We start from the raw sequence: 72089 nt of genomic DNA, 5'->3' as shown, positions 1-72089 counted from the left end.
GTCCACAACAGTTTGTCATAGCACTCACACGTACATGTATGTGTACAAATATATGCATTATGTATGCATATTCAGTATATATTTACACTATAAACAGAAATTCCAAGGGGGGGAAATCAAATGTATTTCTTTCTCAAAACATTGTATTTTCAACCAGATTTCGGGATGAACAGTAACAGAAAACAAATACAGGAGAAGATAAATAAATAGGCTTGTTACTCTAAGATGAAAAACATTTAGGGTGCATCCTGTCTCCTATTTGGGTCTGGCCACAGCACCTCAACATCACAAGCGATGTTCTCTCTGGCTAAACAGCGGGGGAAGTAGCGTCTAGAGTGGCGTATCCAACCCTGGCATGCCCCCTCGTCTATGTCACCACAGGCCTCCTCCATTGCCAGGAGAAGGGGTATGAATTTGGGTGGTTGGCAATCGTATACCTTCCAACCGAAAATAACTCTATTGGGTTTTGAAATGGAGAATTTTGTTGGCAGGTTGAGTATCAACTTGCAAATGGTCAATAAACCAATTGTGGACCAAAGCAGCTTGAAACCCGATTGAGACTTACGTTGTCCCAGATGACAACAAACCTGGACTGCTCTGGCCCTTTCCTCTGGTTGTTGGGAATGAGGATATTATGCAAGGTGTCAAGAAAGGTGATCATGTGGGTGGTATTATAAGGACCAAGAGTGGCATGATGATGGACACCGTTCTGACTAATGGCTGCACACATTGTGATTTTACCACCACACTGTCCATTGACATCTGTAGAGCTGCTTCATAAAAATCTGATGGCATTTCAGGAGATGGCCAAGTCCGGATAAACTCACCCTATTTATGTTACTGAATGTTGTGTTGTCAATGATGATGTGGTGTTGCTGTTGTCATAAACGTATGCAGTTGTTTGAAATGACCATATTCACTGTGTTGTTCCTGCTCTGCTGTAAACAGACGGTTTATTCCTCCATTGAAGGTTCGTCGAGCAATTCTGCAAAAACATGTGAATGGTTAGGGTAGGAAATAGGAAATTAAATGTTACTGTAGTGCTGCAAGTACAGTAGGTTTACTTAACTGTTCTCATTTCGAAATGTCCTGGTAACACTTGCTACAGTGTAGCTGCTCAAGTTAGGCTGGACCCTCTGCTCATCCTCCCTGAAACTCAAACCATGGTTGACCACATGGTCCTCTTCCTCGTCCTCATCCTCTTTCCCCTCCTCATCCTTTCCTTGTCCTTGTCCTCGTCCTCCTCCTTGTCCTTGTCCTTGTCCTCCTCCTTGTCCTTGTCCTCTTCCTCCTCCTTGTTCTCGCCCCCTCTCTTACTCTCACTCCTCTTCCTCTAACTCTCTCTCCAAAATTGACCTCAATTGCTGTCCAAACCAAGAAAGCCAGCCTGAAGCCTATTTATAGTGCTCAAGCTCTGATTTCTAAGTGAAGAAATTAGCTATACGTGTCTTGACAAGTGAGCTCTGGGTGTAGATAAATGAGTGTGGCATTTAGACCTGTAGAGAACTGTGTTTAGTGTTTCGCAAAGAGTGTGTTTTATGATCGCAAACTGAGTCTAAAGCAGATAATGTGCTTGCAGTTTTGCAGACTTGGTCTGAAGATTAGGTACATGAGTTAATGGTTTCACTGAACGTGTCTGAAGTACCACTTTTAGTGTGTAAGCAATTGTAAAAAAAAATACAACTAAAAAAAAATGTAAGCTGACGCTGTGGGAGAACCACACATGTTGTTTGTTTTAAGGTCTCTCTCTCTCTCTTTATCTCCACAAAGTTTGTCGGACTTTGTGTTTCCATAATGAAGTCTTTGGTGAGATTTCGGTGTCAGTCAAGTATGTCCTCAGCCGACCCTTTTGATAGGAATCTATTTACAGTACTTCACACCAACACATACTGGTACTGTTGGCATAAGAAACAATGTATGTAGGTTAGTAAACTAAGTAAGAGAAAGTAAGATGTAAAGTTTCAAACTTTCCATTTCTAGTTCAAATAAATACCTTGCTCCATGTTACAACAGTTTCACTTTATTGTTTTCACATGGTATATTATTTCAAATACAAACTATAAATTGCATAGATCTGATATAGTTTTTAGAGTTTTTACACATAAATATACATCTCATGGCTAGTTGAGCATAACACAGTGACCAGAGACTGAGGAGTAGCGTCTGTGTGTCAAGGTTTATCCATTCCGGAAGCTCAACTATGTGAGTGAGTGAAGGCTGTGCAAACAAGCCTCCTCGTTGCCATTGACGACAATCCTGTTTCCATTAGCGACACTGCCATTGCCATTATCAGTGACACTTCTGTTGCTATTGATGACCATCCCGTGGCTATTAACAACAGTCCAGTTTCCATTGACTACACATGTCACCTGTCCCCTAATGGCGTCCATGTAGGATGGTGACCCAGTGTTGTCCCCCAGCATTGACCTGGACTGGGCCAGTGTGGAGGTCAGCCATTTAGGGGGGGGGGGGTCTCCACACTGTAGCCCAGCAGAGGAACATTGGACAGGGCCTTCACATCCTGGGGAGATGGGGTGAGGATGGAGATGGGGTGTAGTAGGATGACAAAATGTACATTTCATAAATGTCTTGCATTGTGTGTGTGTGTGTGTGTGTGCCGGCAGCAGACTGATAGGTCATTCATCACTCTGCTCCAGTGCTTTCTCACAAGCCACCACACATAAACCATTACCATGGTGACAGGATGTAAGATAGCCTAACGCTCCAATTCAGCTGAGTCACACACACAAGCACACACGCATGTACATATGCGCACACACCAGTGGAGGCTGGTGGGAGGAGCAATAGGAGAACGGGCTCAGTGTAACGGCTGGAATGGAATCAAATACAGCAAAAATGTGTTTGACACTGTTCCAATTATTACATTCCAGCCATTACAATGAGCCTGTACTCCTATATCAAATGTATTTATTTTATATCAAATCAAATTTATTTATATAGCCCTTCGTACATCAGCTGATATCTCAATGTGCTGTACAGAAACCCAGCCTAAAACCCCAAACAACAAGCAATGCAGGTGTAGAAGCACGGTGGCTAGGAAAAACTCCCTAGAAAGGCCAAAACCTAGGAAGAAACCGAGAGAGGAACCAGGCTATGAGGGGTGGCCAGTCCTCTTCTGGCTGTGCCGGGTGGAGATTATAACAGAACATGGCCAAGATGTTCAAATGTTCATAAATAACCAGCATGGTCAAATAATAATAATCACAGGCAAAACAGTTGAAATTGGAGCAGCAGCACGACCAGGTGGACTGGGGACAGCAAGGAGTCATCATGCCAGGTAGTCCTGAGGCATGGTCCTAGGGCTCAGCACCTCCGAGAGAGAGAAAGAAAGAGAGAATTAGAGAGAGCATACTTAAATTCACACAGGACACCGGATAAGACAGGAGAAGTACTCCAGATATAACAAACAGGCCCTAGCCCCCCGACACATAAAATACTGCAGCATAAATACTGGAGGCTGAGACAGGAGGGGTCAGGAGACACTGTGGCCCCATCCAATGACACCCCCGAACAGGGCCAAACTGGAAGGATATAACCCCACTCACTTTGCCAAAGAGCGATATCTTCAACCACCAACTTACCATCCTGAGACAAGGCCGAGTATAGCCCACAAAGATCTCCGCCACGGCACAACCCAAGGGGGGGGGGCAACCCAGACAGGAAGATCACATCAGTGACTCAACCCAATTAAGTGACGCACCCCTCCTAGGGACGGCATGAAAGAGCACCAGTAAGCCAGTGACTCAGCCCCTGTAATAGGGTTAGAGGCATAGAATCCCAGTGGAAAGAGGGGAACCGGCCAGGCAGAGACAGCAAGGGCAGTTCGCTGCTACAGAGCCTTTCCGTTCACCTTCACACTCCTGGGCCAGACTACACTCAAGCATATGACCCACTGAAGAGATGAGTCTTCAGTAAAGACTTAAAGGTTGAGACCAAGTTTGCGTCTCTCACATGGGTAGGCAGAACGTTCCATAAAAATTGAGCTCTATAGGAGAAAGCCCTGCCTCCAGCTGTTTGCTTAGAAATTCTAGGGACAATTAGGAGGCCTGCGTCTTGTGACCGTAGCGTACGTGTAGGTATGTACGGCAGGAGCAAATCAGAGAGATAGGTAGGAGCAAGCCCATGTAATGCTTTGTAGGTTAGCAGTAAAACCTTGAAATCAGCCCTTGCCTTGACAGGAAGCCAGTGTAGGGAGGCTAGCAGTGGAGTAATATGATCACATTTTTTGGTTCTAGTCAGGATTCTAGCAGCCGTATTTAGCACTAACTTAAGTTTATTTAGTGCTTTAACTGGGTAGCCGGAAAGTAGAGCATTCAGTAGTCTAACCTAGAACAAAAGGTTATTGTCTTACAAAAATGTACAAACATTTCTGTATAAAAATGATGCAGAAAAATGAAAATCATAGATGACTATATTTGTTTCAAAGTCCACAGACATCCGGACCGGCCTTATTTAAGCCAAATTAGTTCAGATTTTGTCCGGTCCGTACAGGTCTTGATTTGGGCCAAACACCTATGTTTGGTTCAGATTTGACTCAGGCCGGGCCGACCTTAATTTCAACGTCCAGAGATGTCCGGTCCCGACTGGCCTATATTTGGCCCAAATATAGACGTCTATAATTGGTTTCGATTTAGTCTGGACCAGACAAAATCTGAACCAATCATAGACAACATAAGTTTGAACAGTGTGGTACAGTACAGTACAGTACAGTAGAGCACCGCAGATTACAGCATGGTACAGTACAGTAGAGCACAACAGAGTACAGTACGGTACAGTACAGTAATGTAAAGGAAAGAAATGTAGAGTAAAGAATGGTTCAGGACAGTAGATTACAGGACCATACAGTAGTGAGGGGGAAACCAAGGCTTTCTCAAGGCTCTGGCACTTTCACTAAATTGTGCCAAAAAACTGTTAATTGCTCAGAGCTTCATTCTCTGTTCACAATAAACATTAGTGACATCTGCTAGTCAGCAATAAATAGCAGCGTTTGATTATCAGATAGATGTCGTTTTTTATATTTCTTCATCAGAACTCCTTGACGCAGCAGCTAGTGGTTGGCTTTAGTACCCTATAATCAGTTGGAATACAAGGTCTTACCTAGTGCTTCCCTTTTTTGCTTTCAAGTTTACTATTTTTCAAAATGGATTATATGGCACGATTTAGGATGCTGAAGACCGAAGCTTATACTATATAAAATACAATTATCTGAACAACAGTGCAGAAAGTGTGGTTTCACAAATGAAAATCTAAATCGTGTGCCTACAGGGGGATTTGACCACACACCCTCACGTCCCTGAACGTTCCATAGTTCACCACTCTAAAACTTCACCTGAAATATTCTGTAAAAAAATATATTTGGAACTACTGTGTCCAATAGAGGTTGGTGTTTGAAAACAACTTGGAATCGAAGAAATCACTGGAACCAGCACAAAATCAGTGGGATCTCGCATTTTGCAACACAGACTTTGAAAAAGCAGGAAATAAAATAAAGCTTCGGAAGTCATTGATGATGTGCTTCTGATAAAGTAATACATGCATCGGCACACTGCTTCAAAGTTAGCTGCTTAGCGATTTCAACACAAGCCTTGGGGCTCTGGTATCAAACTAAACATCACTGATGTGAAAGTACAGTAGAGCACAGTAAAGTATAGTATTACAGTGGCTTGCGAAACTATTCACCCCTTGGCATTTTTCCTATTTTGTTGCCTTATAACCTGGAATTAAAATACATTTTTGGGGGGTTTGTATAATTTGATTAACACAACATGCCTACCACTTTGAAGATGCAAAATATTATTTTTATTGTGAAACAGACAAGAAATAAGAAGAAAAAAAATAAACTTGAGCGTGCATAGCTATCTTCCCCCCCTCCCCCAAAGTCAATACTTCGTAGAGGCACCTTTTTGCAGCACTTACAGCTGAAAGTCTCTTGGGGTATGTCTCCATAAGCTTGGCACATCTAGCCACTGGGATTTTTGCCCGTTCTGCAAGGCAAAACTACTCCAGATCCTTCAAGTTGGATGGGTTCCGCACTTGTACAGCAATCTTTAAGTCATACCACAGATTCTCAATTGGATTGAGGTCTGGGCTTTGACTAGGCCATTCAAATACGTTTAAATGTTTCACTTTAAACCACTTGAGTGTTGCTTTAGCAGTATGCTTAGGGTCATTGTCCTGCTGGAAGGTGAACTTCCGTCCCAGTCTCAAGTCTCTGGAAGACTGAAACAGGTTTCCCTCAAGAATTTCCCTGTATTTAGCGCCATCCATCATTCCTTCAATTCTGACCAGTTTTCCAGTCCCTGCCGATGAAAACACCACCACAGCATGATGCTGCCACCACCATGCTTCACTGTGGGGATGGTTTCTTGGGGTGATGAGAGGTGTTGGGTTTGTGCCAGACATAGTGTTTTCCTTGATAGCCAAAAAGCTCCATTTTAGTCTCATCTGACCAGAGTACCTTCTTCCATATGTTTGCGGCGTCTCCCACAGGCCTTTTGGAGAATACCAAACGTGTTTGCTTATTTTCTTCTTTAAGCAATGGCTTTTGTCTGGTCACTCTTCCGTAAAGCCTAGCTCTGTGGAATGTACGGCTTAAAGTGGTCCTATGGACAGATACTCCAATCTCCGCTGTGGAGCTTTGCAGCTCCTTCAGGGTTATCCTTGGTCTCTTCGTTGCCTCTTTGATTAATGCCCTCCTTGTCTGGTCTGTGAGTTTTGGTGGACGGCCCTCTCTTGGCCGGTTTGTTGCGGTGCCATATTCTTTCGATTTTTTTAAATGGATTTAATGGTGCTCCGTGGGATGTTCAAGGTTTCAGATATTTATTTAAAACCCAACCCTGATCTGTACTTCTCCACAACTTTTTCCCTGACCTGTTTGGAGAGCTCCTTGGACTTCATGCTGCCGCTTGCTTGGTGGTGCCTCTTCCTTAGTGATGTTGCAGACTCTGTGGCCTTTCAGAACAGGTGTATATATACTGAGATCCTCTGACAGATCATGTGACACTTAGATTGCACACAATTGGACTTTGTTTAACTAATTATGTGACTTCTGAAGGTAATTGGTTGCACCAGATCTTATTTAGGAGCTTCATAGCAAAGGGGAAGAATATATATGCACACACCACTTTTCCATTTGTTTTTTTGTTTAGAATTTTTGGGAACTTTTCATTTCACCAACTATTTTGTGTATGTCCATTACATTAAATCCAAATAAAAATCCAATTAAATTATAGGTTGTAATGCAACAAAATAGGAAAAACACCAAGTGGGGTAAATACTTTTGCAAGGCACTGTATCTTGAGTAGTGTACTGTATTGTACCCTACTTTATTCTACTAAACTAAACTGTACTCTACTGAATTAAACTATACTGTACTCTACTCCACTCCACTGAATAAAACATGATTTTCCTGTACTGTACCGTGATGTTCAGACTTGTTAAACATAGCTTTGAGGTCTATGATTCATTCAGATTTGGATGTGGTCCTCACCGACCAAATGTGTACTTGTTTGGGGGCGGAACAAATGTTTTCAAATCTAATTTTATTGGTCGCATACACATGTTTAGCAGATGTTATTGCAGGTGTAGCAAAATTCTTGGATGATAGAATAAAATCCAGCATTCTTTTCAAGTGTTTTAACCAGACCTACTTACAATCAGTGCATTGAACAAAGGTAGATAAATAACAACATATCACAGTCATAGCAACAACAACAACAATCTGTAACCGTTACTGAGAATGGCATTGTAGTTGAATTGGTCTGTTGGTTGTATCATTGTGGTATAATGTGGTCGAATTGTGGTATAATGCTTATTTCGGAATGTATGTGTAGTTGAAATTTGAATATAAAATGTTTTTTACAACGTCCGGAAACTTCTTTTCAATATTTATTTTTTTACATCTGTAAAAAATGGAGTGTCAAACTCATTCAATGGAGGGTCTAGTGTCTGTTGGTTTTTGTTTTGACTCTTCCTGAAATGCACGTGATGTCAATATCTGGAAAAAACGTCTAAAAGATGTGTTTTCAATGTCATTTTACATACTAGGCAGCCAGAAACTCTCGCCAGACCGACACACAAACAGAATACTCATTGATATTCATCAAAGCATTTTATTCAGCATCGATGCTCATAAAGATTTGTGAACTTGCTGATCTGCAGAAAATCTAAATGCTCCCCCTTAAATGAAAAAGGATTGCATTTACTTAAGCCGACGACTCGCTCGTCAGATGATTTCCCCACGTGCGTACAAACATTCCCTTTTCGCTGAGCCACAGATATACATATTTCATGTTGCTTTCTCTACATCAGTGACAGTGTGCAAAACAGAAAGAGAGGGGTGAGAAGAGGCAGAGAAAAGCAGGTTATTAGCAAAAGACAGACAGATTTATATTAATGTGAGAAATGGAGGAATACGGATACTCAGTTTCTCAGTCACAGCTACTAGAGGGTCCCCTACTCACACATCACCTCAGTAGGGGGGGGGGGTGCAGTGACACAGCTGTGGGTGTCTAAGTAACTTCCGCTTGCATCAGCTGATGCCCTTACCATCTGCCCCACGCTCCTCTCTCTCTCTCTCGGTCTCCATCCATCTCTACCTACCTCTATCACTTCATCTCAAAAGACACACATACACACACACATACACATACACATACACACACCTCAGCCTGTGTCTGGGGACTGGGTCATCTGTGCAAGTGGGGTCGTCTTAATCTCTCCTCCTAGTGCTGTGTTTCCACCTCCCCCTGAGTCTGTCGATAAGTGTGTGTATTAATTCAACCCAACTTGCCGATGTCATGGATTTGGTTTTGATGTCCCAACTCCAGATTGCTCCTGTTGGTGTACAGGTTTGATTTGGTTTCATTTAGTATGTGCAGAGAGTTCTCAGGCTTGCTGATTAACTTTAGGCTCCTTCACACTAACACACACAGGAAATATTGGTCTTTTAGTTTGATCCAATGTTGCTACAGTTGGAAGTCCACACAGTAATTGCTTTGAGTACAGACAGACAGAAATGCTTTGTCTTGAACCATTTCTATGTAAGCATATGTATGTAAATCAAAAGATTGTGCGAAGTCACTGAGTCATTGGGCAAATTGCATCCATCTTTGATGTATGCTTGTCTTTGTGTGTCTTTGTGTGTGTACTCAAACATGACAAACACGCAATTGTATCTCATTTGTCTCAGGTCCCTCTATATGAAGGGCTGATTGGCATAAAGCGTTGTTTATGCCATTTCACTCTGGCAAGTTGACAAATTCAATCACCTCCTAACAGCAATGTGTCGACTGTGGCAGAGGCAAATTGCCTTCTCACTTTGGGGGATCGCTCTGCATGGCATTATGTCTGTGTGACATTCTGTCTGTTTGTCTGACAGAACAGGAGAGAGGCTGGAGCAGGACTATGATATTACTGTGATTCTACTGTGCTTTTATGGTACAGATAGTACTGCACTTCCCTTGTAACCACTGGCTTGCTGGTTCAATCATCACCCCCAACAGTAGTGTTATAACACAGAGCACTTCAGGTGAAGGACATTCCTCCAGACAGACCAGGACTAGTCCACCTAATTTCCCCAGCCATCTATCTCCCTCTCTGGGGTGGCTCTCTCGACAGGCTTTACTGGGTCTGGCGCGCCATAGTTCGGGGGGGTGAGGGCCAGAGAAATCCCTCTTAGATCAGAGAGGGAGAGAGATAAAGATCGCAGCCATCTTCACATTTCACCTCCATGCTTGGGCTTAAGGTGTTCTCTTTCTCCTCTGCCTGTCTACCAGTCAATAGCAAACTCGTTTGATTTCCTTTCATTTATTTTTTTGGTGGGGATAGAAGGAAGGTCATGATGAGATAAGTGTAGACCGATCTATTCACTTCAGCTTGTTATTTTCTCTGTGGCCTGCAGTTAGATCCCCCCTCTCTCTCTCTCTCTCTCTCTCTCTCTCTCTCTCTCTCTCTCTCTCTCTCTCTCTCTCTCTCTCTCTCTCTCTCTCTCTCGTTGGCCATGTGAAATTAATGCTTTGCAGATAAACACAGAGGGAAATTAACTTTGATGTGTGGGTCTTTATAGATATTTTTCACCTTTTGACTTTAGGAAGTGAAACTTTACTTTAATGCAGATAAAAAGACGAGGAAGGGATGATGAGAGGGAAAGGAGTACACACTGGTGATGTGGTGAGAGGGAACATGTATGAATTCATGAACCTCAGACAAATCGATCACAAAACAGCCTGTTGGCTTACCTTCAGGCGGATGAGATTGATTTATGCAGATCTCGGGGTGTGCGTGTGCATGTTCGTGTGCATGCGCATACCTGCGCACTCTTGCGCGTGTTCAGAGCCGCATTGCATAAATTATATTCATAACTCACATGCAACACTTTACCAGGCTCATGTTGAGCTATGCTTTCTTTTCATTGCCTCCTAATGGCCTGTGTTACCTTAAAGAAAAATGACACCAGAAGTGTTTTGCTCTGCAGTCGGACTGACGTCTTGGATCTAAGGGCAGGGAGAGTAAGGCAAGCGTTCCCCTTCTGAAGACGCCTAACAAAAACGAGGATAAATAAGGTGGTTTAGTTAATCATTCGGCTCGGTTGGAGCCAAGCTCATTGAGCTCCATTCCTCCTCATTTAAAAACTGTTTGGTGAAAAAACTCCCTGGCCTGTTATTGAATTATGTTTCTTTTTGCTCTAAATGTGTTCATTAGAGAACAGATGCCTGTCAGAATGGGGTTTGAATGTGGGAAGAGCACCTTCATCCTAAATCATCTATAGACTCCCGGCGCTCTAAACTCACTGAGGCATTGTGGCCATCAACACAGAGAGGTGCTGAGACAGAGAGATAATGAATGGAGGAGGGAGACACAGGGGCTGTGTGACCGCAGATGTTGTGTAAATTGGTGTTCCAATATTGCTGCGTTAGGTTGGAGCGAGTGTGACGTGACAAGGAACCCAGCTGGAGCTGTGTGGGGCCTCTGTTCAGGGCTGTGGAAACTGTGGGTCTCTAGTGCTGCATGGAAGTGTAGAGTCAGCAGTTAGATAGGAGAACACACACACAAGTGCAGTACACATACACACACACACCAGTGGTCCCCTTTGGCAGGATTAATGATGCAGCAAACAAAGCCGTGTTCTTCTCCAGGCTCCCTATGCTCCCTTTCTCCTCGCTCACAGCTGGCTGTGTTTGATCTCACCTGGACTGTCCTCAATATCTCTACAACCATACCAAAGAGAGCTCCCAGCACTGTGATGTGTAGCTATATGTAGCTATAGCCGTATGAGGGAACAGTGACTGTGTGCGCCATTAGACCGCAAATGAAAGAACTGCATCAAATCATAGGACTGAGAACAGTCAAAAGAACACACATCAGTGGAGGCTCCTCAGAGGAGGAAGGGAAGGACCATCCTCCTCTGATTTACATAAAACATTTAAGTATTGAAACATTTCAAAGTTATGCTTTTTATATAAAACTATACAAAATATATTCACATGTCACCAAATAACTGATTAAAACACACTGTTTTGCAATGAAAGTCTACAGTAGCCTCAACAGCACTCTGTAGGGTAGCACCATGGTGTGCCGCAGTACAGATAGTATCCGTCCTCCTCTGGGTACATTGACATCAATACAAAACCTAGGAGGCTCGTGGTTCTCATCCCCTTCCACAAACAGTAACTTTGATAACTTCCAGAGGAAGTCCTCCAACCTATCAGAGTTATTGCAGCATGAACTGACATGCTTTCCACCAAATCAAAGGATCAGAGAATGAATCTAGTACTGAAAGCCTAAGCTACAGCTAGCTAGCACTGCAGTGCATCAAATGTGGTGAGTAGTTAACTCAAAAAGAGAGTGAAAGACAAGTTTATTTAAAATTAATTAATTCAAAAATAAAGGAAAAGCAAAAGAGAGAGAGGGAGAGAGAGCTATTTCACTTTCATTTAATTAGCTAGGGAATGCAGCTAGCTAGTTTAGCCTATTCAGACACCTGGCTCAAACAGAGAGGGATGCTATGTTATCTAGCTGGCTATGGCTATCCAAAACTGTAACTTCCAATTCAAGGTAAGCTTTATGGTTTTACTAATTTATTGCCAGCGGGGCCTGTTGGTGTAATTGCTAAACCGCTTGCGAACTGTACTCTGTACTGCATGAGTGTAGCAGGTTTACTAAGGCTTAAGTTCTAGTAGCTATGTTGTTGACTTGACGTTAGCTAATATGGTGTCAACAATGTAGGCTGTGTGTAGCGGTTAGCGGTTATGATAAGAAGGTTTGGCATGGAAAGGTTTGTTCGCCTGGTCACAGCTCAGCATTTAACACCATAGTACCCTCCAAACTCATCATTAAGCTCGAGACCCTGGGTCTCGACCCCACCATGTGCAACTTGTTCCTGGACTTTCTGACGGGCTGCACCCCAGGAGGTGAGGGTAGAAAACAACATCTCCACCCCGCTGATCCTAAATGCTGGGGCCCCACAAGGGTGCGTTCTCAGCCCTCTCATACACTCTGTTCACCCATGACTGCGTGGCCATGTACGCTTCCAACTCAATCATCAAGGTTGCAGACGACACTACAGTGGGAGGTCTGATTACCAACAACAACGAGACGGCCTACAGGGAGAAGGCGAGGGCCCTCGGAACGTGGTGTCAGGAAAATAACCTCTCACTCAATGCCAACAAAACAAAGGAGATGATCGTGGACTTCAGGAAACAGCAGAGGGAGCATCCCCTTATCCACATCGATGAGACAGTAGTGGAGAAGGTAGAAAGTTTTAAATTCCCCGGCATACACATCACGGACAAACTGAAATGGTCCACCCACACAGACAGCGTGGTTAAGAAGGCAAAACAGCACCTCTTCAACCTCAGGAGGCTGAAGAAATTTAGCTTGTCACCTAAAACCCTCACAAACTTTTACAGATGCGCAATCGAGAGCATCCTGTCAGTCTGTATCACCGCCAGGTACGGCAACTGCTCCGCCCACAACTGCAAGGCTTTCCAGAGGGTGGTGTGGTCTGCATAACACATCACCGGGGGCATACTACCTGCCCTCCAGGACACCTACAGCACCCGATGTCACAGGAAGGCCAAAAAGATCATCAAGGACAACAATCACACTGCCTGTTCACCCCGCTATCATCCAGAAGGTGAGGTAAGTACAAGTGCATCAAAGCTGGGACCAAGAGACTGAAAAACAGATTCTATCTCAAGGCCATCAGACTGTTAAACAGCCATCACTAACATTGAGTGGCTGCTGCCAAGATACAGACTCAAATCTCTTGCCACTTTAAAACATTTAATAAATGGATTTAATAAAGGTATCACCAGTCACTTTAAATATCCTACACTACTCATCTCATATGTATATATATTGTATTCTGTACCATCTACTGCATCTTGCATATGCCACACAGCCATCACTCATCCATATTTATATGTACATATTCTTATTCATCCCTTTACATTTGTGTGTATTAGGTAGTCGTTGTGAATTTGTTAGATTACTTGTTAGATATTACTGCACTGTCGGAACCAGAAGCACAAGCATTTCGCTATACTGGCATTAACATCTACTAACCATGTGTACGTGACCAAAAAATATGATTTGGATTTGATTTGACTGCTGCTGTGTTGTGCACAAGCGAAGGGAAAAGGTGAGAGGAGAGCGCGTAGATGTGAGAAGGAATTATACAACGATTCTCTTGACCTGTGCACCTACAATTCACTGTAAACGTTCATTCATAGGCCAGGCTGTAGCAACCTCGTGATTGGTATAGCGAACATTTGAGTATCATGCAGTAGCCTAAACCTGCCGCTGTTACATTGAGCTGGGTGAATGGAATATGAATGACTGTAATCCATATGCTGTAATAGAAATAAGGTCATACTCGTAAAAAAATGATGTCACCGACCGCCACTGACACACACACACACACACACACAGAGAGACAGACAGACTCTGTCTCACACACACTCCTATTCTCTCACCATGCAGGTGTACGGTGTGTTGTTATTACCAGGTAACAGATTAACACATTGAGCAAGAGGCTTAAGGACAGAAGGAGTGTGTCTCTCTAGCCTGAAGTTAATAATCACTGCTACACAGTACACACACATACACACACACGTGCACGCACACATGTCGACACGAACACACAAACAAACACACGCAAGCACGCACACACACACACACACTCACACAGAGAGCAAGAGCCAGCCTCACTAACAGATACCTCATGCAGTTGTAGTAATTGCGTTCTTCCTCTCTGTGACCAGTCTGCCTCTGTACCACAGTGACACCTTATGGCCACTAGTGGAACTCTCCCTGGATAAATGCCCACAGCCCACTCAAACAAAGTTAATAAAAAACAATAATGGTACACAGTAAAACAACAGAACCACAGAAATGCATTTCCTTCTCTGCCCCCCCCCCCCCCACAAAAAAAAATGTCATTATGTTCTTTTGGACTAACTGAGAAAAATCTGTAGCTGTGAATGTTGCTGTTGTCAGAGCCACTAATGGTATTCTGAGTGTATTCATAAACACCAGGCTAAATTCAATCCATCAGGGATTATTGAATTATGCGGAGAGCTGCTGTAGTGTAGATTTTCCTGGGGTCTCAGTGGGAATTCAACAAGCACAATGAAAAGCCAAGTCGGATCAGGTTCAACTGAATTACAACAGCCATTACTCCTCTCTGTCTGTCACTGCCCTTCTTCAAACAGAAACTAAACACACACAAACGCGCATGCACACACGGACGCAGGCATGCATACACACACAGACACCTCCAGTTACAGAGTGACAGACAGGGGAGAGTGAGTGGGAAAGTAATAAACTATGAATCAGTGGAGAAAACACACAAAACAACCCCATGAGTCACAACAACACTCATATGTCTGGAGGAAGGACGTGCGTGAGTGCAAGCGTGCATCCTTGTTTGATTAAAAACCGGGTAGCATGGAATCTCTACTTCCCTGGCCCTCCCTCTCTCTCTGTGGCATAGCTCCAGCCCTGGCTGAAAGTCAGGAGCACCTCTCCTCTCCCAGAAGGTAATGGAGACAGTGAAAGAGTGATGGCTGGTTTATGACACAGAAGTAGCCGGGTAATGGCAGCACTAGCAGGTAATGGTGTTGAGATAGAGACATTTCTGTGCTGGCCTGGAGTACAGAGAGCTGTGATATCCTGCTCATGACAGATGGCCAAGTCTCTAATGACAACCTATTCTCTAGCAGTGCATTAGTTTTCACGAGAGCCCAAAAGGGAAGGGTGTTACCTGTACATGAAAATGCAACCATAGCCTGTCTATCTGAAACAAGCTCTAGTCCGCCACCCAGTGGAAGGTTGTTATTGACACAAATGATGTGATGTAGACTAGAATAGATAAAAGAAGGAAAAAAAGTGTGTGTGTGTGTGTGTGTGTGTGCGTGTGTGTGTTATTTATTATGGAGGATGTGAGTAGACAGTAATCTATGGAGACATCTCTCAGTAGTTGTGTCAGATATCCCTCGCCATCAATCTCCTTGTCTCCATCACTCACACAATCGCACACACTTACACACACTGTGGATAAAATATGTGTGTGCGCATGTTTGAGAGAGGGAAATCAAATGGCCCACAGTGTGTGTGCGTGTGTGTGTGTAACAAGGGGGTAGCAGTCGATGGGAAAATGTGGAACAGCTAGGAACTGGGTGTCGTTCATATGCACTTAAAGGCTTTTAACATGAAGAAGCTTTTCACACTAAATACAAGCTGTGCGTGTGTGTTTGTGTGTGTGTATGTGTGTGTGTCAAATCAAATCAAATTGATCGCATATACATATTTTGCAGATGTTATTGCGTGTGTAGCGAAATTCTTGTGTTTCTAGCTTCAACAGTGCAGTAATATCTAACAATTTACAACAATACACACACATGTACAAGTACAAGAATGGAATTAAGGAATATAAAATATATAACATGCTTTGATGACAGCTTTGCACACACTTGGAATTCTCTCAACCAGCTTAGCCTGGAATGCTTTTCCAACAGTCTTGAAGGAGTTCCCACATGTGCAGAACAATTGTTGGCTGCTTTTGTTTCACTCTGTGGTCCAACTCATCCCATACCATCTCTATTGGGTTGAGGTCGGGTGATTGTGGAGGCCAGGTCATCTGATGTAGCACTCCATCACCCTCCTTCTTGCTCAAATATCTCTTGGAGGTTTGTTTTGGGTCCTGTTGTCCTGTTGAAAAACAAATTATATGGGATGGTGTATTGCTGCAGAATTCTGGGGTAGACATGCTGGTTTGTGACATCGACAGTGTCACCAGCAAAGCACCCCCACACCATCACACCTCCTCCTCCATGCTTCACGGTGAGAACCACACATGTGGAGATCATCCGTTCACATACTCTGCGTCTCACAAAGACATGGCGGTTGGAACCAAAAATGTCAAATTTGGACTCATCAGACCAAAGGACAGATTTCCATCGGTCTAATGTCGATTGCTCATGTTTCTTGGCTCAAGCCAGCCTCTTCTGGTACTGTATATACACACACACACATATATATACTAAAAATAATAATAATAATAATAATAATTTTGCAAGCCCAATTTTTCAGTTTTTGATTTGTTAAAAAAGTTTGAAATATCCAATAAATGTCGTTCCACTTCATGATTGTGTCCCACTTGTTGTTGATTCTTCACAAAAAAATACAGTTTTATATCTTTATGTTTGAAGCCTGAAATGTGGCAAAAGGTCGCAAAGTTCAAGGGGGCCGAATACTTTCGCAAGGCACTGTACATACATACATACAGTATATATATAGTATATATATATATGCCTTTTGGTTGGCCATCATTGTAAATAAGAATTTGTTCTAGGTTGGGTGAACAGGTTAAATAACAGGTTAAATAAAAAACCATTTTTAAAGAGGGTGAAAAAGGTGTTTCGCTTGATGTCGATGTCTGGAATGTGGCTGGTTTTCCCTTTGTAATCCGTGATTGTCTGGAGTCCCTGCCACATACGTCTCGTGTCTGAGCCGTTGAATTGCGACTCCACATTTGTCTCTGTACTGACGCTTTGCCTGTTTGATTGCTCTACGGAGGTTATAAATGGACTGTTTGTGTTCAACTATATTCCCAGTCACCTTGCCATGGTTAAATGCAGTGGTTCACACTTCACATTTTGCTCAAATGCTGCCGTCTATCCACGTTTTTGGTTTTAGGTAGGTCTTAATCGTCACAGTGGGAACAACATCCCTTACACACTTCCTTATGAACTCGGTCACCGTGTCAGTGTATACATCAATGTTATTCTCAGAGGGAACCCAGTACATATCCCAGTCTGTGTGATCAAAACAATCTTGAAGCATGGATTCCGATTGGTCAGACCAGCGTTGAATATACCTTAGCACAGGTACTTCCTGTTTGAGCTTCTGCCTATAGCAAAGGAGGAGCAGAATGGAGTCGTGATCTGATTTTCCGAATGGAAGGCGGGCGAGGGCCTTGTAGCCATCCCAGAAGATAGAGTAACAATTGTTGAGAGTTTTTGAAGCGCAAGTACTATAGGCACTGTGTTGATAGAACTTCAATAGCATTTCCTCAGATGTGATTGGTTAAAATCCCCTGCTACAATAAATGCCGCCTCAGGATATGCAGTTTCCAGTTTTCACAAAGTCTAGTGTAGTTCCTTGAGGGCCGTCGTTGTATTGGTTTGAGGGGGAATATACACTGCTGTGACGATAACCGAAGAGAATTCTCTTTGGAGGTAATGCAGAATTTGATTATGAGGTATTCTAGGTTGGGTGAACAAAACGACTTGAGTTCCTGTACCTTCCGACAATAACACCATGAGTAGTTAATCATAAAACATGCACCGCCGCCTTTTTTCATCCCGGAGAGTTCTTTATTCCCATCTGCACAATGTACTGAGAACCCAGCTAGCTGTATGGACTGGGGCAGAATATCCGGAGAGAGCCATGATTCCATGGAACAGAGTATGTTACAGTCTCTGATGTCTCTCTGGAAGGAGATCCTTGCCCTGACCTTGTCTACTTTTTTGTCCAGAGACTGAACATTAGCGAGTAATATACTCAGAAGCTGGTGTGCGCGCCTCCCGATTCGGACTAGAAGTCCACTCCGAATATATCTCTTCTCCGCCGGCGGCGTCTTGGAGCAGCATCAGGTATAAGATCAATTTCCTTTGGGGGGTACAAACAAAGGATCCAATTCGGGAAAGTCATATTTGGAATTCTGGGGAGTCACTGCCGTTCTGATATCCAAAGGTTATTTCTGATTGTTTGTAATAGCGAAGAAAAACATTCTGGGCTAATAATGTAAGAAATAACACACACACTAAAAAATACTGCAAAGTTTCTTCGGAGCTAGAAGCAGAGCTGCCATGTCTATCAGCGCCGTGTGTGTGTGTGTGTGTGTGTGTGTGTGTGTGTGTGTGTGTGTGTGTGTGTGTGTGTGTGTGTGTGTGTGTGTGTGTGTGTGGTTTGGTTTGGTTTTACTATCCTTGTGGGTACCAGAAGTCCTCACAAGGATAGGAAAATTAGGAAATGGATAATGGAAAACGCTATTTTAGGCCTAGGGGTTAGGTTAAGGATTAGGAGTTAGGTTTCGTTTTAGGGTTAGTTTAAGATTAAGGTTAGGTTAGGGTTTAGCTGTTAGGGAAAATACATTTTGAATGGGAATACATTTCTTGGTCCCCACAAGGATATTAAAACAAATGTGTGTGTGTGCCCGTGTATGCATGTGCGTTAGGGTTCCTCCAACACAGTACAATCTATAACAACTGGATCCTCTGCCTTTTAATAATTCAATTGTCTCTTTTCCCTCTCTGAGTAACATATGCAGTGGGTTAACGGTTATACAACTCATTATTATTAAAGAGCATCCACTGAAGAGCCCTATAGAAGTTGTTTATGATGCAAATGTGATTGCTTCTCTAAAAGCATCATTTTCAGTTGTTAGTTGACTATAGAGTGGCTGAGTTGTCTGTCCAATCACTTTTTTCTCTCTCTCTTTCTCTTGAATAATGATGATAATGACAATCCTTTACTCCACTCATTAATGTCTCAATAATTGAGAGAGAGAGGGAGAGAGAGAGAGAGTGAGAGAGAGAGAGAGAGAGAGACAGGTGAATGGAGATATGGGTCCCTTCTTCAGAGTCAGGGAATACTCAGCAAGTAGAAGGCAGAATAATGATGTTGAGAAAAAGACTGGACTGTAACCCAAAGGATCTTTACTGGCCTTTGTTCTCCAGCTCCGGCCTTCCAGGAAATTGAATTTGTGCGACACACAGCGATGGTGTGTGTGTATGTGTGTGTGTCTTTTTCGATGAATTTTCATTATATTCCTCCCATTTGAGTATTTTTACAACAGGTACCCTACATTCTGAGCACTAAATTCTCCTCACTGTATTCACCCACCTCTGTTGTTGCTGTTCTATACAGTCACCAGGTGGTGCATTTGAGGCACATTGGAATATATTTCTATCCATTGTTGAGGATGATCCAGTGTTTGAACGGGAACACAATGAAGGGAGCATCTGATAAAAACTCTGATTGTAACCCGATATTTTACAGTAACATTAGGCGGTCGTATGCTCATGACAAGTATTATAACTGCATCATGGTCCCTCTGCACCGACACTGTGGTGAAAAAGGTGCAACAACAGCGCCTCTTCAACCTGACGACGCTGAAGAAATTTGGCTTGGCCCCTAAAACCCTCACAAATTTCTACTGACGCATCATCGAGAGCATTCTGTCAGGCTATATCACTGCCTGGTATGGCATCTATATCTACAACCCCTGTTCTCTCCAGAGGGTGGTCCAGTGTTGGTGCGGTCAGGCCAACGCATCATCCAGGACATCTGCAGCACCGGGTGACAAAGGAAGGCCAAGAAAATCATCAAGAACCATGGTCTGTTCACCCTGCCACCATCTAGAAGGCGGAGACAGCACAGATGCATCAAATCCAGGACGGATAGACTGAAAAACATATCCAGGCCATCAGAATTTGAAACAGTAATCACTAGCCAGCCAGCGCCCAGTACCCAGACTGCTGCCTTATGTTTTCTAAGTTGTTGTTTTTTATTTAACAGTCTCCTTTACAAATGTGCCCTGTATTTACAACATAAATATACACATTATGCCCCAGATATATACAGAAAACGTGTAGAAAACCTTAAGGATACCTTCCTAATATTGAGTTGCAACCCCCCATATTTAACCGATTGATCAATAGTGTTTAAATAAATAGTGAAGAAAACAGGTCCCAAAATCGACCCCTGTGGTACATCTCAAGAAATTCAGACTTAACCCCATCAATGACGATGGCCTGAGTTCTGTCACTAAAATAATCCTAAAACCATTATCAGGCGACAGAGCTCAGGCTTATCAAGGACAATTTGTTCAATAAAATAGCATGATCAACATTATAAAAAGCCTCCAGGTCCACAAACTAAGCAGCACATTTAATTCTAGTGGTCTAAACCCTAAATCTTGATTGATTTACATTTAAAATACATTTCTCTGGTAAAAAAAAAAAAGTTGGACTGATAATTATTAAGATCACTACTATTATTAAGATCACTACTATAGGCTCTTGGCAGCACAAGAGCCGATTTCCATACTTTTGGTATTTTTCCTGATAACAACGTTAAATAAAAAATGTGGTTTATTGAGCCAACAATGATGGGCGCTGCACACTTAAGCAGACCAGGACTCAATTGGTCGGCCCCTGTGGATTTCTTATTGTTTATTCCTAGCAAAGCATCCAGGACTTCATTTTCTGTAAATAGCCTAAAAGAAAAGCTTTGACTATCATTTCTCTGATCATTTAGCAAGTTTCCCCTGTCAGCATCCAGCCCAGTATCATTGTGAATAGGCTCATTAAAAGTTATTTCAAAGTGATAGCCCTCTGAAATAAAATGTGATTAAATGCATCAATTATGGATTTTTTTTTTTACATAATGAGGCCAGTGTCTGAATTAATTTGTTGTGGCAGAGAGGAGGAAGTAGAACCCTTCAAGGATTTGACAGTTTTCCAGAATTTAGCCGGGTTCTCACTACAATCCGAAAGTGGTTATATAATCATCAAAATCAGCCTTTCTGATTTGTCTTACACAATGATTCCTCAGTTGCTTAAAAGCTTGCCAGTCCGGGCCTAAGCCTGTGTTCCTGGCCTTGACACAAGCATCATCTCTTTTATGAAAGACTTCTGATCCTTCCGGAATGTACCAGGCATTCGATCTACCTTTAACCTTTCCTTTTGAAGGGAGCATGATTATTCACAATCGTATTGAAGACATCTGCAAAAAAAAAGGCTCAAAGCTAAATCATGTTCAGGGACAGCTGAAATATAATCAAGGTCACTAAAATAAAGATCATGTTAAAAAAAAAGCCTGTTCATTGAAGTTTTTCAAAGTTCCTCTTTGTGATGACACAAATCTTAGATTTGTTTTTATTCTCACATCTCTAATGGTCACTAATGTCTTGGACGAAGACACCAGTGGAAACATATTTGTCCGGCGTAGCCCCTAAAATAAGATAAATCAGAGATGACTTTGTAGGCCGTCTTTGTAAATAGGATTAGGTTCTTAACTGACTTGCCTAGTTAAATAAAGGTATGCTTAGTCACAAGCTGGGCTAAGTTTAGATCATTATACATGTATTTTCACTTTTATTTAACTAAGCAAGTCAGTCACAAACATTTTCTTATTTTCAAAGACAGCCTAGAAAAAATGTGTTTAACTGCCTTGTTCAGGGGCAGGACAAGAGATTTTTACCTCATCTGCTCAGGGACTTGATCTTGCAACCTTTTGGTTACTAGTCCAACACTCTAGCCACTAGGTCACCTCCCACCCCTGAAACCTGCATTTCCCAATCATAATTTAGGTCAACCGGGATAATAACTTCTAATTTAATAAAAGAAGACAAAAAGCTAGTTATGGATACATAACGACTTAAAGATAGGAGCTAAAAGGGACATGGATTTCAGTAAAGACACAGAGAAACCATTTTTAATAAGAATGGCCACTCCACCACCTTGATCCAGTCTGTCAGCTCTGAACACATTACAACCCTCAATATTAATATCAGAGTCCAGAATGTCCCCAGAGATCCAGAATGTCCGGATTCGTCTGCATTGCCCAGGTCATGATGTAATCCGGGTTTATGAAGTAAGCTCCTAATGTTCAGATGCATCAACCCAAGTCCTTTACGATGTTTAAAGTCACATACATGGAGTCTCCAACTCAAACTCATGTTCAATAGGCGGTTAGCTGCAGGACCTGTCTGGTGGTTGATTGATAGAGTTGGTATGGCTATACGATTGCGTAGAACTTCCCCATTTGGTCTACCCCTATTAGTAATAGAGGAAGGAGTAGAAATTGGAATTACTTTTCCAAAGTAAGCATCATAGGGCCTGAAGCTGCAATCAATATGGGGAACTCTCAGAGAAACCAATAATAGAATGGTATAAATGGACTTACATGGGCTTCTACGTGATTTGAAAACCGAGGGTGTATTCAAGTTTATGGAATTCACATGTAAACTAAAAGCACTGGGTGAGCAGACCACAGTGGGCTTCTCTATTGACCTAACGATATCAGATCTAAGAGTGGAGCTGATTTCCTTATATGAATGAACAGTAACTCAGTCAAATCTTTGAAATTGTTGCATGCTGCATTTATACTTTGGTTCGGTGAAGCTTGGCGAGAAATCAGCTAAAAGTCAATAAATCCACAGAGTATGATATTTAGTTAGATTGAATTGCACAGTTGATAGGATCACCACAGTTATACAGTTGGCAGCAAGCCAGAAACCAACCACAGACTAGAGACCAGCCAGCACTAGGACCCATAATAAACAAAACCAAGGCACAAAACTCACCAGCATAACAACAGCAAGGAGAGAGCTGTGAGCTGTGACGTCAAAACAGCAATGCAACGGAGGCCGTGTTACCGGTATGATAGCCAGGAGAGAAGCATCTTGGAGGGGATGTAGTTTCTAGTACAGGCTGGTGGAAGCCGGGAGGGAGGCAAGCACTACACCGGGCTGCGGGAGAGTCAAAAAGGGTCAGTCCAAGTAGGCTAAACCAAGTGGAGTTCAAGTTCGGCAGTAGCTCAAAAACATCCAAAACACAATCTCAAGTGGAATGATGAAAGCAGCAGTAGGCAGGTGTCTGCTCAGAAAATGCCCCAGTGCAGAGTAGGGTGCCCAGGTATATCCAAGTAGGCCTAAAAGGTTTCAAGTATACCTGTTTTATACAGTATATCTCCTTGAAAACTCTGTAGACAATATTGCACTATTGTCCAATGTGTTCACTATTGTCCAATGTGTTCACTATTGTCCAATTTGTTCACTATTGTCCAATGTGTTCACTATTGTCCAATGTGTTCACTATTGCCCAGTGTGTTCACTATTGTCCAATGTGTTCACTATTGTCCAATGTGTTCACTATTGTCCAATGTGTTCACTATTGTCCAATATGTTCACTATTGTCCAATGAAACAAAGTTAAATGGAGACAGAAATCCAGGATATGCTTTTCAATTACAAACGGTGATCAGAAAAAAAAGACCTTGTTGCCGGCATCTTGAAAAGCGGGTGTGACTTTAACTGCTGCCCCCACGAGTGCAGTGTCCTTGCGGAATGTAGACTGCATAGTTATTTAACACTGGTCACTTTAATTATGTTCACAACGATCTTCGTTGCTCATAAATCGTTTCTGTCGTTAGGAACATTATAAGATTAGCATTCCTGCAACGTTATTCTGTTGAAATATAGTTTGATCTCTGAAAAATTGAGCTAATTGATTACTCACTTTATATGTACATACTTTTATTATAGTTTATTAGTCCATGCAAGATGGAGTTGTGTGTTCTGCTTTTTATCCCCCCCACCCCCAATATACACACACACAAACTAGATACTGTATTCTCCACATAGCTCATCCTACATAACTACCGTTGTACATATAGTATTCTCCACATAGCTCATCCTACATAACTACCGCTGTACATACAGTATTCTCCACATAGCTCATCCTACATAACTACCGCTGTACATACAGTATTCTCCACATAGCTCATCCTACATAACTACCGCTGTACATACAGTATTCTCCACATAGCTCATCCTACATAACTACCGCTGTACATATAGTATTCTCCACATAGCTCATCCTGCATAACTACCGCTGTACATATAGTATTCTCCACATAGCTCATCCTACATAACTACCGCTGTACATATAGTATTCTCCACATAGCTCATCCTACATAACTACCGCTGTACATACAGTATTCTTCACATAGGTCATCCTACATAACTACCGCTGTACATATAGTATTCTCCACATAGCTCATCCTACATAACTACCGCTGTACATATAGTATTCTCCACATAGCTCATCCTACATAACTACCGCTGTACATATAGTATTCTCCACATAGCTCATCCTACATAACTACCGCTGTACATACAGTATTCTTCACATAGCTCATCCTACATAACTACCGCTGTACATACAGTATTCTTCACATAGCTCATCCTACATAACTACCGCTGTACATACAGTATTCTTCACATAGCTCATCCTACATAACTACCGCTGTACATACAGTATTCTTCACATAGCTCATCCTATATAACTACCGCTGTACATACAGTATTCTCCACATTGCTCATCCTACATAACTACCGCTGTACATACAGTATTCTTCACATAGCTCATCCTACATAACTACCGCTGTACATACAGTATTCTTCACATAGCTCAGTCTACATAACTACTGCTGTACATACAGTATTCTCCACATAGCTCATCCTACATAACTACCGCTGTACATACAGTATTCTTCACATAGCTCATCCTACACAACTACCGCTGTACATACAGTATTCTCCACATAGCTCATCCTACATAACTACCGCTGTACATACAGTATTCTCCACATAGCTCATCCTACATAACTACCGCTGTACATACAGTATTCTTCACATAGCTCATCCTACACAACTACCGCTGTACATACAGTATTCTTCACATAGCTCATCCTACATAACTACCGCTGGACATACAGTATTCTCCACATAGCTCATCCTATATAACAACCGCTGTACATACAGTATTCTCCACATAGCTCATCCTACATAACTACCGCTGTACATACAGTATTCTTCACATAGCTCATCCTATATAACTACTGCTGTACATACCTTTTTCCTACTTATTCTGTATATTGCCCATACTGTCAACACAGCACATATTTATATTCCGGACTCTGACATTGCTCATTCTGACATTTCTTAATCTCCTGTTTCTTCTTCTTTAAAAAAAAGTTCTTCTTGAGATTGTGTGTATTAGGATTGTACTACTAGGGCCAGATTCAATCAGATCCGCTTTAGCTGATATCCGCATTTCTGATGCATTATACCTGAAGCGGACATTGCCAATGACGGCACAGAAAGCCAATGTTTACAAGTTCGAACACTGGAATGTGTGATGTAATCTACACCTCAATTAGGCTGATAGAAATCTTAATTGTTTTGTTTAATGATTTTCAATTTGAGAGTCATTATTTCTATATACAGTGAATTTGGAAAGTGTTCAGACCCATTGACATTTTCCACACTTTGTTATATTACAGCCTTATCTTAAAGCGTATTACATTATATTTTTTTCCTTAATCTACACTCAATACCCCATAATGACAAAGCAAAACAGGATTGTAGAAATATTTGCAAAAAAAAAATAACAAATTAAAAAGCTGAAATATCATATTTAAATAAGTATTCAGATCCTTTACTCAGTACTTTGCTGAAGCACCTTTGGCAGCGATTACAGTCTAAAGTCTTCTTGGGTATGACGCTACAAGCTTGGCACACCGGTATTTGGGGAGTTTCTCACATTCTTTGCAGATCCTCTCAAGCTCTGTCAGGTTGTATGGGGAGCAGACAACAGCTATTTCCAGGTCTCTCCAGAGATGTTAGATTCGGTTCAAGTCCAGACTCTGGCTGGGCCACTCAAGGACATTCAGAAACTTGTCCCGAAGCCAGTGTTGTCAACACAGTGTCCTGTGTTGTCTTGGCTCTGTCATTGTCCTGTTGGAAGGTGAACCCTCCCCCCAGCCTAAGGTCCTCTGGAGCAGGTTTTCATCAAGGATCTCTCTGCACTTTGCTCTGTTCATCTTTGCCTCAATCCTGACTAGTCTCCCTGTCCCTGCCGCTGAAAAACATCCCCACAGCATGATGCTGGCACCACCATGCTTCACCGTAGGGATGGTGCCAGGTTTCCTTCAGACGTGACGCTTGGCATTCAGGCCAAAGAGTTCAATCTTGGTTTCATCAGACCATGAGAAACAAGATTCTCTGGTCTGATGAAACCAATAATCAATGGAAACAGGATGCACCTGAGCTCAATTTCAAGTCTCATAGCAAAGGGTTTGAATACTTATGTAAATTAAGGTATTTCTGTTTCAAATTTCTAAAAACCTGTTTTCACTTTGTCTTCATGGGGCATTGTGTGTAGATTGATGGGGGAAAAAATATTGAATAGATTTTAGAATAAGGCTGTAATGTCACAAAATGTGAAAAAAGGAAGGGGTCTGAATACTTTCCGAATGAACGGTAGCCTACCCTTTCCCGTTCTGAACTTCTAAGGCGAGTGGCAACGATCACAAGAGCAGCTGCTCACCAATTTGAGAGCTCCAGCACGGTACCACCTCCCGCCAAAACATCAGCTATGTGGGTGTTGGCTATCACTAGATAACACTTGGTCTGATTGAATTTAGGCCTTACACATTTACTGCACTGCTGGAGTCAAAAACACAAGAATTTTGCTGCCCCTGCTTTAACATCCGCTAATCTGTGTTCGCAACAAATAAACATTGATTTGATTTCATAATGCATTGTACCTGTCGGCATTAGGTAAAGTGTTACTGTACCTTTATCTTTAAAACAAGGCATTGCATTGAAACATACAAACTCCATCTCACCTGAATTTATATATATATTTAAAAAATTGATAAATACTGCAGCAAGACCATGCATTGGTAAATAATGAAGACTATAGTAAAAGTGTAAAGAGCTGCGTGCCTCTGGAGGCTGAGACCAATCAAGTCTGATGGATCTATAATTAATTGGTACACGGTGAAAACACAGGCACATGAAATATTTATGGCCTTTCCATGTTCTTCCTCTCTCTCTGTCTCTCTCTCTCTCTCGCGTGCGCGCTTTCTCTCCCTCTCTCGCTCTATCTATCTATCTATCTATCCAGCTTTCTCTCTCTCTCTCTCTCTCTCTTTCTTCTCTCTCTCTCTCTCTCTCTCTCTCTCTCTCTCTCACACGCTCCAATAACCTCATCATTAAGTTGTAGTTACAGTGTGTGTGTGTGTGTGTGTGTGTGTGTGTGTGTGTGTGTGTGTGTGTGTGTGTGTGTGTGTGTGTGTGTGTGTGTGTGTGTGTGTGTGTGTGTGTGTGTGTGTGTATTACTCCATGCATGCAAGCAGTAGTGTGTATGTCTCCTGCCACACATTATCTCTCCTACCACACACACAAATGCCAAGGTTACTGGGAGAGAGACTCTCCAAAGAGTTTACATATGATAGTCATGTTAATTGGATTTAAACCTGGCAGCTTCACTACCTGCATAGTACAGTATAATTTCTCAAGGTCAGATAGAAGATGGAAAGTCTTGGAGTCATCTGTCTCTCTCTCTCTCCTCTCTCTGGCTCTCTCAATGGCTCTGACTCGCTCCGTCTCTACCTCCCTCCTCTCCTTCCAACCCCCACTACTCTCACTCCTTCCAACCTCCTGCCCCTTTCTTTCCCTCCCTTCATCCGTCCTGCCTGTCTCCTCCTCCATCCAGCCTCCCCAGTTGGCTACAGTATGACTTGGCTCCAGTGCTCCAGCCTTGATCGTGAAGGTCAAATATACAGTATGATGCTACTTCCCCTGCCAGCTCCCACAGTGATGCCTCAGCTCTTGCATATGGTTCCTGTCACACACGCACACATTCACACAGACACACGCTCACTCACACACACACACACACACACACACACACACACACACACACACACACACGTATTGCCAAGTCAACAGCAGTAAGTCTCCCTGGTTGTGATTTACGTCTTTATCGAGCTACAGTAAGAGGGCCATCAAGTGTATGGTCTATAAACACAGTACTTAACACTAATGTGATCAGATGCAGTAGCTTCCTAACTAATGGGATAATTTAATTATCAGGGAACGAGCCTCTTGAGTCATTGATCTGCTGGCCAATGACCATACAGAAATGTTGAAGGTCAATATGGTAAAATATAATCTAACCTTGAGTATTACAAAACATGACACAGTAGCTACCAAGCTAGCACATAGCCTCCTTAGAACCATATGTTTCTTAGAGCTTGGTGAGAGTTTGGTTGCCCTATGGTCATTTTGCACACAATCTTCCCACAAAGTTCTGGCAATGGTGCAGGATACCCAGATAGCACATAACGTTCTGAGAACCATATGTTTCTTACGGTAGGAATTTCAGTACTTCAGGATAACGTTTTCTACGGGTTATCTCGTGGTTCTATTTAAAGTAGTGTTCTGAAATTGATACGAGAACGTTAAGAAACAATGTTCTTCTTTGGGAATTTCATTACTTCAGCATAACATTTTCTGCAGGTTTCCTCGCAGTTCTTTTTATCCTGTTGAAACTCTAGGGGCGCAATTTCATTTTTGGATGAAAAACGTTCCCGTTTTAAACAAGATATTTTGTCACAAAAAGATGCTTGACTATGCATATAATTGATAGCTTTCGAAAGAAAACACTCTGACGTGTCCAGAACTGCAAAGATATTTTCTGTGCGTGCCCTAGAACGTGAGCTTCAGGCAAAACCAAGATGAGACGGCATCCAGGAAATGAGCAGGATTTTTGAGGCTCTGTTTTCCATTGTTTCCTTATATGGCTGTGAATGTGAGAGGAGTAAGTCTGCCCTTTCTGTCGTTTCCCCAAGGTGTCTGCAGCATTGTGACGTATTTGTAGGCATATCATTGGAAGATTGACCATAAGAGACCACATTTACCAGGTGTCCGCCCGGTGTCCTGCGCCGAAATTGGTGCGCAAAAGTCAGCTGCAAGTATTTTTCCACAGAATTCAGAGAAGAATACAGGCTTCCACGAACGATATATCAATGAAGAGATATGTGAAAAAACACCTTGAGGATTGATTCCAAACAACGTTTGCCATGTTTTGGTCGATATTATGGAGTTAATTCGGAAAAAGTTTGACGTTGTAGGTGACTGAATTTTCGGTTCGTTTCGGTAGCCAAATGTGATGTACAAAACGGAGCGATTTCTCCTACACACAGACGCTTTCAGGAAAAACTGCACATTTGGTATGTAACTGAGAGTCTCCTCATTGAAAACATCCGAAGCTCTTCAAAGGTAAATGATTTTATTTATTTGGTTATCTGGTTTTTGTGAAAATGTTGCGTGCTAAATGCTACTCAAAATGCTAAGCTAGCTTAGCATACTCTTACACAAATTAGTCAATTGCTATGGTTCAAAAGCATATTTTGAAAATCTGAGATGACAGTGTTGTTAAGAAAAGGCTAAGCTTGAGAGCAGGCGCATTATTTTCATTTTATTTGCGATTTTCAGAAATCGTTAACGTTGCGTTATGCTAATGAGCCTGAGGCTTTAGTCACGATCCCGGATGCGGGATGGGGAGATTCAAGAGGTTAAAGTCACATTCCCGGAACATTAATGACACTTCCCACAAAAACCACAAGAAAACGTTAGTAACGTTCAAAGAATGTTATTCAGATGCATTTCCTTCTCAGTGTCGACAAAACTCTCTCTATCCTCTATCTTCGTTAAGACTGTTCAGGTGTATTCCAAGATGACGTAGCAGTGGGATGTCTGTTTTGACAGTCTTGTCCCGTCCCTTGCATATAACGTTTTTTTCTTTTTCGTATATACAGTTGAAGTCGGAAGGTCACATACACCTTAGCCAAATACATTTATCACCATTTCTGACATTTAATCCTAGTAAAAAAGACCCTGTCTTAGGTCAGTTAGGATCACCACTTTATTTTAAGAATGTAAAATGTCAGAATAATAGTAGAGAGAAGGATTTATTTCAGCTTTTATTTATTTCATCACATTCCCAGTGGGTCAGAAGTTTACATACACTCAATTAGTATTTGGTAGCATTGCCTTTATATTGTTTAACCTCTTACACCTATGGTGGCGCTATTTCATTTTTGGAAGAAAAACGTTCCCGTTTTAAACAAGATATTTTGTCACAAAAAGATGCTCGACTATGCATATAATTGCTACTGTTCGAAAGAAAACACTCTGACGTGTCCAGAAATACAAATATCTTCTCTGTGCGTGCCCTTTAACGTGAGCTTCAGGCAAAACCAAGATGACTTGGCATCCAGGAAATGACAAGGATTTTTGAGGCTCTGTCTTTCATGATCTCCTTATATGGCTGTGAACGCAAGAGGAATGAGTCTGCCCTTTCTGTCGTTTCCCCAAGGTGTCTGCAGCATTGTGACGTATTTGTAGGCAGATCATTGGAAGATTGACCATAAGAGACCACATTTACCACGTGTCCGCCCGGTGTCCTGCGCCGAAATTGGTGCGCAAAAGTCACCTGCCAGTATTTTTCCATGGGGCACAGAGAGAGAAGCAAGCTTCCACGAACTGCATGTCAATGAAGAGATATGTGAAAAAACACCTTGAGGATTGATTCCAAACAACGTTTGCCATGTTTCGGTCGATATTATGTAGTTAATCCGGAAAAAGTTTCACGTTGTAGGTGACTGCATTTTCGGTTCGTTTCGGAAGCCAGGCGCAATGTAGAAAACGGAACGATTTCTCCTACACACAGACGCTTTCAGGAAACACTGCGCATCTGGTATGTGGCTGGGAGTCTCCTCATTGAAAACATCAGAAGCTCTTCAAAGGTAAATGATTTTATTTATTTGGTTATCTGGCTTTTGTGAAAATGTTGCGTGCTACATGCTACACAAAATGCTATGCTAGCTTAGCATACACTTACACAAATTAGTCAATTTCTATGGTTCAAAAGCATATTTTGAAAATCTGAGATGACAGTGTTGTTAAGAAAAGGCTAAGCTTGAGAGCAAACGCATTATTTTAATTTTATTTGCGATTTTCAGAAATCGTTAACGTTGCGTTATGCTAATGAGCCTGAGGCTTAGTCACAATCCCGGATCCGGGATGGGGAGTTTCAAGAGGTTAACTGGGTCAAACCTTTCAGGTAGCCTTCCACAAGCTTCCCACAATAAGTTGGGTGGATTTTGGCCCATTCTTCCTGACAGAGCTGGTGCAACTGAGTCAGGTTTGTAGACCTCCTCTCTCGCACATGCTGTTTCAGTTCTGCCCACACATTTTCTATAGAATTAAGGTCAGGGCTTTGTGATGGCCACTCCAATACCTTGACTTTGTTGTCCTTAAGCCATTTTGCCACAACTTTGGAAGTATGCTTGTGGTCATTGTCCATTTGAAAGAATCAATTGCGACCAAGCTTTAACTTCCTGACTGATGTCTTGAGATGTTGCTTCAATATATCCACATAATTTTCTTTCTTCATGATGCCATCTATTTTGTGAAGTGCACCAGACCCTCCTGTTGCAAAGCACCCCCACAACATGATGCTGCCACCCCCGTGCTTCACGGTTGGGATGGTGTTCTTTGGCTTGGAAGCCTCCCACTTTTCCCTCCAATTATAACGATGGTGATTATGGCCAAAGAGTATTATTTTTGTTTTATCAGACCAGAGGACATTTCTACAAAAAGTACGATCTTTGTCCCAATGTGCAGTTGCAAACAGTAGTCTGGCTTTTTTATGGAGGTTTTGGAGCAGTGGCTTCTTCCTTGCTGAGCGGCCTTTGAGGTTATATCAATATAGAACTTGTTTAACTGGGATATAGATTATTTTGTACCTGTTCATGTACGTTCATCTCCAAGAGACAGAACACGTCTCCTTCCTGAGCGGTATGATGGCTGTGTGGTCCATGGTTGTACAGATGAATGTGGTACCTTCAGGCATTTGGAAATTGCTCCCAAGGATGAACCAGACTTGTGGAGGTCTACAATTTGTTTTTTGATGTCTTGGCTGATTTCTTTTGATTTCCCCATGATGTCAAGCAAAGAGGTGCTGAGTTTGAAGGTAGGCCTTGAAATACATCCACAGATACACCTCCAATTGACTCAAATGATGTTAATTAGCCTTTCAGAAGCTTCTAAAGCCATGACATAATTTCCTGGAATTTCCCAAGCTGTTTAAAGGCCCAGTCAACTTAGTGTATGTAAACGTCTGACCCACTGGAATTGTGATACAGTGAATTACAAGGAAAAATTATCTGTCTGTAAACAATTGTTGGAAAAATGACTTGTCTCATGCACGAAGTAGATGTCCTAACCGACTTGCCAAAACTATAGTTTGTTAACAAGAAATTTGTGGATTGGTTGAAAAACGAGCTTTAATGACTGATACAAAATTATTTTCTGTATTTTGTTTTAGATTCAGTCTCTGACAGTTGAAGTGTACCTTTGATAACAATTACAGACCTCTACATGCTTTGTAAGTAGGAAAATCTGCAAAATCGGCAGTGTATCAAATACTTGTTCTCCCCACTGTATCAATGATGTCGCTCTAGCTGCTGGTGATTCTCTGATCCACCTCTATGCAGACGACACTATTCTGTATACATCTGGCCCTTCTTTGGACACTGTGCTAACAAATCTCCAAACGAGCTTCAACGCCATACAACACTCTTTCCGTGGCCTCCAACTGCTTTTAAATGCTAGTAAAACTAAGTGCATGCTCTTTAACCGATCGCTGTCCGCACCTGCGTCATCTATACTTCTTTGCAAGGTAAAGCCCCACCTTATCTCAGATCACTGGTCACCACAGCAACTCCCACCTGTAGCACGCACTCCAGCAGGTATATTGCACTAGTCATCCCCAAAGCCAACACTTCCTTTGGCCGCCTTTCCATCCAGTTCTCTGCTGCCAATGACTGGAACTAATTGCAAAAATCTATGAAGCTGGAGTCTTATATCTCCCTCTCTAACTTCAAGCATCAGCTGTCAGAGCAGCTTACCGATCACTGTACCTGTACACAGCCAATCTGTAAATAGCACACCCAACTACCTCACCCCCATATTATTACTTAACCTCTTGCTCTTTTGCACCCTAGTATCTCTACTTGCACATCATCATCTGCACATCTATCACACCAGTATTAATGCTAAATTGTAATTATTTTCACCTCTAGGGCCTATTTATTGCCTACCTCCCTACTCTTCTACATTTGCACACACTGTACATAATTTTTCTATGTTTCCTTTCTTTTTTGTTATTGACTGTATATTTGTTTATGTGTAACTCTGTGTTGTTGTTTTTGTCGCATTGCTTTGCTTGATCTTGGCCAGGTCGCAGTTGTAAATGAGAGCTTGTTCTCAACTGGCCGACCTGGTTAAATAAAGGTGAAATAAAAAAATATATATCTATAAAATTGTCCGTGCCGACTAATTGGCCACACCTGATATTAATGATTACTTGTTTCATTTGAAATGGGGTCTGTTTGAATAGAATAAAATGAACAGCTTTGTATGAGTTGGCATGTTAGCTCCATCCTGGTGGTGCAGTGGACAAATTCCATGGATAGAGAACCAAAGATCATAGGTTTGAATCTCACAGACACCATGCCACATTACAAATGTGTTTGCATGATATTTTCATGTTTCCTGTCTGTGGTTGGAGTTCAAAACAGTAAACTTAAGCAAGCAGTGTTATTCAATTCTTATTGAAACATGTTCTCAGAATGTTATTTAATAACCTATAATTTACCTTCTCAGAACATTAATAAAACCTCCCAGGAAAACTTTAAAGGAACCATAGTAAATCGTTCTCAGAACCTCCTTGCAACCTAAAATGTAGTTCCCAGAACAGGCGCAATTTTTTAAAAAACATTCAGTTTTACCAATCAGGACATTTTTGGCTTCGTTGGTTCTGGGAAACCAAAAACGTACATTCCCACGATTTCCAAGGAACCTAATGTGCTAGCTGGGTACTGTGTGGTCCGTTTTGACTGTTACTAGACGGTCTTTTCTTCCTCCAGTTGGTCTTCAATGTGGTCTTAATGTCCTCAAACCTTGAATAGTCTATTAGTTCATTACATTATGATACAGTATCTAGCCTACTGTGTGTGGCCAGTTTGAGCAGTTACAACATTCCCCTCTTCCCTCCTACTGCAGGAAATGTTTCTGCAAGGCTCGACAGGCTCCATCTTGTCCATATTCTCAAAACAATTTAATGTGTCAGCCCAGAGTCAGAGCTCTTGTCAGCCCAGAGTCAGAGCTCTTGTCAAACAAGTCTGTTCTCTGACTATATACATTCTGAGAACAGAAATTCTGGGTTATTTTGAGTATTTTTTTTTATAACTTTCACTGAACTCCAAGCACAAATAAGACAGATGGACATTCATATCCTTATGCATTAATCCTGCAAACACATTTTTTGTATTATTGTGACACAGCATCTGTGAGATTTGTGCGAACCTATAAACTGCTGTTGTCTATTCATGGAATTAATCCGCTGCGCCACCAGAATGGAGTTAGCATGCCATGTGTTTTTTACGCATACAAAGCTGTTCGTTTTAGTCTATTCAAACAGACCCCATTTCAAAGGAAACACTACGATCACTAACATTAAGATCAGGCGTGGCCAATTAGAGGGCTCGGCCACAACACTTGAATACGCTTAACAAATAATATATAGTTAGTTTTGTTGATCCTGAGAACAGAATGTATATATTTTTAAATAACATTCTTAGAGCGTTCTCTGAATATTACTAAAGTATTATTGTGGGGTTTTTTTATGTAACGTTTTCTTAGCATTTGAGAACAGAATGTATGCGTTTCAATAAAATGTTAGAACGTGAGAACGTCACGAAAGTTTTCTTGTGTTTTTTATGGAACATTTTCTTAAAGATCTCGGGAAGAATTTGAGAACATGAATTTAAATAGAACCATTACAAAATCGGAATGAAATGTTATGCTGAAGTGCTGAAATGTCCACAGAAGAACGTTGTTTCTTCAGGTTCTTGGAACAATTTGAGAATATTTCCAATGTCAAACCAGTTGGAGAACGTTCCTAGAACATTACCAGAATTGAAATGAAATGTAACCATGTTTGAACTTTTAACATTCTGTTAACGTAATGAAATACCAAGAAAATGACGTTTTTTTTGGTTTGTTGTCAAGTTCCTTAAATGTTCTGAGAATGTTCCAAAGACAAGCAACTATCCTGCACCATTCCCAAAAAGGTTGTTTGCATAACCATTGGACCCCCATGCTTTCACCAAGATCTAAGAAACATATGATTGTCGAACTGTATATGCTAGCTGAGATGTGTATACATAGCCTGTAGGCTACTAGGCTACTGCAGATGTTTTGCACAATAATTTATATCGAGCAAATAGACATCAGAATAGTTTAAACGCCAAATATTATATTACACCATGGAGAAAGTGGTCAGTATACGGCGATAAAGCCATGTGTAATATGATGATAATATATTTATCGCGTGCGCGTCATCGGGCGTGGTTGGCTACCAGCGGCGGTAGTCTGGAGGCAGGATCTGATGGATGCGGAGTGACAGATCAGGGTTAGCCGCCAGGGGATTCCATTTTCTTCCACATTCCTTCCCGAGACACCCAGCTCACCTCGGTGCTCCACGGAGCGGACAGGAAGAGCCAGCCAGAGCCGCGCCTCTCTTCTCTCACAGCTCGCAGCTGTGTAACAAACACACAGCAGGACGCAGCAGCGCCTCACAGCCTGTGAGTCTCTGCCAGACCCAACCACAGCCAGTGCAGCCTATTCGGCTCAAAAAGGAAAGTCCGGTGATCTGCTGTTTTTGGAGATGAGATGCATGTGACCATGTTGTCGCTGTAAAATGACTTTGCTAGTGGCATGTGGTTCCATGGGGACCTTGCAGGGATATCTCGTTCGGTAAGGCATGGCACTTTCTACTTGACAAAAATACATCTCACAGGAGGAGGTGGCGGCAGACTTGCACAGAACAACAGCACGGCGGAGACCAAACACAGTGCGCTGAATTTGGATATGAGCTAAAAGTTTGCAAACCCTATAAGATGTTTGGGATCTACATTGAGGGTTTAAGTTTAGTGTAATTTGTGTGTTATTATGGGTGTAGACTGAATGGGAGTTTGTTCTCTGCACTGAGATAAGGATGGCTTTCTGAGGAGGATATATCTGTCTTGCGCTATGATCTGGACCATGCGGACTCTGATGCTGAGGACGCTGTGTGTGTTGTTGGGGAATGCACATGTCTTATCGCTCAGAAATAATGGAAACATACGAACTAGAGAAACAGCAGGGGGTTATTATGGGCTTAACGCTACAACAACCCACAGGACCGCTCATACAGCCATCAGAGAGGGTCCCCAAAACACAGCCTATGACAGCACTCGCTCCGGGGGACACGCTACAGGTACGTCCTACTCCAAACAGACTCTTCAAACGTGGATGGAACGTTTTCATTCTACTTCTGTGAGAAGGATGCGCGTAATTCAGGACGAAACAACGCATAGACATGTAGGATTAAAACGACAGCACGACAACAGAACACTGACGCGGGGGGATTACTCCGTCACCCCGCACAGGGACCTGGTGCGCCGCCACAAGAGGAGAAAGTTGAATAGTGAGATTGGCGCGGCCGCTGCCATGGGGACGGCAGGTGGATACAATACCGCTAAACCCCCAGCAATGGGCCAGCAACGCGGGGGACAACTGGACAGCGACAGACGCAAGAGAGGCACAAAAGACGAGCAGAAGAAGGCGTTTAAGAGGGAGAGGAGGAGAAAAGTGTTGAACAAAAGCTCAATGGCTTTATATCAGGCGCAGAGCGCAGTAGACGGGGTGGGCCCCCCTCTTTCTCCATGGGAGCCAATACCCAAGCCCCTAGCTCTCACCTCTACCGACCTACCCCTCGACCTCTTCACCAGGAGAAGCGATATGTTTACTTACCGCGAGGAAAACCCGTGGGATGCCACTCCAATGACCCCTCCCAACACAGCAGATTTTGGAAGCGAAATCAAAAACCCATTTTACCCTGTGACAAGTGAAAGTTTTGGAGCTTATGCTATCACGGGCGTTTCTGCCATCATTTTCATCGCTGGGATAGCAGGGAACATAGCCATACTGTGCATCGTGTGTCAAAACTACTATATGAAGAGCATCTCCAACTCTCTCATAGCTAACCTGGCCATCTGGGATTTTGTGGTCGTCTTCTTTTGCCTGCCCCTCGTCATTTTCCATGAATTGACTAAGTCCTGGCTACTGGGAGAATTCACCTGTAAAATCGTGCCATATCTGGAGGTATTCTATTATGTTCTATTCTATTTTATTCTATTCTACTGCAGATTTTCTCTTTATATTGGTGGAAGATGTGTCTTGTGGCATCTGAACACTTCTCTTGGTATAGGCACAATTTCAAATAGTATTGCATTGTGTATTACGTATTTATAATGCGTTATTGTCATATTCAGAACAACTTGTGATAGAAAAGCCTATCACAGTGAACATGACACTAATCCAATTCACCCTAACACGGGATTAGCCTCCATCGGCACAATAATAAACAAGATGAGTTCCCACCAAGATCAGATGTCACCTCATCTCACTGTGACACCCAGTGTGACACTGCTACGCACACCTGCTGGCTGCTGAAGAGAAGTGGCCTCCCTCTACCCACACACTTAATCCTTCCCTCTATCTCTCCCTTTTTCTTGTCCCACTTCTGTGTCTCTCCTTTTCTCTCTCTCTCTCTCTCTCTCTCTCTTGCTCTCGCCCTCTCAATCTCTCTATCTCTCTCACACTCACACAACTCTGTGCCTATCTACTACAGTATGATAGCTCTGTCTTTCTCACCTACACATACAAGGGGCCTAAGTAAATCACAAAACACCACACCCAGTTTATAGCCATCTCACTTTACCCTGGGTGGATATCAGTGTGATGCAATGTTCAACCTGTGTGTGTGGTGTGCAGTCATGCCTTTCCTTTGTAAGGCCGTTGGGTTAAAACCAGTTTCGTATTCCCACAACTCCTTATCTCATTGTACAGTGTAGCAGTGAAACTGACGGAGGATTTTGGGTTGCTGCTGCAGAGCAACATGAGTTCGAAGTAGAGCACTAGGTGCAGGGTGAGGAGCGCTTGAAGAAGGTGTCAGTAGACCGTCTGGCTAGTGTGTGTGTGTGTGTGTGTGTGTGTGTGTGTGTGTGTGTGTGTGTGTGTGTGTGTGTGTGTGTGTGTGTGTGTGTGTGTGTGGAGGTTGGGGTCCGTGCGTATGGGTGAGTGCCTGCTGGCACGTTTGTGAATTTTAGGCATGCATGCCCATGAGTCCCTGCATGCGTCAGTGCATGCATGTGTGTCGCCCGGCCATGCGTGTGCATGTGTGTGTCCGTGCGCGTCCTCAGCCCTGTGTGTCCTCAGCCCTGTGCAGTGCTGAGCTGATCCAATGTGACTGTATGTGGGTTAAGTGGGGAGTAATGTCGCTCCGCAGGCAGGATGTGGGAGAGAACACTCCACTGGGAGGAGAGGAAGCCTCGGGCTGCGTTGCCCGCTGGCTCATGACCCACACGCACACATCCACACACGGATGTGTGTGCAGACGCAATCAGACAGACTCACAGACGAAGACACACGCACATACATGACCACACAGACACGCACTCATACACGTCCATAAACCCATATTCCAATCCCCAGAGCCCAGACGGTAGATATGAGCCCAGCTGACATGGTGATGATAATGCATTAGATACAGACAGCTAGGAGAGGAGGAGAGCTGCTACAGTATTCCACTGAGACATGGACAGTCCCCCTGACACTGATGGGAGGAAGGATCTCTCTGCGGTGTGCATAGCTTCTGTGGCCTGGTCATGTGGTGTGTGTGAGTAAGTGTATGTGGTCAAGTCTCCAGTGATGTGCAGAGCTTCGAAGGAGGGAAGCCAAGTGGAAGAGGCCGTTGTGCGTCACAAGTGGTGTTATGTGAATCACGTCCCCGGCTAACATCTGCAGCGTAGGCTATATCAACAGCCACAGCCAGTAGTGAGTAGTGAAGATATTGCTTCTATAAGTTCAGTGGGAACAGTGAGGCTCAGATAGGCATAGATGGGTTCTCTCCAGCAGCTTTGTCCGTTCTCAGACAGAGAGAGACTGGGAGGCTGAGGTGCTGCTGTCTGCGGGGAGATAAACTCATCCCAGTCTGCTGCAGGGAATAGACGTTCTACTGGGAGCCATTGAGGTCGGAGGTGGAGGACTGTATTGTGCTGGGATTGGTGTTAATAGCTAGACATTCATCACCCTGACACCCATGTATGTGGGCGCGCACATGCACAGACTCAATCACACACGCATACACAAGCTTAATCTCTCTCACTTATGGACACACATGCACTGAATCTCAAACACACACTAAATCTCACACACACCTAGACATCTCTCTCTCTCTCTCTCTCTCTCTCTCTCTCTCTCTCTCTCTCTCTCTCTCACACACACACACAAATGCACACTCACCTACACACGCAGAAACTCATACACACACGGTAGCAGGGCGTGCTGAGATTCCAGATGGGTGGGATGGCCTGCCCTCCACCGATCGTTACCCACGGCGATCCTCTCTCTGCACGTGCTCACTGTGATTAGGAGAAGGACTCTCACACACACATACACACACACTCCCACATACACACCACACACTCCCACATACACGTATACACTTCTTCCAACACACATATACACACACACACACACACACACACACACACACACCACTCTGCCCAACAGCACATTGTCTGCCCCTCTATTACTCATTACTCATGCGGTCTGACCGGCTATGTTAATGATTCAGTGTATATAATTAGTATTTGTAAATAATGGATGATGGGTGATAATTATCCCATTCAGGCTATTTGTAGCTACAGGATGAGTAGATGCTTACTTTGCTGAGAGATAGACCACATAGATACATAACAACATCACAACCCAGAGAGAATCTAACAAAAATTAACTAAATGATTATAGAAGCAGAAATGAAATATTGACTAATTTATAACTGTGTGAACCATGTGTATGCACAGCCAGTGTAGAATAGAATAGAACTGTAATGTCCACTTGTAAATAGACATTTGCCATGAGCTTCATCTCAACAGTAACCCAGGGTAACCGTATCACACACAGAGCTAAAACAGTGAACATTGAATCAGTGTTACAGTTCAGAGGCTACGTCATGGAGTCACAAAGAGTAGTGACTTCATGACGCTCAGGTCCAGATCTAGCCCTGTCTGCCAGCCTGTCTCTGTGATGATCCATTCCCTGACTGTACAGAGGAGACTGATGATCCCCGTGGCAGAGTGGCGCAGCCGGGGGACTAGGCTTCTCCTGTTGGAGTTATGGTCTGGGGAAGGAGCAAGAGAGGGAGGGAGGGACAGACGCAGTCAGCCTGTAACAGACCTGAACTGTAATAGCCTTTGTCTTCAGCTTATTCATGTGCTCAGTGTGTGTGTTTCTGTGTCTGCATGTGTATGTGTGTGTGTGTGCATCCGTGAGCATTGCACCATTTATCAATAGATAAGAGTCATTACCACGACAGCCGCTCAGGATCCAACATGGCCGCCCGCCGCGGGTCATCAAGTCACTCAGTTGCCATTGAACTCCAATTAATAACATGGGTTTTGAAGGCAACTGCTCAGAGGAGCTTAATCAGGGAATTTGTGGGCCATTATTAAACCAGCAACAGGGGAAATATCTCTATTACCTGCTGCACAATACAAGTAACTAAGACACAATGGTGCTGTACAGACTGTCAGCATGGCCACAGACAAGGCAGACGTGGCAGGGGTCATTTACACAGAGAGGGTATTTGCCAAATTGGCCTGTTAATCATTATAAAGATGTCAGGCCATTGTATGAATAATTAGGCTAGCGAAAGGATAATCACGCATACACACACTCACACAAACACACACAGCTTTCAGTTAAGCAACGTTAGCTCCACACTAGCTCCAGCACCATGGCCATTGGCCCATATTTTGATCTACATATCTGTACAAAGCTGGGCTTGTCCTATTCTGCCCCCCCCCCCCGCCCTCTCTCTCCTGCTCTGTGAGATCTGATCAAAGAAATCACCCCTGTCTATGTGAGAGTGTTTAGTTTGAATTGTCTCCAGCCTAGTGTTCAGGCTCTATTCACCATGTTGGCACCTGTGTGAGTGTACAAAGCAGAGTAGGGCTCGAAGGCAGATACCTGGCACACAGATGCGAAGGTGCACAGTTGGCCAGGATGCAGGAAGCCCTCTAGGTGTAATTAAAGCAACCAATCACACTGTACGACCTGCACAGGCTGAAGGTCACCAGTAGTCACCCTGGAAGAGGGATCTTGTTTACAAGGTATACACGGTTTTGGTTAAATCAATGTTTCACCAACTTAACGGGGGGGGGGGGATTATGTTATGCTCCTTTGAAGTGTACGGGAGTATGTACCAGGTGCAAGGTATCAAAATGTCTCATAAAAGGATTTAGGAATACCTACACACTATCACACCTCTTTGAAGTCTACCGGAGCATGCTGTACAATAGCATGCATGTATTTTCTTTCCTTTCTCTCTACTGGCTGACCCAGTGTTGTTCTCCTTTGGCTCTACTTCATCAGAACAGTAGCAGCTTTGGCAGAGATCCATAGTTCATGTGTGGCTCTCCTCTCTATCTCGATCTCTGCAGGATGTTACTGTTTAGAAGGCTGGAGCCTCTGTGGCCTCCCAGGGACGTCTGGGAAACACTAGTCTAATTAACAGATAGAGAGAAGGAGAGGGGCAGGGAGAGCGGAGAGGGAGTGGGGAAGGAGAGAGGGCAGAGAGCAAGAGAGAGAGGACAAAGAGAAAGAGAGAGAGTGCATGAGAGAGAGATGAGAGAAGGAGAGTGATGTAACGAGAAGAGGGAGTGGGTGAGAGAGAGAAACCTCCACAGCTTTACTGTTTATGTAGTAAACTGCAGCAGCAGTAATCACAGGGCAGGACCGTACAGACTATAGCAGCTGGGTCTGGGTCTGGCTACAGTTAGTTTTCCCTGTAGTAACTGCAGTCAAAGTGATTTCAGCTGGAGAGGAACATGTTCCAGGTTCCTTGCTGTGCCTCTGTCTTTCAGACTCAAACCGAAGCAGAGCAGAGACTTGGTTCTGAATGATGTGTTTTCTAAGCTTTGAGAGGCTTAGAATTTGGCACCTTTTTTCAGTTTGATGCATTCTTTCAATTCAAGGAAAGACTCCTCTGTCAGATTTGTAAGAGGGGTGTTGTCGTCTTTGTGAAAGTAAAATTTAAAAAGGTCTATTTGGTGTATACTGTCAGATGATTCAACATTCTGACAAACCATTAACCATTAACCATTTCTCCCTGTATTTGTCCCCAGGTGGCATCTCTAGGTGTGACCACGTTCACCCTGTGCGCTCTGTGCATTGACCGGTTCCGCGCAGCCACAAATGTCCAGATGTATTACGAGATGATCGAGAACTGCACCTCCACTACAGCCAAGCTTGCCGTCATCTGGATCGGAGCTCTCCTATTGGCTCTCCCTGAGCTCCTGATCCGCCAGCTGGTCACAGAGGACCCCGCTCTCCCAGATGACCCCCCTACGGAACGCTGCGTGGTGCGCATCTCGACATCGCTCCCAGATACACTCTACGTCCTGGGCCTAACCTACGAGGGCGCTCGGCTCTGGTGGTGCTTCGGCTGTTACTTCTGCCTCCCTACGCTCTTCACCATCGGCTGTTCCCTCGTCACCGCCCGCAAGATCCGCCGCGCCGAGCAGGCCTCCGTCCGCGGCAACAAGAAGCAGATACGCCTAGAAAGTCAGATGAACTGCACCGTCGTGGCGCTCGCCATCGTCTACGGCGCCTGCGTGGTCCCTGAGAACATCTGTAACATCGTGTCGGCATACATGGCGGCGGGCGTGCCGGAGCGGACCATGGCGGTCTTACACCTCCTTTCACAGCTGTTGTTGTTCTGCCGGGCGGCAGTGACGCCTGTGTTGCTCCTGTTATTATGTCGTCCGCTAGGCAGAGCCTTCCTGGACTGTTGTTGTTGCTGCTGCTGTAACCATGCCCACTCCTCAGGCACGGCTAGTGATGATAATGAGCATGAGTGTACCACAGAGCTGGAGCTGTCGCCCTTCAGCACCATACGCAGAGAGCTCAGCAACTACACTCCCGCAGGGTCCAACTGTTAAAACCACTGTTGACTACTGTTAAAGGTCCAGTGCAGTCAAAAACATGATTTTCCTATGTTGTATATTCAGTGTATATTTCCACACTATGAGGTTGGTATAATACTGTGAAAATGATGATAATGCCCCTTTAGTATCAGAGCCTTTTGAAAAGACGGCCTGAAATTCAGCCAGTTTTGGTGGGAAGGAGTTTTTGGCCTGCCTGGTGACATCACCGGGTAATAAATGACTTAGACCAATAAGAAAGATAGTTACAAACGTCTCTGCCAATAACAGCTATTTTTCCGTTTTCCCCTCCCCACTCAGACCATTCCCAGACAATTTTGGCAAAATTCTTGCTTAAGAAATTGTTATTTGCGAAGAGGCTGTTTTTGTTTCTTTTCTGACCATTTTAATTGAAAACAAACACAGTAAGTTACTTACTTGTTACCCAGAAATGATTTGATATTGAGATAAAAACAGCTGCATTGGAACTTTAATGACGACACAGCTACACAGCTGCAGGACAATACAAACATACCAGCACACAGAACTGTGCAACTTCACACCTGCAGAGTCAAATTGCTAAGGCTGCAAACCTTTACAACTATAGTACTATACAGCATTTCACAAGCAGGATCCAACTGCTTAGATTACATACCTGTACACCAACAGTACAAAACTACAGTAGGCTACTACACAATTAGCTACACGACTGACAAACTGGGTGCTACACAACTATTGTACAGTATACTATTACACAACTACTGTATATAACTACATACTAGCAGGGAAAAAGAGTCAGGACTACACACTTTACATCCGCAGGGAGCAAGTAACATCTGAACAGCCATACTGCCGAGACAACTGCACTACAACTCCCAATACACATACTGTGCTCCAACCCAGTACACAAACCCAGTGGTCTGAGCTGGGACCAGACATGAACGGACAAAGCCAGACACTGGACACCAGACTATACTGGACTGTGTTGAGCTGAAAGGGACTCAGTGGAGTGGACTAGGGGTTGGCTGGAGTGGAGTGGAGTGGACTCTGAATACTTGACTGGAGTGGACTGGGCTGGACCGGACATACTCACGTCACCCCTCACTCAAACTCTGCACTCGCGATTCAGTTCACACACACGCCTTAGTCGCACACTGGACTGTACATACTGTATACTACACACTCTATCACTCCAGTGAAGGAAAGATATATAGAGAAGGAAAGAAGGAAGGATATGGAGGAGGAATATGAGGATATTACGAGCATATTGTGATTGTTTTTCTTTTAATGCACATTAATATTACTGTAATCGTCGTGGTTGATTTCTGCATACAACTCTGCACTGCCAAACACCTTTCCTCACTTTCATACTCTGTCGTGCCCTTCTGTTAGTGTCAGAATCAGGGCCTCTCTGTCTCTGTGTCTTTTCTGACAGTAACTTGTTCTAAATGGCCGAGTGTACAGTGTTGTGATTCAAACCCTTGATGAAGTCAGTGATTCTTGTAAACCGTTTTATTGAACTTTGTGAGTATCTTGTTCACTCTGTCTGTATTTGATACTAGAAGATGTAAGCGCACACGGTCATCAGTCTAGTTTTTGGTTTCTAAAAAAAAGCTTTTCTATAGCCAACAAAAACGGTCCCTTTGATTAAAAAAAATAACTTGATCTTGACTGTAGAACTGCAGCTCTGTGTAGACATCTTTTGAGTGGTGTATTACTTTCTTTGTATTACTGACCTGAAAATGTCATTCTTGATTAAAATTCGAATTCACAAAGTTTTCCCCCATACACAAGGTTACAAACGCACCGTGGCTACGCGACACCACAGATGGTTCCATATACATCCCCTATAGATTACACAGACAGAGCAGAGCATACATCAACAGCATGTATCGCCGCATATGATTCCCTTTATAAACATCTTTACAGTGTTATACAACGGTGACGATAGCAAAGAAGCGTCTGGCGTGTAACGCGAGTCTGTGTTAGCGGCGATAAGGGAGATGAATGTTGTGGTTATTATCCCCATAACAAAATTATCTGTCATAAGAAGACTAAGCAGAGCCAGCTCTGTTTCCGCACCTGGGTGACTCTGCTGTGTATACTGCTGCACTCCCACTGCTCTGAGGAGGTGGTATCTTCTTTCTCACACCACCACACATCCGCTCCTCTATTTGATGTGTCGCAGAGAGAGAGAGAGAGAGAGAGAGAGAGAGAGATAGATCAGCTATTTCTGTCTGTGTAAGAGAACAGCTCGGAAAGACAGGCAGGAACGGACCATACTAACATTCTACTGACAAGACACACGTATTCTAATTACTACTGACAATCAATGTCTTCTGACGTTCTATCAGGACATGGTCATTAGGGGTGACAATCGACTCATTTCCAACAGACAGTCAACAGGATTGGTATTGATTCGTGCCATTTTATGCAGGACTGTGACATCTATGTCATTCACCTCTCAGATTCTGAATCAAAAAGGACAATTTACATCCTGATTAAAATTGCAGTTCTGTGCACAATTTTTATTTATCCGTTATTTTACCAGGTAGGTTGACTGAGAACATATTCTCATTTGTAGCAACAACCTGGGGAATAGTTACAGGGGAGAGGAAGGGGATGAATGAGCCAATTGTAAACTGGGGATTATGAGGTGACCGTGATGGTTTGATGGCCAGATTGGGAATTTAGCCTGGACACCAGGGTTAACACCCCTACGATAAGTGCCATGGGATCTTTAATGACCGCAGAGAGTCAGGACACCTGTTTAACATCCCATCTGAAAGACAGCACCCTACAAAGGGCAGTGTCCCCAATCACTGGCCTTGGGCATTGGGATATTTTTCAGACCAGAGGAAAGAGTGCCTCCTACTGACCCTCCAACACCACTTCCAGCAGCATCTGGTCTCCCATCCAGGGACTGACCAGGACCAACACTGCTTAGCTTCAGAAGCAAGCCATCAGTGGTATGCAGGGTGGTATGCTGCTGGCTAAATTGGGGATATCATCTAAATCTTTTCCTTCTCTTCCCATCTGAGATCAAACTGCATCGTGGGCTGCTGTCGCCGTCGCGTCCCAGATAGGATGGCAGGCATCTGTGCCGTTAATGCTGGTAATTTTCCTAAAAACAATAGGACTCTAGACATCACAGTGGCTCAATCACACTCAATCAGAGCCTCAGTGGCTACAGCCCTGTGTACAGCTCCTCCTGCACCTCTGTCTGTCTGTCTGAGCCTTTGTCTGTCTGTCTCTGATGGAGCAGGATGAAGAATACTCTGCCTTATTCAATTTACTGTTGTCATTGTCATTCAATCTCAGGACCAGTTTCCCACACCCAGATTAAGCCTGAAATTAAGTTTAAGATTTCCATTGAGTTTCATGCTTTTCAGGCCAGGAATAGGCTTAATCTGAGTCCGGGAAACTGGTAGGCTACATCTATTGAGCTACCTGGCTGTATTAAATGATCAGCAGTCATGCTTATAAAACTCTAATAATTCTAATGAGTATATTTTGGGTTGGGTGACATCATAACAGTTACCCGTTAGCCCTGACACGATCTCACGCCACATCAGCGTTAGCCATGGCCAGTGGTATGCTAACGCTAGCCAATCTCTCTTCAAATCCCTGCAGCCCAGTGCTTACAAGCCCCTTTCTCCTCACATCACTGCGGCAAAGAGCTAACGCTAACTAGCCCCTTCTCACATCACTGCAGCCCAGCGCTAATGCTACGCTAAAGCTATTCACTAAGCCCCTTTCTCCTTATATCACTGTAGCCCAGTACTAACGCTAGCTAGCCCTTGCTCCTTATATTTCTTTTTGCAAACTAAAGCTAGTCACTTCCCCCTTTCTCTTCACATCACTGTCAACCCACTCTCCACTGACTCACTGTGTTTCCTGCTGCTAATCTCACTTTATTCTGCCCGCTGTCAACAGTCATTACTGTCTTCCATGAGTTCTCTGGATGCAGATATATTGGACAAAATCAAAGTTGTACTTGGAGGAGCCTGATTTTCCTTTTGATGGCTGTGTCTCACACACTTGCAAGGAAATGTATATATTCCTTGAGGCGTAGAGGAATATTCTGTATTTCTGTGTGTATTCGGTCTCCCTCTAACCTCTATCTCTCTCTCCCTCTCTAACCCCTCTCTCTCTGAATCTGCCCTTCTACATCTCTCTCTCTCTCTTTCTCTCTTTCTCTCTCTCTCTCTCTCTCTTTCTCTCTCTCTCTCTCTCTGCAGCATGCTAACCTCAGGCATTTTAATGGGTGAGTTTTGATCTGTCCAGGCAAACACATTCAAATGTGTCCAGCCAGTAGCACAGTGGGAACGGTGCCTAATTCAACCCCGGCAAATGAACCAGCAGTCAATTGTACAGAACAGCTTACACATGCACTAGAGAAGAGATGGAAAAGTGGTAAACAAGTTTAGTTTTTAGACAAGAGTGCTAGGTTGATAACTGGGAACCATGCTAAGACATGTGTATGTATAAGGAGCCAGTCACGATGCGAATCACTGGCACTGGACCTCATTCCCAACCATCTCTGAGACAATCTGTCAGCCCCACTTGAGTTGACGAGAGAGAGAGAGAGAGAGAGAGAGAGAGAGAGAGAGAGAGAGAGAGAGAGAGAGAGAGAGAGAGAGAGAGAGAGAGAGAGAGAGAGAGAGAGAGAGAGAGAGAGAGAGAGAGAGAGAGAGAGAGAGAGAGAGAGAGAGAGAGAGAGAGAGAGAGAGAGAGAGAGAGAGAGAGAGAGATGCTACACTGTGCATACTCTATTGATCCACAATTGGGGTTTTGAGTGGCTTTTCTAACCCTGTATGTATACAATCAATCTGAAATACGTATCATGGGCAATGTAGACAGGAACCTGACCCGTACAGTCTTATGTGTGCATTTGGGTGGAAGAGATGAGGGTGCTGCCACACTAGAGATCAGAGATAGAGAAAAGGAAAATAAGGCCTAGATTCAATCAGATCAAGCGTTTAACGACACCCACTTAGCTGATGTTTTGGCAGTGTTGGAGGCGTAACTGCGTTAGAGCTGTCACATTGGTGAGCAGCTGCTCTTGGTCATTGTCATGAAGCTACATCCATCCTACTCACCTTAGAAGTTCAAAACAAGAAATCGAGGGCTATATAGACACTCACATTGAAAATCATTAAACTAAATCATGAGGATTTCTATCAGCCTAATCATGGTCTAGATTTCATTTCACATTCCAGTGTTGGAACTTGTAAACAAGGCTGCATGGGATGTTCCCTAATGCGACTCTATGCAGCCAATGGCAATATCTACTTCAGGTATAGCCCATTAGGCTAGTGGCCAATACTCGAAAAGGTCTTTCGTTTTTGAGATAGCCCTACCAGAGGTAGAACAAAATACAACCATGTTTTCACATCTCTTATGTCTCCCATTTATGAAATGGATGGTTGTGTAAATATTTTACTGCAAAAGTGGTTAAATTGAAAGATATTGTGACACACCCCCTAAACTCAAAAAGTGCTGAATAATGCATGGCTGAAGGGGGGATGGGGCACATAAGCTCATGTAACCCAATATTGCAAGCTGATATTGCAAATAATGGAATACAAGTAGTCAGTTGTCTGCATCTTGGAAATATAGTTCAATTCAATTCAAATGTATTTATATAGCCCTTCGTACATCAGCTGATATCTCAAAGTGCTGTACAGAAACCCAGCCTAAAACCCCAAACAGCAAGCAATGCAGGTGTAGAAGCACGGTGGCTAGGAAAAACTCTCTCGAAAGGCCAAAACCTAGGAAGAAACCTTGAGGGGAACCAGGCTATGTGGGGTGGCCAGTCCTCTTCTGGCTGTGCCGGGTGGAGATTATAACAGTACATGGCCAAGATGTTTAAATGTTCATAAATGACCAGCATGGTCCAATAATAATAAGGCAGAACAGTTGAAACTGGAGCAGCAGCACGGCCAGGTGGACTGTGAACAGCAAGGAGTCATCATGTCAGGAGGCATGGTCCTAGGGCTCAGGTCCTCCGAGAGAGAGAAAGAAAGAGAGAATTAGAGAGAGCACACTTAAATTCACACAGGACACCGAATAGGACAGGAGAAGTACTCCAGATATAACAAACTGACCCTAGCCCCCCGACACATAAACTACTGCAGCATAAATACTGGAGGCTGAGACAGGAGGTGTCAGGAGACACTGTGGCCCCTTCTGAGGACACCCCCGGACAGGGCCAAACAGGAAGGATATAACCCCACCCACTTTGCCAAAGCACAGCCCCCACACCACTAGAGGGATATCTTCAACCACCAACTTACCATCCTGAGACAAGGCCGAGTATAGCCCACAAAGATCTACACCACGGCACAACCCAAGGGGGGGCGACCCACCCAGACCTGTAAACACAGAGATACAATAGGAGGGAATGTGAACTAGGAATATTTATGATGAATGTAAGCGTTACTTTTTGGTAACTGATTAACTGACTACACAAGTCAAATTTGCTCCTATTCAGTGGTGTATCATCCTGCCTGACAAAAATTCATACAGTTATATATGTTTTTTGATGTTGTGGCTACTGTAATATAATCGGCTCTAAGTAAAACAAGTGGGCTCAGACACTGAAAATTGAAAGATAGTTTCCTTTGTGGATTTTATTTGTTCAGCCCCTACTCTTGCAATTACATAAGCCCCCCCCACCTCTTCCAAATCCAAAATGCAATTTGGCTGCCACAATACCATAGGTTTTCCAAAGGTGGTTTTAATCACCAATGGTGGTTTAATCATCTGTATGTATATTGGATAAATTGGTCCCTTCATACAAACAGCGTGTTGAAGAAGGAGGCTGAAGAAAGACCCTCACAAACTTCTACAGATACACCATTGAGAGGATCCTGTCAGGCTGTATCACCGCCTGGTACGGTAATTGCATCATCCACAACCGCAGGGCTCTCCAGGGGTTGGTGCGGTCAACCCAACACATCACTGGGGGTACACTGCCTGCCCTCTGAGACATCTACAGCACCCAGTGTCACAGGAAGGCCAAGAAGATCATCAAGGACCTCAGCCATCTGAGCCACAGGATGTTCACCCCGCTACCATCTAGAAGGCAGAGGCAGTAAAGGTGCATCAAAGCTGGGACAGAGAGACTGAGAAACAAATCAAATCAAAGTTATTTGTCACATTGCTTACTTACAAGCCCATAACCAACGATGCAGCTCAAGAAATAGAGTAAAAAAGAAACTAGAGTAAAAAATGAAATCTAAAGTAACACAATAAAATAACAATAATGGGGCTACATACAGGTAGCCGGTACTGAGTCGTTGTGTGGGGGTACAGGTTAGTCAAGGTAATTTGTAAATGTAGGAGGGGTAAAGTGACTATGCATAGATACATGTATATAAACAGCAAGTAGCAGCAGTGTAAAAACAAAGGGGGGGGGGTCAATGTAAATAGTCCGGTTTAGCCATTTGATTCATTATTCAGCAGTACTAAAGCTTGGGGGTAGAAGCTGTTAAGGAGCGTTTTGGACCTAGACTTGGCGCTCTGGTACCGCTTGCCGTGCGGTAGCAGAGAGAACAGTCTATGACTTGGGTGACTGGAGTCTTTGACAATTGTTTGGGCTTTCCTCTGACACCGCCTAGTATATAGGTCCTGAATGGCTGGAAGCTTGGCCCCAGTGATGTGCTGGGCTGTACGCAATACCATCAGTAGCACCATACGGTCGGATGCCAAGCAGTTGCCATACCAGGCGGTGATGCAACTGGTCAGGATGCTCTCGATGGTGCAGCTGTTGAACTTTTTGAGGATCTGGGACCCATACAAATCTTTTCAGTCTCCTGAGGGGGAAAAGGTGTAGTCGTGCCATCTTCACAACTGTCTTGGTGTGTTTGGACCACGATAGTTTGTTGGTGATGTGGACACCAAGGAACTTGAAACTCTTGACCCGCTCCACTACAGCCCCATCGATGTGAATGGGGGCGTGTTCGGGCCTCCTTTTCCTATAGTCCACGATCGTCTCCTTTGTCTTGCTCACATTGAGGGAGAGGTTGTTGTCCTGGCACCACACTGCCAGGTCTCTGACCTCCTCCCTATAGGCTGTTTCATCGTTGTCGGTGATCAGACCTACCACTGTTGCGTCGTCAGCAAACTTAATGATGGTGTTGGAGTTGTGCTTGGCCACGCAGGTGAACAGGGAGTATAGGAGGGGACTAAGCATGCACCCCTGAGGGGCCCCTGTGTTGAGGATCAGATTGGCAGATGTGTTGTTGCTTACCCTTAGGAAGTCCAGGATCCAGTTGCAGAGGGAGGGGTTTAGTCCCAAGGTCCTTAGCTTAGTGATGAGCTTTGTGGGCACTATGGTGTTGAACATTTAGCTGTAGTCAATGAACAGCATTCTCACATTGTTGTTGCTTTTGTCCAGGTAGGAAAGGGCAGTGTGGATTGCGATTGAAATGGCATCATCTGTGGATCTGTTGGAGCGGTATGCGAATTGGAGTGGGTCTTTGGTTTCCGAGGTGATGGTGTTGATGTGACCCAACACCAGCCTTTCAAAGCACTTCATGGCTACCGACGTGAGTGCCACGTGAGTGTCATTTAGGCAGGCTACCTTCGCTTTCTTGGGAACAGGGACAATGGTGGTCTGCTTGAAAAATGTAGGTATTACAGACTTGGTCAGGGATATGTTGAAAATGTCAGTGAAGACACATGCCAGTTGGCCCACGCATGCTCTGAGTACATGTCCTGGTAATCCATCTGGCCCAGCGGCCTTGTGAATGTTGACCTGTTTAACCTCTTTGAACTCTAGGGGCGCAATTTCATTTTTGGATGAAAAACGTTCCCGTTTTAAACAAGATATTTTGTCACAAAAAGATGCTCGACTATGCATATAATTGCTACTGTTCGAAAGAAAACACTCTGACGTGTCCAGAAATACAAAGATCTTCTCTGTGCGTGCCCTTTAACGTGAGCTTCAGGCAAAACCAAGATGAGATGGCATCCAGGAAATGACAAGGATTTTTGAGGCTCTGTTTGTCATGATCTCCTTATATGGCTGTGAACGCAAGAGGAATGAGTCTGCCCTTTCTGTTGTTTCCCCAAGGTGTCTGCAGCATTGTGACGTATTTGTAGGCAGATCATTGGAAGATTGACCATAAGAGACCACATTTACCACGTGTCCGCCCGGTGTCCTGCGCCGAAATTGGTGCGCAAAAGTCACCTGCCATTTTCCAAACAATACAGAGACTAAAGCAAGCTTCCACGAACTGCATGTCAATGAAGAGATATGTGAAAAAACACCTTGAGGACTGATTCCAAACAACGTTTGCCATGTTTCGGTCGATATTATGTAGTTAATCCGGAAAAAGTTTTACGTTGTAGGTGACTGCATTTTCGGTTCGTTTCAGTAGCCAGGCGCAATGTAGAAAACGGAACGATTTCTCCTACACACAGACGCTTTCAGGAAACACTGCGCATTTGGTGTGTAACTGAGACTCTCCTCATTGAAAACATCAGAAGCTCTTCAAAGGTAAATGATTTTATTTATTTGGTTATCTGGTTTTTGTGAAAAATGTTGCGTGCTACATGTTATTCAAAATGCATTGCTAGCTTTGCATACTCTTACACAAATTAGTCAATTTCTATGGTTCAAAAGCATATTTTGAAAATCTGAGATGACAGTGTTGTTAAGAAAAGGCTAAGCTTGAGAGCAGATGCATTATTTTCATTTTATTTGCGATTTTCAGAAATCGTTAACGTTACATTATGCTAATGAGCTTCAGGCTATAACTGTATACAGGGTTTTTTCATAGCCAAACGTGAACAAAACGGAGCGATTTGTCCTACACAAATAATATTTTTTTGAAAAACTGCACATTTGCTATGTAACTGAGAGTCTCCTCATTGAAAACATCCGAAGCTCTTCAAAGTTAATGATTTTATTTATTTGGTTATCTGGCTTTTGTGAAAATGTTGCGTGCTACATGCTACACAAAATGCTATGCTAGCTTTGCATACTCTTACACAAATTAGTCAATTTCTATGGTTCAAAAGCATATTTTGAAAATCTGAGATGACAGTGTTGTTAAGAAAAGGCTAAGCTTGAGAGCAAACGCATTATTTTAATTTTATTTGCGATTTTCAGAAATCGTTAACGTTGCGTTATGCTAATGAGCCTGAGGCTTTAGTCACGATCCCGGATCCGGGATGGGGAGTTTCAAGAAGTTAAAGGTCTTGCTCACATCGGCTATGGAGAGCATGATCATACAGTCGTCCAGAACAGCAGGTGCTCTCATACATGCTTCAGTGTTGCTTGCCTCGAAGAAAGTATAAAAGGCATTGAGCCCGTCTGGTAAGCTTGTGTCACTGAGCAGCTCGCGGCTGGGTTTCCCTTCGTAATCTGTATTAATTTGCAAGCCCTGCCACATTCGACGAGTGTCAGTGGAACGTCAGTGTAGGATTCAATCTTAGACCTGTATTGATGCTTTACCTGTTTGATGGTTCGTCTGAGGGCATACCGATATATTATTTCTTATAAGTGTCCGGATTAGTGTCCCGCTCCTTGAAACCTGCAGCTCTAGCCTTTAGCTCGGTGCTGATGTTGCCAGTAATCCATGGCTTCTTGTTGGGATATGTACTCACGGTCACTGTAGTGACTGAGGTGGTATACTCCTCAATGCTATTGGATGAAACACACCCTGCTCTGGAGCAGGTTTTCATCAAGGATCTCTCTGTACTTTGCTCCGTTCATCTTTCCCTCAATCCTGACTAGTCTCCCAGTCCCTGCTGCTGAAAAACATCCCCACAGAATGAGAGATGGTGCCAGGTTTCCACCAGACGTGACACTTGGCATTCAGGCCAAAAAGTTCAATCTTGGTTTCATCAGACCAGAGAATCTTGTTTCTCAGGGTCTGAGAGTCTTTATGTGCCTTTTGTCAATCTCCAAGCTGGCTGGCATGTGCCTCTTACTGAGGAATGGCTTCATCAAGCCACTCTACCATAAAGGCCTGATTGGTGGAGTGCTTCAGAGATGGTTGTTCTTCTAGAAGGTTCTCCCATCTCCACAGAGGAACTCTGGAGCTTTCTCAGAATGACCATCGGGTTCTTGGTCACCTCCCTGACCAAGGCCCTTCTCCCCCGATTGCTCAGTTTGGCCGGGCGGCCAGCTCTAGGAAGAGTTTTGGTGGTTCCAAACCATTTAAGAATGACGGAGGCCACTGTGTTCTTGGGGACCTTCAATGCTGCAGACATTCTTTGGAACCCTTCCCCAGATCTGTGCCTCAACACAATCCTGTCTCAACTCTCTACGGACAATTCCTTCTTCTTCATGGCTTGTTTTTTGCTCTGACGTGCACTGTCAACTGTGGGACCATATATAGGCAGGTGTGTGCCTTTCCAAATCATGTCCAATTAATTGAATTTACCACAGTTGCACTCCCATCAAGTTGTAGAAACATCTCAAGGATGATCAATGGAAACAAAAGGCACCTGAGCTCAATTTTGAGTCTGATAGAAAAGGGTCTGAATACTTATGTATACTAGGTATTTCTGTTTTTTATTTTCAGTAAATGTGCAAACATTTAAAAATATATATTTTCGCTGTGTAGATTGTTAAGGATTTATTTTTATTTAATTAATTTTAGAAGAAGGTTCTAAAGTAACATAATGTGGAAAAAGTCAAGGGGTCTGAATACTTTCCGAAAGGCACTGTATACAGTATATATTTAATACAATGTATGTCTATATATTTATGTTCCGGTCTCTGGCATTGCTCGTTCTGATTATTTCTTCATTCATTTCTTTTCTGGATTATGTTCTTGTCTTTTCTGCACTATTGGAGCTAGAAACACAGGCATTTCGTTGCACCGGGCGACCAATAAAATGTGATTTTTTTTCACATTGTATTCGATTTATATGCATGTTTTAAATGAGAGACATCTTTTAGATTTGTGTACTCTTCTTATGATATGTACTCAAGACTATTTTTGTGCAATTGAACTATATTGGGAATACAATATGCATGTTCGTAATTACACTCAAACACCTTTTGGTTGATATAGAAACAGCAACCAGACTTCTTGTCATGGCAACACATAGTGTTCCAAGTCACGAGCCTCTTTGAGGATCAATGAGGCAACTGGGAGGCTCCAACGAAAGGAAAGAGAATCCAACATGACCTTCCACTGGCTCACTGCATTCGTGATGTGGTGCACTCTTCGGCTGTTCAGGTTGAGCTGGCACATTGCTTTTTACAGAAAATCAAGTGCACCGTCATGGTTGTCTGCCCTGGAGTTGCTGTATCTGTTGACTTGGTGACATTATGGTGTATGGGGAGAATGCAACCACGCATGACCACAAGAATATAAGGCTGGTGTTCACTACAATGAACCAACACAACCTGACACCCATTGACAAGAAAAACCATCAACTTAGTGGGCCTTTACATGTCAGAGGAATTGCAGCTCTCCAATATCAATGCCATCCTGAATCTCCCAGAATGGTCCTTGATAGCCCCCCTCCACCTTCAGTCCACCCCTCTGGCAGTAACTACAGACAGACACCAAGGAACTAGAATACAGACTGTCAGTAGGCCATTCAACAGCCAAAATGCCACGTGGAAAGTGCTGGCGTGCATTTCCATCATATGTACCTATTTTGCTACCAACCATTTCTGGGCAGCCCATGTGATACCTGAATTGGACTCGCATGTAAAGAATGAGCTCTCATGTTGGGGTGACTCATACATTGGTCTGGGAAACTGTAGAGTAATTCCAATATCCTTTTAAAGGACATATGCCATCCATGGCATACCAGAGGCCCCTAGGATGGTCAAACTTAAACAAAGATGTATGTCATTATGTATGTTGGCTGGGGATTGACTGTGAGATAGTGGCCTTTGTGCACCATGCATGACTAGCCTCCCACTCCTCTGCAACCCTTTTACTGTCCTAGGTCATAGTCGATGAGATATACTTTAAGTAACCTCTTGTTGACCTGAGGTCACCCTCACCGGTTCTGTCAAACTCTCCTCACCTCCTCATCTCCTGCTGGGCCTGCCCCAGACCGTAATCACAGCCAACCACCCACAGTTAATATCAGCTTTAAATGATCATTCTACCCAACTATCAAAAGGAATATGAAGGACTTGACCTACAGGATTTGTTCCACATTCAACATTTAAAAAAATCCTCCCGCGGGTCAATTAGGCGTTGGAAAGATCTAAGGGCAGATCTGTTTGTGACAGCCCTTTCACAGACTCTCGTTCGCAACCAGACAACTAACCATTCCACTGCTGAAGTATCCCCAGCATTGTTCAGGCTGAGATTAGTCAATGGGACTTGTTGGCATGCAAGCAGCATCTCCTGAGTGTCTGCACCCAACTGTTGTAGAATTGGATCCTGATCACCCCACAGCCCCAATACCCCACCAGTCACACTGGAAAGATACTGCCCTTGTCACTGTCTCTTGCCCAGAATGACCAGTTAGCTGTGCGAGCTGGTCAGGCACCAGAACTACAACCACCACTGGCTACTTTGTCTCCTCACCCTTTTAGGACACACTTATTTCCTGCCATCTCAAAGGCACTCAATCAGCCTTGCACTTGGGGAAAAGAGGGCAAAGGTTAGAGCTGTGCATATAGGCTACGAGAGTAGCTGACTGTTGTATACCATGTTTCTTTCCTGTAACCTGGTTACGCTACTATGTGCTTGTGTTGTGAAAGACTTGTTATTATAGTATTTCTTTGTGGAATTGTCCATTCTTGCTATGCTGTAGGTGTGTGGATGAGATTTAAACACGAACAAACATTGAAAAGCTATTTGGATTCAGGTATTCAAACACAGCAGAGGCATGGCAGTGCCACTCATAATCCTAGATATACCAGGAGCCTTATGAAATTCTTTTAAAGATAGAATAACACATTCAATACAAAATAAACAAGGGTCATTTATATGCTGGTGAGGGTGTTTGAGTGTATTGGCCATATTGGATTCCGAATCAAATTGATTTACACCAAAACAGTCTTTAAGGGCATGAGTGTTGTACACATTTCTGTACAAAATGTATATTTCCAGGTGATTTAACCTCCATCAAATGGAATTACGGCAGCCATATTGGATTTTGGACACCATATTGGATTTGAGGCTAAATCCATGGTGGCCCCAAAGATAATATGTGATGGCCCCTGACTTAATTACAAGAGTAGGTAGGGGCTAAATATACAACATCTTTTAAGGAACCCTGAACCCAAATAAATCTAATTCCAATGTCTGTGCCGACTTGATTTCCTTAGAGCATATTCCACTAACCACAATATAAAATAACATGTGTAACTGAATGTATTTTAGTCAAGCAGGACCATACAGCACTGAATGTGAGCAAATTTGACTTGCAAAGTTGTCTATAAATCAGCTACCAAAAAGTAAAGCGTACATTCATCATAAATATTCATTGTTGACATTTCTGCCTATTGAGTCTCTGTGTTTACAGTTATATATTTAGAATATTCATTAAGATATCCTAATGCTGTTAGTTTGTGTATGTAGGGCAAACAACTGACAACTTGTATTCCAAATTCTAGCAATATCAGAGCTTGCAATATTGGGTTACATGAGCTTATGTGCCCCATCCCCCCCTCCAACGAGGCATTATTCTGCACTTTGAGTTTAGAGGTTGTGTCACGATATCTATAATTTGAACAACTTTTGCGGTACAATATTTTTACACAACCATCCATTTTACAGTGCCTTGCGAAAGTATTCGGCCCCCTTGAACTTTGCGACCTTTTGCCACATTTCAGGCTTCAAACATAAAGATATAAAACTGTGGGACACAATCATGAAGTGGAACGACATTTATTGGATATTTCAAACTTTTTTAACAAATCAAAAACTGAAAAATTGGGCGTGCAAAATTATTCAGCCCCCTTAAGTTAATACTTTGTAGCGCCACCTTTTGCTGCGATGACAGCTGTAAGTCGCTTGGGGTATGTCTCTATCAGTTTTGCACATCGAGAGACTGAATTTTTTTCCCATTCCTCCTTGCAAAACAGCTCAAGCTCCGGCCTGTTCACCCCGTTATCATCCAGAAGGCGAGGTCAGTACAGGTGCATCAAAGCTGTGACCGAGAGACTGATAAACAGCTTCTAGCTCAAGGCCATCAGACTGTTAAATAGCCATCACTAGCCGGCTTCCACCCGGTTTTGTAATCCTGCACCAGAGGCTGCTGCCCTATATACATATCCTTGGAATCATTGGCCACTTTAATAATGGAACACTAGTCACTTTAATAAGGTTTAAATAATGTTTACATACTGCTTTACTCATCTCATGTATATACTGTATTCTATTCTACTGTGTTTTAGTCAATGCCACTCCGACATTGCTCGAGCTAATATTTATATATTTCTTAATTCCATTCTTTTACTTTTAGATTAGTGTGTATTGTTGTGAACTGCAAGACACTACTGCACTTTTGGAGCTAAGAACACAAGCATTTTGCTACACCCGCAATAACATCTGCTAAATATGTGTGTGTGACCAATAACGTTTGATTTGATTTGGTAAGTGTTTTTTCTTTCTTTTTATGATTGTCTCTCCGGCTTTTGGTGACCAGCCATTCATTTCTAGGTCAGTGCCAGCGCTGAATGGTTGGGTGCATTTAAGATGTGCTCACTGAAGAATCTCTTTCTGTGTCTCTGAGAGGTGAAGAGGCTGCAGTAGACCTTGTAAGAGCCTTCACTTCACTGTCCTGAAAGGGTGCCATGCTTCAGCTGCTATTCTCTCTCTCTCTCTCTGTGTCTCTCTCTCTCCCTCTCCCTCTCTCTCTCTCTCTCTCTCTCTCATATATATATATATATATATATTCTCATATATATATATTTCTCTTTCTATCTCCCATGACCCTTTGCAGTTTTGGATGAATTCTCTTCAAAGATCCTTTATATTCTTCAGGGCTGAAACTTGGGTCATGGGCGTCTGCAGGTCACTGTCTTATTGTTTTTCTTGGCTAGCGTTGTTAGCATCGCTCCCATTGACCTTTGCTAGCATTCTGGCTGGCATCAGCACATTGTAGTGCTAGCATCGCTAACACTTTTTTCTCTCATTGCTAGGCAGATATATTAAAGACTGTTTAGAGAACAAATCCCAATAAACACTGATGGGTGAGTGTTAGGGAATGGAGACACACACGCACACAAACACGCACACACACACACACACACACACACACACACACACACACACACACACACACACACACACACACACACACACACACACACACACACACACACACACACACACACTATCATTGTATCAATGGGGAATCTGCTTCATCTACTTCATCTACCACCAGGCCTCTCTCTCTCTCTCAAGCTATTATTTCCCAAGCATAAAGTGCCTAGTAATTAGTCCATTATGAATGTATGTATTCAAATTGTTTACCTCATTTGGGGGGAAAGAGAAGCTGGTTTGGGCAGGTTTGAGTCTTCAGCTAGAGCTGTAAAAGCAGTCCTGGCTTGTCGCAATGTTTCCCAACAGTTACAATTACAGTCATTTCCAAACTGTGGAGCATTACTCACGTTCTGTCTCTAACATGTTTTCCATTGCCCAACTCTCTAAGTAAGAACCAAAGACATCATGCTGCCAGAAAGTATGTCAACCCAATTTTATTAACACTTAAAGTATTTTCCTCATGATTGCATTGTGAACAGCACAATATGTAGAGTGCCTTGAGAAAGTATTAGGCCCCCTTGAACTTTGCGACCTTTTGCCACATTTCAGGCTTCAAACATAAAGATATAAAACTGTATTTTTTTGTGAAGAATCAACAACAAGTGGGACACAATCATGAAGTGGAGCGACATTTATTGGATATTTCAAACTTCTTTAACAAATCAAAAACTGAAAAATTGGGCGTGCAAAATTATTCAGCCCCTTTACTTTCAGTGCAGCAAACTCTCTCCAGACATTCAGTGAGGATCTCTGAATGATCCAATGTTGACCTAAATGACTAATGATGATAAATACAATCCACCTGTGTGTAATCAAGTCTCCGTATAAATGCACCTGCACTGTGATAGTCTCAGAGGTCCGTTAAAAGCGCAGAGAGCATCATGAAGAACAAGGAACATACCAGGCAGGTCCGAGATACTGTTGTGAAGAAGTTTAAAGCCGGATTTGGATACAAAAAGATTTCCCAAGCTTTAAACATCCCAAGGAGCACCGTGCAAGCGATAATATTGAAATGGAAGGAGTATCAGACCACTGCAAATCTACCAAGACCTGGCCGTCCCTCTAAACTTTCAGCTCATACAAGGAGAAGACTGATCAGAGATGCAGCCAAGAGGCCCATGATCACTCTGGATGAACTGCAGAGATCTACAGCTGAGGTGGGAGACTCTGTCCATAGGACAACAATCAGTTGTATATTGCACAAATCTGGCCTTTATGGAAGAGTGGCAAGAAGAAAGCCATTTCTTAAAGATATCCATAAAAAGTGTCGTTTAAAGTTTGCCACAAGCCACCTGGGAGACACACCAAACATGTGGAAGAAGGTGCTCTGGTCAGATGAAACCAAAATTGAACTTTTTGGCAACAATGCAAAACGTTATGTTTGGCGTAAAAGCAACACAGCTCATCACCCTGAACACACCATACCCACTGTCAAACATGGTGGTGGCAGCATCATGGTTTGGGCCTGCTTTTCTTCAGCAGGAACAGGGAAGATGGTTAAAATTGATGGGAAGATGGATGGAGCCAAATACAGGACCATTCTGGAAGAAAACCTGATGGAGTCTGCAAAAGACCTGAGACTGGGACGGAGATTTGTCTTCCAACAAGACAATGATCCAAAACATAAAGCAAAATCTACAATGGAATGGTTCAAAAATAAACATATCCAGGTGTTAGAATGGCCAAGTCAAAGTCCAGACCTGAATACAATCGAGAATCTGTGGAAAGAACTGAAAACTGCTGTTCACAAATGCTCTCCATCCAACCTCACTGAGCTCGAGCTGAGTTCAAGGGGGCCGAATACTTTCGCAAGGCACTGTATTTGTCATACGTCTTACAATACAGCATGTGTCCTTCAAGTGATTCTCTTCTTCTACCCACAGTGTTTCTACTCATTGACTAATTGAGGCTCCCACTGATTGTCAGATGTGTTGAAGAGACCAGCCCAGCTCTGCTCCTCCCTGCGCTGCCTGGCAGTCATCCAACTCCTGCAGTGGCAGAGGGGGATTAGGTGTGTGATGTAGTTTCGGTGGGACACACACATACGCACGCACACACACACACACACACACACACACACACACACACACACACACACACACACACACACACACACACACACACACACACACACACACACACACACACACACACACACTGGGCTGCCCCTCCTCGTCTCTCAACTCAGAAGAGGGTTCTGAGAGCTAAGGTGACTTGTAGGGGAGGAGTGTGTGCGTGTGTGTGTGCGTATGTGATTAAAAGGGGAAAAGACACCTGCTGCTGCCTCTTTAAGGGGGGTGGGGGTGGAGTTGAGAGGGAGCAAGGAGAGATGATTGGTGGCTCAACTCAAGGGTTGCCAGATTGGTGGTCAGTTGGACCATAACAGTTGCCAGGTTGGATTCTGTATACTCTCTCAACCCAGTGATATTCAATCCACTGAGAATGTAATCTGTAATCTGGGCCTTTTCCTCAAATCCTACTTTTAATTACTTTAATTCAGATTTTGTATTCATTGATTAGTCTTTAAGGTTGAGACATCTGGTGACTCTAAGAGTTTAATTGAAACCAGAGTTTGTTAGTATGCAGGAGTCGTACTGCAGCAAACATGATTTCATCAAGAGGTGACAATTTCCTATTTCAAGTGATTTTTTCTACCTCTTAATCAAAACTAAAAAAACATGCCCTCCGCCTTCTGCCCAAAAGCCTATAATTTCATCAAACAATATGCTGAAATCTTTCATGACAATTAAGCACCGGTGACTGTGGCAAAACGGAGCACTGTCACTAAAGCAACTCGACTCAACACTGTTGCCTTGGTGATTTCCATGGTGATTGCTGAAGTCACAAAGCCTGCATTTGGAGGAGGCAGTTAGGATCCCCGGTCCCCTTTCTCTGTGGGCTGAGGTGTATTATTAGCTGCCTGGCACACTGCCTGTCCTTCTTCCTCCTGTTGTGTCCAACCCAGCCACATAACACACTGTATCTACCGGAGAGGATTTTAGCTTTACAGAGCTGTAACTGAGGATCACTGGCTGATAAGATAACATTGATTTGATACCACATGGGCTGGATGACAGAATGCATTGTCCTGTGTGTGTGTGTGTGTGTGTGTGTGTGTGTGTGTGTGTGTGTGTGTGTGTGTGTGTGTGTGTGTGTGTGTGTGTGTGTGTGTGTGTGTGTGTGTGTGTGTGTGTGTGTGAGGGTGGGTGGGTGGGTGCGTGCGTGCATGGGTGCGTGCGTGCGTGCGGGCGTGCATGGGTGGGTGCGTGCGTGTGTGGGTGGGTGGGTGGGTGGGTGCGTGGGTGCTTGCATGGGTGCTTGCGTGGGTGCGTGCATGCGTGCGTGTCTGTGTGCGTTATATGAGAGAGAGAGATATTCCTCTCTTCAAGTGGTTGTTTTATGATTGTTCCGCTCCACTTCGACAGGAACCTCCTCTGGAGCTGAATGCGGATGGCATGGAGCTCTGCTCTAACAGAACACAAGTGTCATGCTGCTGTAGAGATCAAGAGAGCTGGGAGCTTGGACTGTCACCTGCCATTCATTTCCCCTAGGCAGTAAGGCTGGGTGGATGGATGACTCAGAGCCAGCAGGGATGGTATCAGTAGCACTGGCAGAAAAGACCCTAACACTACAGGATGGGATATTCTAGTCACTGCTGTCTGTTTGTGACCAGTGTAATAACATAATCAAATAGAACAAAGTTAATTATAGGATCTCTGTAGGTACAACCAAGTAGGGCGCTAGTGAATAAGGTATCAGCAGCCTCTGTGTTGCACTTGCAGTCATGCAGAGTGAAGAGGTTGTGGGGATGCATCAGACTAACAGTAAGGAGATCTTGGCAGCACATCACTTGACTTCGTCACCAATGTGCCACTGGCTCTTGTCTGTTCAGAGCTCTCTCTCATTCCCTCCATCTCAATCCCTCTCTCCTTTCTTATTTCTCTCTCTCCCGTTATCCCCCTGCTCTTCCTCTACCCCTCTCTCTCTGTCTTTCCCAGAGTGACCTGGCATAGGAAATGCATTCTGGAGTGCTGTCAGGTGTAAAGGCAATTGGCTCCCAGCCCAGATGCAATACAAACAACAAAGAAACAACAACCTCACCCAGCCACAGAAAAGACATTATGTACTCTACTATATGCCAAGTCAAGTGACATATACATTGCCTTTGGAAAATATTCAGACCCCTTGATTTTTTACATGTTGTTACGTTACAGCCCTATTCTAAAATGTGTTTCATTGTTTTTCGCAATCATCAATCTACACACAATACCCCGTAATGACAAAGCAAAAACAGTTTTTTAGAAATGTTTTCTAATTTATAAGAAGTATAAGTATTCAGACCATGCATTCAGTACTTTGTTGAAGCACCATTGGCAGCAATTACAGCCTCGAGTCTTCTTGGGTATGATGCTACAATCTTGGCACAACTGTTATTTGGGGAGGTTCTCCCATTCTTCTCTACAGATCCTCTCAAGCTCTATCAGGTTGGATGGGGAGTGTTGCTGCACAGCTATTTTCAGGTCTCTCCAGAGATGTTTGATCGGGTTCAAGTGCGGGCTCTGGCTGGGCAACTCAAAGACATTCAGACACTTGTGCCGAAGCCACTCTTGCATTGTCTTGGCTGTGTGCTTAGGGTCGTTGTCCTGTTGGAAGGTGAACCTGCACCAAAGTCTGAGGTCCTGAGCGGTCAGGAGCAGGTTTTCATCAAGGATCTCTCTGTACTTTGCTCTGTTCATCTTTGCCTCGATCCTGGCTAGTCTCCCAGTCCCTGCTGCTGAAAAACATCCCCATAGCATGATGCTGCCACCACCATGCTTCATCGTAGGGACGGTGCCAAGTTTCCTCCAAACGTGACGCTTGGCATTCAGGCAAAAGAGTTCAATCTTGGATACATCATACCAGAGAATCTTGTTTTTCATGGTCCGAGAGTCTTTTGGTGCCTTTTGGCAAACTCCAAGTGGGCTGGCATGTGCCTCTTACTGAGGAGTGGCTTCCGTCACGCCACTCTTCCATATAGGCCTGATTGATGGAGTGCTGCAGAGATGGTTGTCCTTGTGGAAGGATCTCCCATCTCCACAGAGGAACTCTAGAGCTCTGTCAGAGTGACCATCGGGTTCTGTGTCACCCCCCTGACCAAGGCCCTTCTCCCCCGGTTGCTCAGTTTGGCTTGATGGCCAGCTCTAGGAAGAGTCTTGGTAGTTCCAAGCTTCTTCCATTTAAGAATGATGGTGACCAATGTGTTCTTGGGGACCTTCAATGCTGCAGAAATGTTTTGGTACCCTTCCCCAAATCTGTGCCTCGACACAATCCTGTCTCAGAGCTCTACGGACTATTCCTTTGACCTCATGGCTTGGTTTTTGCTCTGACATGCACTGTCAACTGTGGGACCTTATATAGACAGGTGTGTGTCTTTCCAAATCATGTCCAATCAATTGAATTTACCACAGGTGGACTCCAATAAAGTTGTATAAATGTCTTGGGGATGATCAATGGAAACAGGATGCCCCTGAGCTTAATTTCGAATCTCACAGCAAGGATCTGAACATTTATGAAAATAAGGTATTTCTGTTTTAGTTTTTTATACACTTGCAAACATTTTTTTTAAATCTGCTTTTGCTTTGTCATTATTGGGTATTGTGTGTAGATTGGTGATGATGATTCTTTATTTAATCCAATTCAGAATAAGGCTGTAATGTAAAAAAATGTGGAAAAAGTCAAGGGGTCTGAATACTTTCTGAAGGCACCGTACACCACAATAATGCTAATATTCCACTTTAATTTAGATGAGTGATCTTTAATCAACAAAAACCCTTTTAGTAGCCTTTTTTGGGGTCATTCCCCTGTACCTGGGCCAACCCTTTAAAGTGTCTCTTAATATCAGTAGTGCATTTTGTAAATGGGGGATGTTGACCTTGTCGCCCTGGTAAAAGTAGCTGATGAAAGCTCCATCTCTCCTCCACCTCTCTTCTGGCCTCTGTCGCATTCTGTCTATTCTCACTCGGCTCCTCCACTGACAGTGTGTGTTTCTGAGTCAGACAGCAACGACTGCAGCTCTTGGAGCTATCTCCCCCGATGGAAATGTCAGCGAATATCTCAGATTCTCATCCCAAAATATCAGCACCTTGAACCAAGCAGACGGCCTGCAGAGCTGAGAAGCTGTAGCTGTCTGACATTTCACAGGCGAGAGAGAGAGAGAGAGAGAGAGAGAGAGAGAGAGAGAGAGAGAGAGAGAGAGAGAGAGAGAGAGAATGCATGAAGCTGGATCTTCAAAAGGTGTCTGAGGATGTGTTCAAATGACACCATATTCTTTTTATAGTGCACTACTTTTTGACCAGGGTTCATAGGGCTCTGGTCAAATGTAGTGCACTATATAGGGAATATGGTGCCATTTGGGAAGCACACTGAGAGTCTACTGGCACAAATGTTTTAACTACTCCACTGCCATCTCTTTAGTGAGCTTTGAGATGAATACATCTCCTCCGATTCTGACAGCAGCTTCGTTCCACTTAAATAACTTGGGTTGGTTTTATTTTTAGCAATACTGCAGACTAAGGTAACCAGGGCTGGAAGGGGAGCTTGCCGGTCGTCCGTTCTATCACCTGTGTAAATATCATGCTCCATGAACTAATGTCTGTCTCTGTTCACTGCTTAGGTGAAAGCTCATCTGGGTGTCTCAGGTGGATTCTGCTGTAGCACTAAATAAGACCACCTTCTCCTCTCTCCCTCCACTTTAATTATCTGCCTCCCTAAGCTCTCTCTCGCACACAGAAACATACACACACAGGTACACACACACACACATTCTCTCTCTCTCTCTCTTCCTCTCTTTGTAGGGATTATTCTAATATTTCACTGGCTATGTGTTGCATCAGCAGGAATTACATTTTGGGGCTGTGTGACATGTTTCCTCCTTGACAAGCTGTTAGGCGGAAAGCCTCCCTCTGAGTCTAGCTGCTAGTAAAACAGACACACAGAGACACACCAGCTAATGAAATGCTGCTTATCCATATTTAATGAGGATTTATCACAGACCGTTTGACCTAGTATTGCTGTAGAGGAGTTGTGAGGAACCAGGCTATTCAGAATGGATCATGGTCTCAAAACACCCATTAAGTTGAGTCCTTCATGGATCATTCATGCACGCACGGGAGCGTGCACGGACGCACACACGCACGCAGACATAAACTCCCACACCCTCACACACCTGCTTTCCTACAAACCTGCACACTCAAATACTGTCTCTCCCACACTCTTTCTTGCCCCCCCCCCCTCTCTCTCTCTCTCTGTCACACACCCCTTTCTATTACCCTTTCCATGAGGCATCATCACCATAGAAACTCCTCTGTGGCGTTACTGGCGAGCCTCTATCTCTCAGGTGTAGGGCAGATACCCATGGCAGATACCCATGGGACTAGAGTTCTGTATCCCATTTTCCCTTCTGAATTATCATCTCACACAGACAGACACACAGACAGTCAGGCAGGCACACAGACAGGCATACACACTCACGACTCCCCCTACCCCGCCCTGATACACACACACACACATAAATCCCCCATGATATTCTGTAGATGGTCAGTAGATTAGAACTACCTGCGTGCAGAGTGCAAGGTCAGCTGTATTAATTCTGCCTCATGAGCAAAAAACAACATGTTTATTTGCCCAGCCTTCTGGGCTAGCGAGCCTGACTGGGCTCAGTCCCACCCTATAGGCAGTAGGGAGATGTGAGTCACTGTTGTCAGGTAAGAAATGGAGGGATGGGAGATGAAGAGGAAGGAAAAGGGAAAGAGAAAGTGTAGTGAACCACGAGATGAGTTCATCAGAACAGCTAATATGGCATATAGTCTAATACTGTAGCCTACTGTATTTAGAGCATCAGAGCAGACAGTGCCATAGACACTGCATGGGTCCCCAATGACATGACATGGGGATGAGAAACAGTATGACCATACAATATGTGACACTGGGATCAGCTGTACTCCTTAGCACATTGGCACAACCCCCCTTGGGTTGTGCCGTGGCGGAGATCTTTGTGGGCTATACTCGGCCTTGTCTCAGGTAAGTTGGTGGTTAAAGATATCCTTCTAGTGGTGTGGGGGCTGTGCTTTGGCAAAGTGGGTGGGGTTATATCCTGCCTGTTCGGCCCTGTCCGGGGGATATCGTTGTACGGGGCCACAGTGTCTCCTGACCCCTCCTGTCTCAGCCTCCAGTAATTATGCTGCAGTAGTTTATGTGTCGGGGGGCTGGAGTCAGTCTGTTATATCTGGAGTATTTATCCTGTCTTATCCGGTGTCCTGTCTGAATTTAAGTATGCTCTTTCTAATTATTTCTCTCTTTTTCTCTCTTTCTTTCTCTCTTTCTTTCTTTCTCTCTCTCTCTCGGAGGACCTGAGCCCTAGGATCATGCCTCAGGACTACCTGGCCTGACGACTCCTTGCTGTCCCCAGTCCACCTGGCCGTGCTGCTGCTCCAGTTTCAATTGTTCTGCCTGCGGCTATGGAACCCTGACCTGTTCACCGGACGTGCTACCTGTCCCAGACCTGCTGTTTTCAACTCTCTAGAGACAGCAGGAGCGGTAGAGATATTCTGAATGATCGGCTATGAAAAGCCAACTGACATTTACTCAAGAGGTGCTGACTTGTTGCACCCTCGACAACCACTATGATTATTATTATTTGACCCTGCTGGTCATCTATGAACATTTGAACATCTTGGCCATGTTCTGTTATAATCTCCACCCTGCACAGCCAGAAGAGGACTGGCCACCCCTCATAGCCTGGTTCCTCTCTATGTTTCTTCATAGGTTCTGGCCTTTCTAGGGTGTTTTTCCTAGCCGCCGTGCTTCTACACCTACATTGCTTGCTGTTTAGGGTTTTAGGCTGGGTTTCTGTACTGCACTTTGTGACATTAGCTGGTGTAAGAAGGGCTTTATAAATAAATACATTTGATTGATTGTCCCTCCATGTCTCAGAACCACAGATGTATGAATCGGAAAAACAAAAATCTAGTGGCCCTTGACGTACGTGGTTCTTATGAGAGGAGCGCACTGTATCAGAATCACATGATGTGTTGTTGGTCAGGCGATTGATGTGGCCATAGATAACAGCTGAGAGCAGAGCAGACAAACCCACTCCAACCCAGTGAATAGCAGGGGAAATAGTTCCCTATGGATGACGGAGACAGCACTGGAGCACAATGCGCACCGTATAGGACCTCACACAGACTGCATTGTGTATGTGGAAGAATTTGTACTGAAGGAACAAACTAAGAACTGGGGGAGTGCTTACAGTGGCTTGCGAAAGTATTCACCCCCTTGCCATTTTTCCTATTTTGCTGTCTTACAACCTGGAATTAAAATCAATGTTTTGGGGAGGCGGGGGTTGTATCATTTGATTAACACAACATGCCTACCACTTTGAAGACTCAAAATATTTTTTATTGTGAAACAGACATGAAATAAGCTATAACAAATGAAAACTTGAGCGTGCATAACTATTCACCCCCCAAAGTCAATACTTTGTAGAGGCACCTTTTGCAGCAATTACAACTGCAAAACTCTTGGGGTATGTCCCTATAAGCTTGGCACATCTGGGATTTTTGCCCGTTCTTTAAAGCAAACCTGCTCCAGCTCCTTCAAGTTGGATGGGTTCCGCTGCTGTACAGCAATTTTTAAGTCATACCACAGATTCTCAATTGGATTGAGGTCTGTGCTTTTGACTAGGCCATTCCAATAAATGTAAGTGTTTCCCCTTAAACAACTCGAGTGTTGCTTTAGCAGTATGCTTTGGGTCATTGTCCTGCTGGAAGGTGAACCTCCGTCCCAGTCTCAAATCTCTGGAAGACTTAAACAGGTTTCCCTCAAGAATGTCCCTGTATTTAGCGCCATCCATCATTCCTTCAATTCTGACCAGTTTTCCAGTCCCTGCCAATGAAAAACACCCCACAGCATGATGCTGCCACCACCATGCTTCACTGTGGGGACAGTGTTCTCGGGGTGATGCGAGGTGTTGGGTTTGCGCCAGACATAGCATTTTCCTTGATGGCCAAAAAGCTCAATTTTAGTCTTATCTGACCAGAGTACCTTCTTCCATATGTTTGGGGAGTCTCCCACATGCCTTTTGGCGAATACCAAACGTGTTTGCTTATTTTATTCTTTAAGCAATGGCTTTTTTCTGGCCACTCTTCCGTAAAGCCCCGCTCTGTGGAGTGTACGGCTTAAAGTGGTCCTATGGACAGATACTCCAATCTCCGCTGTGGAGCTTTGCAGCTCCTTCAGGGTTATCCTTGGTCTCTTCGTTGCCTCTTTGATTAATGCCCTCCTTGTCTGGTCTGTGAGTTTTGGTGGACGGCCCTCTCTTGGCCGGTTTGTTGCGGTGCCATATTCTTTCCATTTTTTCAATAATGGATTTAATGGTGCTCTGTGGGATGTTCAAAGTTTCAGATATTTATTTAAAAGCCAACCCTTATCTGTACTTCTCCACAACTTTGTCACTGACCTGTTTGGAGAGCTCCTTGGTTTTCATGGTGCCGCTTGCTTGCTGGTGCCCCTTGCTTAGTGGTGTTGCAGACTCTGGGGCCTTTCAGAACAGGTGTTTATATACTGAGCTCATGTGACAGATCATGTGACACTTAGATTGCACAAAGTTGGACTTTATATAACTAATTATGTGATTTCTGAAGGTAATTGGTTGCACCAGGTCTTATTTAGGGGCTTCATAGCAAAGGGGGTGAATACATATCCATGCACCACTTTTCCATTTTTAATTTTTTTGAATTTTTTGAAACACTTCAAAATTCACTTCAGCAATTTGGACTATTTTGTGTATGTCCATTACATGAAATCCAAATAAAAATGAAATTACAGGTTGTAATGCAACAAAATAGGAAAAATGACAAGGGGAGTGAATACATTTGCAAGGCGCTGTATGTCAAAGACAGAGCCCCGAGTGGCAAGAGAGAAAGCTGAAGGGACAGCTTTAGATCGTACTCTCAGACATCTCAGACCATAATACGATAATATCTGATTCACATGTGGATTATAGGCACAACTGAACCGCTTCGTATGATTCTGATACTGTCATAACTATCTAATTTAGTGACAGGTCAAGCATTTTCAAGCCGTACATACTGTATGCTTTTAGTAGCAAATTAGCAGCGTTTTCAAGCAGTGTTTAAAAGGCAACATAGTGCTCTCTGCAGTAGTCACAGTGTGTCCCCCTACACTACAATACAGTATCGAACCTTGGATGATCTGAAAGACAAGGGTGGTGACATGCGTCATTCTGAGTCACATGCCCTGAAGGAACAATGGCTTCTGTGTGACAGTGTGGCTACAGTGTGTTTCCTGAGTGGGGCGACAAGAGTGGGAGACAGAGGTCCAAATGAACCAGGACCTGTATCCTAGCAAGCAAATACACAGAGGCGGGCATAGTGACACGCACACATACAGTGACGGGAACACACACACGTTGAAATAACACACATACACAAATACACACATATACACACAAAAAGGAAGGAAGTTGATACTACTGGCACAAGCTTTCTCAGTCACTGCAGAGCCGACGTTCTCTTAAAACCTTTTCAGCTCTCTCTCTCTCCATTCAACCCACACACCCTGACAGGCATTGTTTACTTGACATGGTAATGAATGAAGGGTCGACCAGGGGTTAAATCAGGAAGGAACGGAGAGGGTAGCTGAGAAGGGAAACTGATTTCACCCACCTGAAGACGGGAGGCAGCACACTCTAGTCTACAGAAGGAATTTGTGATCTTTTGAAGACACAACTTAATTTAGAGGACTCATTAGGTAATTAAAACAATTCCAATTGAACCCCTGGAAACAAGAAATGACTACTACATATTCTCATTTACAGTACATAATAATGAAAGTACTGTGGGGAGCTCCAGAGGCCAGAGCTATGTTCAGTTGATCTGACATGAGCAAGGCTATATATTTTCTAATAGACCACAGAAGTGCCTCACTCCTTTCTCCATCCTTTAACAGTGATTACTGCTAGCTCACTGATGATGCTCATTTAGCTGCATTATGCTCAATGGAATCATGCAACTCTGCTGACATACAGTATGTTCCCCAATATGTTCCCTCTCACTGCTGAAGGTTATAGATGTGATGCAGCATTGTACAGTAGTTACAGATGTTGGCTCTTAATTTGACCAGTATTGTCCCAGAAAAAAATATCCTACAGGATTGTAATGTTTACATTGCTTGATTGGGGGTTAGGCTAGTATCTGGCAAAAAGTAGGCTACATGAAAAGTACAATACTATTAATATAACCGTGTGCTGGCTTGGGTTTTCAGTGTTATGTAAATGCATGTAAATCATGAAGCTCATCTGCATTTTCTGTGGTGCAGGAAAATTCTCAGCAACAAAAGAGTGATCAAATGACGATCCTGTATCTGTATCAAGACAGATTCTACACAGTCATTACGAACCTCATAACTCAGTGGTTTTTGACCTGAGGCCTATCAACAAGGGCACTTGGAGGGATTCATAAGAACATATAGGCCTAATGATCAGTTACACATGTTT

The 72089-nt window shown here is 43.5% G+C and overlaps 1 protein-coding gene across 1 annotated transcript; it reads left to right on the top strand.

The window, feature by feature from the left end:
• The first annotated feature begins 35684 nt into the window (after positions 1-35684).
• Positions 35685-45009, top strand: LOC135515976 (prosaposin receptor GPR37-like). Its single transcript, XM_064939886.1, has 2 exons — positions 35685-37440; positions 42528-45009. Exons 1-2 carry the CDS (start codon positions 36328-36330, stop codon positions 43341-43343), a joined length of 1929 nt encoding a protein of 642 aa, XP_064795958.1. The 5' UTR covers positions 35685-36327; the 3' UTR covers positions 43344-45009.
• Positions 45010-72089: the final 27080 nt, after the last annotated feature.

This window comes from Oncorhynchus masou, chromosome 27 (assembly GCF_036934945.1).
Source record: "Oncorhynchus masou masou isolate Uvic2021 chromosome 27, UVic_Omas_1.1, whole genome shotgun sequence".
Lineage (NCBI taxonomy): Eukaryota > Metazoa > Chordata > Actinopteri > Salmoniformes > Salmonidae > Oncorhynchus > Oncorhynchus masou.
Note: the sequence above shows the minus strand (reverse complement) of the source record. Positions and strands in the feature narration are given on the sequence as shown.

Excerpts from the sequence above, each read along its gene's own strand:
- LOC135515976 (XM_064939886.1), top strand. The coding sequence starts at position 36,328 with ATGATCTGGACCATGCGGACTCTGATGCTGAGGACGCTGTGTGTGTTG. Across the intron at positions 37,441-42,527 it reads AAATCGTGCCATATCTGGAG|GTGGCATCTCTAGGTGTGAC; the intron begins GTATTCTATTAT and ends ATTTGTCCCCAG.